Raw genomic sequence first — 72,089 nt, forward strand, 5'->3', positions numbered from 1 at the left:
TTTATTCCCTTGAGAGTGTCGAAATATAGGTTTTTGCGACATAAACGGCCGTATCTTTTTTTTTACGTTTGATTTTTTCACAGCTTGAAGGGATTATAGACTCAGGTCTTAGTTGGTCAGGAATTAGTACCATATGCTCAGGCATATGGCACTAATTTCAACTCGATATCCCCACGCGTTCTCGAGATAAAAGGTCTTGACGGACGGCAGACGGACAACAAAGTGATCAATAAGCGTTCCGTTTTTTTCCTTTTGAGGTACGGAACCCTAAAAACGAACAAAAAGTGACCAAAATGACAGCCTCGTTATTAAACATTTTATGGAAGTCTTTAAAAGAGCATTAGGTTTCTCCGAATACCACTGCTTTCATGTTGATATTCTTGGAAACATAGACGAAGAATGTCTAGAAAATGACTAACGTTTTAAGCATTTAAGTACTTTGTTGAGCGGTTTGTGTATCAAAATGGTAGATATAATAATAATATTTTTGTGATTGTATAAACTTCATTTAATAAAGAGATGAAATAATAGTCAAGAAATACCAATAATTTAATTACCTACTCAGGCAATGGTACTTAGGCTGTTATAAGAATATTTAGACAAATATTTTTGAACTGGGTGAACAGAGTCAACTCTGAGGGGTTTAACTTTAGACCACTTAAAAATACAGACCTAATGAAAAAAAAACAATTGTTGGATGTTCAGATTGGGCCATTGCAGTATGCATTTTTTGATTTTAGAGTGATTCTCAAGAAAGTGGCATCGACAGGTTAAAGTTAATTAAAATTTTTTTAGTGTATTTTTTTTACTTTTAGGAATGAAAAATATGTTTTACTACTTCAAGTACCCCAAATTTTCAAAAGGGAACGGAAAATAAAAATAAGTTATTTTCAAGACTTACAATAACCTATACATTGAACACAGGTTAAAGTTAAGCAGGTTACAGTGAAAAATACATTCATTTTTATTTTTTCCCTTGAACGGATAATAATACGAATGTCTCACTTTTAGCATAGATGAATAAACCTTCATACAATATTAAAATGATATTATTACATTAGCCCGCATACCAAATTCTTAAAATAATCGAGACAAGTTAAAGTTAACATTCCGTTACAAAACCCCAGATGCCTGCCTTTAACCACTTGTCTCTACGAAACTACGACACTTGGGTCATGATGGTACCCTACGGTGGTTAGCGTGATACTTACCTAATATTTTGCCATAGTTATGATCTAAATAAATTTTTCTGTGTATGAGTCAGATGCAATACCGCGCATGTACAGGTTGGTACAGGTTAACAGTGAAAATATCCTTGGACAAACGTCGTGCGTGAATATTGTTGTAAAAAAAATATATATAAGGCAAAGTACATTTTAAAAGGTATTGTTTATGTTATTATATAGCATGATATTTTATTTACATAAATTGATGCTTATAAAATCTAAAGAACTAAAATTGGAAGAGCGATGCTTTTGGACAAGACAGGTTACGGTGAAAAGTGCTACTCTTTATTTTTTATAAATATAAGTATTAAATTTAAATAAAAATAATGACTTGGCCTCGATAAACATTGTTTTAGTTTATCTAGATACATGTTTGCTTCATATGAAAAAAAGAAAATAAAGATACATTCAATTCAAAAACTCGATGACAGGTTAAGATGCCGTTATTTTGAGAATCACTCTTTAATGAATACCCTAGCTTAAAACTACTTACAGGCAGCTCGGTTATTGAGTTAATCACAAAAATACTCGGTTCTAACTTGTTACTTACCTTTCAAATAATATCTTATTTATTTTAAAAGTGCTTGTAATCAACGTTTATTAAATTTTTATATACCTAGCCGCCGATATGTAATGTTAATAGAATATTAAGAAGGCTTTTTTCTTTTAAATTTTCTATACTACAGAATTATTTTCATATAAGACAAAATTTGTTGTAAAAAATAAAAAGAACTGTCATTTATTTTTTAACACAAAGCCTTTATCTAACTCAGTTGCGCGATGTATTTTTTTACAAGAGTTTCAATATTTACTGGATTTACTAGGTTTACACTAAATTTTAAATTGAAAACATTGCTTCATTTTAACTCAAAACTCTATTAAATAAAATAATCCAATGATGCTTAAGTGACTGCTTACCTAGATATGACAAGAAAATATTCCGGGAGTTTAAACGGAAAAAAAACTGCGATAAGTACGTAAAATATTTGTACTGTGCGAGGTGTGCAATAAAGAATATTGTAAGTCTTAGACTTTCTATAATATTCACCATTATCACGCAAATCACTAAATAGAAAACGCGTCTACTTACATGAGGTGTTGCGTGTTAGTATGGAGCAACCACATCTTGCGCTCATGGGTTAGTTTAGGATTTTTGACCTGTTTATTTCTTGTTTTCGAACTAGTGTTATACTTTTCCTCAGTAAAAAGATAAAGCTTTATATTTGTTTATTTAGATTCAAAGAAAGTCAATCGGCTATCCTCTTAAACTCTATTTTGTACATACCGCGGTAATGAATGCCAGTTTTAATGGGCTCGTTAATAGGGGTACTTACCTTATTTTAACATCTACCTAATAAATATGATTTATCAAATTATCAGTGGCATTTAACTCTGAAAATTATACTAATCTTACATCACTTCGCTTCTACGTACAGCGCTTCCTCGTTCGCATCAATACGAGTACCTACTCAAATTACGCTATAAGTAAGTACGAGCGAAAAGTATTGTGAAACCAATTTGTAGTCTTACCCCCTTATTCATAAACGCTTACTAAAGTTGACAAGCCGATAATAATCGTTTGTCCCTTTCCGACGCATTGGTATGATGGAAAGGGACAAACGATTATTATCGGCTAGTCAACTTTAGTAAACGTTTATGAATAAGGGGGTTAATATTTAGTACCTACTTACTCTTGTTTTGTCGTTTGACATCTTCACGTTTAATCTGCCAACTCTCTTTCTGGTTAATATCCGGGGTAAAGCTTGTATTACAAATAAATGTAAAACGTCTTATGTGCACCATAAATCCTTTATTTTGTGCATTTAGATATAAATTAATTAATTTTACCAAAACTACGAAATTGTATGATTGAAGCTTAATAAAACAAACTCAAAACATTTATCATCTTTATTTACAACGTCTAATTTTATTTACAATAATGCGATCCGCGATCCGTATCTCTATAATCTTCCCTGTACAAAAATTCATTATCTAACTATTATTTGTAAAATAAATCGTGAAAAGCATGGTGTTGTGATTTTAATTGATAATAGACCATAATGCGCTTAAATTAAGGATTATATTGATGAGGCCTGTGAAGTGGACGATCGCGGTAGACCGGGGGACGCGTTCGTCGGACATGACGCTAGAAGCGACGACGACGCGGCGACCACCGGCCGGCTCGCGGTTGTCTTCCGCGGCAACGCTGCTAACTTCGGGTGGTACACATTTGGGAGGTTGTACCTGGAACAAGATTATAACAATATATATACGGACTTAATGTTTTTAGATATATGATTATATACAGCAGTTTTTTTTACCAAAAATGTAGAAACTGTCACTGGTAAAAAATAAAAAATAAATAAAACAATGATTTTTCCATATATAGGTTATACCTACTCATACATAGGGAGCACAAAAAATACTTCCATTATTATTTCTATACCTACCTACCTACGACGAAATCTGTTATTTTTGATAAATTTTCGCATTCCATTCAATCCATTCATCTTTGTTAAACATAATCTTGTCTCTTTTGCTATAAGTGTGCGAGAGCTCGTTAGCACGTGCTCATTTCTCGCTTAAAAATTATAATATTTTGAGGTGTAATTGTCTGTAAGTGTCAGAACTATAAGATTATATAGTTTATCAAATTATCCTTAGAGATGTATAGGGTCTCCATGTATAGGGTCTCAAGTCTGTTTTATAAAATAAACTTTCAAAAATAAAATATTTTATTGCGCGTTTCCAGGTATTCCAATACCGTTTTTTAATCTTATTTTTTTAATGAATTGTTAAAATCAACAAAGATTCAACAACACAAATAGTTTACAAACGTGACGAATAATTCGTAATAAACGAAATGATATTTCAATATGAACTATCCCTAAAATAAGTATTGGTATTAGATTTATACTTTAAGCTGCCACAACTTTACCGAACAAACTTAACCAACAAATTTCGGCATCTCGAGAGTGTCACTAAATCAATAAACTCAATCGGAAACGCCAATACTCTAGATGCGAATATTAATTATTTACCGCAAAGTTTGTAAGTACCTACCCAAACTTCCCCTGGCGGCATACGTTTAATAAAAATCAGGTTCTTAACTATTCTGGTAACAAAGTTACGGAGGTGGAAATATAGGTTCGAAGGCGTCTGTATTTTACACAGCAGTGAGCAGTGACTCACGGCTTTTTTCTTAAAACATTACCGGACTCACCTTTTAACAAACATTTTAATTGTGTTGCATTACACTTGACAAATTAAATATAATTGAAGAATTTAAAATCCAATTTCTATGTGTCGTAAAAATACAGTTCTGTAAATAAATTAAAAGGAAAAAATAGGGAAAGTGTTATTGAAACGCTAAGTGTGGCGTGAGGAAACTGTCCTAATTAACCGATGACCTAAACCTAAACAGATAACCGACACATGTTAGAGTCTGTTCGGAATTTATTGGGCCTCATACATTCACGACTCTTCTATTTGATTGTAGCTGACTAAATTGTCCAGAGCCATTTTTCTCAAATTTTTGATATCATTCTTCGTTTCCAAACTTCGAGCAACACCGGCTTCCGACACATCGGAAGGGAGGGGCCCAAGCGATATCTCACCGTACAAATCTTTCTGCCATTTTTCGCGGGGGGAAAGGTGCACACAGTCGCACTTCTCACACACTTACATACATAATCCAATCTGTAATGACGACACAAATACATAGAAAATGACACACGTAAAAGACAAATCTTGCAAACCTCGATCTCTTTTTGTGTACGGACGAGTGACAAGTGTCACAACACGCACACTAACACATTTTCGTTGAAGTATGTTATTGTATTCTGAGAGATGAGAAGTCGGATTTGTCGCTCGACCGATCCGCAAATTGTACTGAGCGAGCAAAATCGATAAATCCAACAATTATTGAGACTAAAATATAATAATTGTGTTTGAATGTAATTAAATGTATGATATGTAAAAAAAAATATTACATGTAAAATGTAACACTTTCTTTTTGTAAATTTGATGTCCCCGACCTCTTTTTATAACAAAAAACCGAGCAAGCAGGCATTTTTGTGCAGCAGTGTTCACGCGCGCGTCTGGACTCGGTCTAGTGAAAAATCCAAGTGCAACTAGTTTTATTACCCGCGCTAGATTAGATTGACGCGCTAATCTTGTACCTCGGCAGAGGGGAAAATAGTGCCAATGCCGCCTCCCTTCCGTGTTGCTCGAAGTTTCCAAATTATCGAGCACCAAAATCAAAAATTCGGAAAAAATTGAATTTTATTTTCACTATTTCGACCATAACTTTTTTTGTTTTTGACTTTCTCGAATAATTATTGTTGCACCTTACAGCTCTCGTGATTATGCGTCTTTTGAGCCTATTTTTTTAATATCATATCTTCACAACTTTCCGAGATATAAGGGGATCGCACTTTTTCGTGAAATCTGACCCTATACTGGAGCGAACGAAAAGACATTTCCAATGTCAAAAAGGGATTTTCATAAAGTAAATCATTGACAATCTTATATTAGGCAAACTTTTAGGCAGCATATATGGTCTCGTAGGAATATGCTACCATACAATAGTATATGCCTATAATAAACATGGAAGAACTTTGAAACCGACGAGGAAGTCACGCAAACAACTTTGTTAACCCTTTACCGCGTATGGGTCCAAATTTGGAACGTAATTATATTATCCTCGTGGATTGATATAAGCGTCATTTGTTTTACTGAACTTGTAAGAGGTAGAAACTATTAATACTATTGAACGTTTTCTGTACTCGATACAGCTTCTAACTAGTTTGCGGTCCATATGACGTTATCATTTCCACCGACGTGCGGCAATTTTACTTGCAAGTGTGATTGACTACTTTGTAATTAGCATTTCGTTGTTATATTTAGTGCAATAAAGAAATTTCCAGCGTTGAGTATTAGAAAAATAGATGCCGCGAAATTTTACGGTAAAACATGTAAGCATTTATATTCAAATTACTATGTATGATGTCGTGAAAGTTTGTTCCTGAAATGGAACACTATGCGTTACAAGCTAGAAGGATTGAACTAATATGGAACATTATGTATTAGTGATTTTTTAATCAGTTTGACAAATATGGAACCTTATGCACTCAGGCAAGCTACTTCTTTATTTTATTTTTACTAAGTTAGGTACGTTAGCCGCATGGTTAATAATCTGTATATAACCGGTGACAGCTGGTAGCTACAGATAACCAATAACGATCAAATTATTTTACTACGTCAATGACAAACAAGCATACGTTCCGTATGGTGGTAAGTGGCTACCATAGCCTAAACCTTACCAAAAATAAGTATAAAAAGAATAAATAGCTTTTGAAAATGTAAGTGTTTTTTTTAAACTTTCATTGCCATACATATATTGCATTCAGTTCCAAATTTGACCAGTTTAATAATCGGGCTCCGGTTAGCCACTAATACATAAAGTTCCAAATTTGGAAAAAATGTTATTGACTATTATTTTTAATTGGGTCGAATATAGATTTTTTCCACTATTTTTTTTATGTTACTATTATAGTGTTTTATTACATATATTTAATTCGGGGAGAATAAAAAATCCATGCGGTAAAGGGTTAAAGCGAAACTGCGCGAAACTTGCTTATTATTAATTTAATAGAAAGAGTAAAGTGATATTAAATGGCGAAAGAATTGGATGTAAAACGTGTTTGGTGAAGGGGATAAAGAGAGGTTTAAGTGATAAAAAATCAACCTCAGCGAGTGCGTAGGTATTTTACATTTCTTTTTTATTTACTAATAAGTAAAAAGAAGAGGGAGAGGGAAGAGGGAGGGAGCGGTGGTGGCCGAGTGGATATGACGTCCGACTTTCAATCCGGAGGTCGCGGGTTCAAATCCTGGCTCGTACCAATGAGTTTTTCGGAACTTATGTACGAAATATCATTTAATATTTACCACTAGCTTTTCGGTGAAGGAAAACATCGTGAGGAAACCTGCATACATCTGCGAAGAAATTCAAAGGTGTATGTGAAGTCCCCAATCCGCATTGGGCTAGCGTGGGGACTATAGCCCAAGCCCTCTCGCGCATGAGAGGAGGCCTGTGCCCAGCAGTGGGACGTATACAGGCTGAAATGATGATGATGATGATGAAGTAAAAAGAAATTTAGCGTTATAATTGACGTTTTTTATTTTAATGTGGAGCAACAAGATCGAAATGTTTAAAATATCATCCTTATTAAACATTGCTAACGGAACGCTTCGTAATGGAAATTTCTGTCACAAGTCTCTCGCATTTTAGGGTTTCGTAAGATTATTTTTTATCATTTTTTTATTGCGTGATTTACTTTAATTGTAAGGCATTTAACAAACAAAGATACGGCACTTAAGGCAATAAAAATACATGGTTTCAAAAAGTAAATAAAGGATGACCCACGCTAGACCGGGCCGGGCCCGGACCGAGGCATCCGACATGTCATTTTCTATGACGGATCACGTGGTACTTTCCATAGAAAACGAAGCGCCGGAAGCTCCGGCTCAGCCCCGGCCCGAATCGATCGAATAGCGGCAATCGCTAAGTTCTACGATTAAAATAGAGTAAATATGTACCTTATTCTATCACAATTACCTGTGGCTGAGTAAAGTTAATCTTTTTCTGACATCTCCGCGACTGGTGAGCGAGGCACGCCGCGTAGGCGATCGCGTGGGGGATGTAGCTCTGCTCCACCACGCCCGCGAACAGCACCGTCGCCATGGGCCCTGCAGACAAGACAATCACACAAATAGAAATAGTACCTAGTCATTCTATGACCGGTGTATTCAAACCGTTCTTTGGTACCTACAACACAGCGCCGTTCATTTTTTCTACATACAAACAATATTAATCAAATTTAATATGCTGCTCGATTACAACATAGGTACATATATAATATAAATAAATAAATAACAAAATGAATAAATATTATAGGAAACTAATACACAAATTGACTAAGTCCCACAGTAAGTTAATAAGGCTTGTTGTGGGTACTTAGACAAGAATATATATAATATAAATACATAGAAAACACATATGACTGAGGAACAAATGTCTGTGCTCATCACACAAAATGACCCATATCGGCTTCATAGGGTCACTATCCTCTAGGACAGACAGGTCGTCAAATTATAAATCATAAAAATATTTTTTGTAACTAAATATCCGTAGTAAATGTAATATTATTTAGGTACCTAGTGTCGCTAGGTTATTTGGCTATATGTAAAATATTTATCACTAGATTTAAATGTTAAGCCAATTTTTTTATTATTGGTAGGTACTTCTGAAAATAAGTTTAATGTAGTTATTATTGGAAATAAAATATTGTCTGCAGCAACATACAAAATATTTATAAAAGTTTGTACTAAAATACACAACTATTCCATGAATGTTAGGGTTGAAAATAGCAACGTTTCATGTTACGTAAACCACAAGCTTTTGCTGGCCAGCAGGCATTTACGCGACCCTCGATATTTTTGCCGCTAAGTACTCACAATTCTTCGCAAATAGTTATGAAAGACCAATCTCATCACATAAAGGAAGCCACTTACACAACTCCAATCTAACTTACATAAACGGAACTGATTAAATTAAGTACCTATGTAAATGTAGGCCGGTAAAATAAAATTTCAGAGCCTACTCGTACAATTTTATTTACCTACTCATTGTTAAACTTTACAATGTTTCTTAAGTAAACCGCAAACTTTTAATGGGCCTTCATCTCCGCATTGCGTGTACCCCAGACCTTCACGTACATAATACCTTTCAAAGAACAGGATATTGCCATTAAAAATCTTGATCGCGTTCAAGCTTGCATCTATTTGTTTTAACGCCTTAGTAAATTTAACATAAAATATTTTGCGTTAATACTGCATTTTAACATAAGAATAGTTAAGTTATAACCGATGAGTACCTATCTTAACCCTTAAACAGGCCTGACGCATTCTTTACTTTTATTCGGGTAGGTAATAACTTAAAAAGAAAAGTAATTTCTTGTTTTTTTTTATTATCACTAATTCAATAAAAAAAACCCGGTGGTTTTTATATGCCCACTGCCCGTTACCAATGGTGCTACGTGGTCCATATATGGCCACTGCCTTGTTAGCCATACCAAGTAGTTTTAAGGGTAAGCCACGTGCACATCACATTTACACTTACGTCACTAAATGCACTTACTACGAGCACTTGCTTGGCTCGTGAGGATGTCGTGGCTCGTAAGATTGACCTTTGAATAAATATTTAATTTAAAAACTAAAGGAAAATATGTTAATATGTTACTTTTGTACTATGAGAGTTCATTTATACGAATAAATCTTACCCTTAAATTGCGTGTAAATTCCCTGCAGGGCAGTGGCCACTTAGAAACCACTTCAACGTGCCCCAGACGGGCAGAGGGCTCATACGAACCACAAACTTTTAGAGCGAATATTTTATCAGTAAACTATAACTAAGGTAAGTTATGACTTACTACACATACATTATCTAATAATCTACCAAAAAAATACAACACAAAACACTTACAGTATTTTTTTTCGGCGTAGCGAACTTTTATTATACCGGGAGAAACGTACAAAAAGTGCCATTTGTTGTCGATTTGAAATGGACAACTAAAATGTCAAAGAAATTTGTTTTGACACTTCTCATTTTTTTACGTTCGGAAATCACCCACTTTATAGACTTTACGGCAATGATATTTTGCGGTCATTGTAATTACTCAGCTCGTCAAAAAAAAATCATTTGTTATGTGGTACTTATAGATAGTATAGATACACAAACTGTTTAAGGGTTAAAACGTATTTACAAATGTTATTTCATATGTATTTGCCAATCGCTTTTAAGTGTAGAAAAACATAGTGTGATACACCCAGTGTGTATCCGAGTTTCCACTTTGGGTTGGCAGGTTTGCTGGCAGTTCCTTTTTTTTAAAGTAGTCGGGATTAGGTTGCCAAAACAGATCCCAAGCTCGTTTAGGATGCGACTGAGAAAACGCAAGATGGGTCAGTATCATTAATTCATTATAGTAAGTATAAACCAAAACAAAAATACGTACCTAAATGTTTATCTCTAGGTACCTTTCTCTTAATTGTTACTACCGCGGACATGCATTCATTCGTATTTTTAACAACGTTTCTCAAAAAAACCTTTTTAATTACGTAGGTAACTAAATCTCGTGATAAAATTATCCATGGGATCGCTAAATTGAGAACACGTGTAACAAAAAAATGGACTTTTCTGTTTATTTACCTTATTCCAGAAATAGAGGTAATTTTAATTTCCTTCCTCAATATTATTTATCTAATACCTTTAAACGAGCAATTCTTGTTTATTTAGTTTAGATAAGTATATATATTTCGGGGATTTCGGAAACGGGTCTAACGATTTCGATGAAATTTGCTATATGGGGGTTTTCAGGGGCGATAAATGGATCTAGCTAGGTCTTATCTCTGGGAAAACGCGTATTTTTTAGTTTTTATATGTTTTCCGAGCAAAGCTCGGTCTCCCAGATATTATTTACTTAATTTTCACACAGACATAGGGGAGGGGAGCGTCAAAAGGGTACCCCGCCTAAAACGGTTAGGCACTGTTTAGTTGCGAAATTAAATGCGAATGTTTAAGAATGGATATTTAGTAATTATTTGAACAGTCCTGAGTTTTTGTAAGTCTCAGTCGAGCACCAGAGATGATATGATGTCACTAGATGCAAAACAAAGAAATTGATGAGATTGTTAAAACTACGAAATAATGTGTCATCGGATAATTCGATAACTACATATATCTACTAAACTATAATGTTAACTGAACTGAATAAGACAATAAGCCTTATTAAGTGCGGTTCAGTTTCAGTCAGTTCGCGAATTATATTTTATGGAAATCACTATTATAATAGTCCTCGCCCTTGCCCCAGCCAACCTATAGCGGCTCCATTCGGGAAATGAATTAGAGATTAACTAGATACGATATAGTAAAGATATGTGACGTTCCACGGCAAAAGGTACCTTATGGCGGCTGGCGCCGCGATTCGGGAAATGAATAACAGGCCTATTCGGATTTCGAGATAATCACAAGATCTAGAGACGATTTAGAGATCAACTAGATCTACATTAGATATCGACTAGATGTGACTTGGATATCTAAGTCATAACTTGTCGAAATCGTTCAAGAGGACCTCCAGAATCGCGGAAATGTCAAATTTGACATAATATCTATCTTACAAATATCTTTAAATTATCCATATCGTAACTTGTTGAAGTCTAGTAGAAATCTAATTCATTTTCCGAATCGAGCCGTTAGACATTCACTAGATATGAAATAGTAAAGATAATATCTTTACTATTTCACTACTTTACTATTGTGACGTTGTACGGAAAAAGGTACCTTATGGCGGCTGGCGCTTACGTCGCATAGCGCCGCAATAATATTGGAGCGGCGTTAATAATAGCGTAAGCGCCAACCGCCATAAGGTACCTTTACCCGTGGGACGTCACATATCTTTACTATATCGTATCTAGTTAATCTCTAATTCATTTCCCGAATCGCGCCGTAGGGAAACAAAAACAAGGCAAACTATTACATCTTACGTACCTAAGGCATAAACTGGCACGTCTTCTCCTCCGTGGGTGGCCCATTGTCGCGGTGCAGCAGCAGCGTGGACTGAGTCTGGAGACGTGAGGGTGCCATTGGCCGGAATGGCCCGAGGCTCCGCGTGGCCCGGTCCCGTGCCGTACAGCAACGTTGTGTAGCGTAGGCCGTCGATATCGGATACCATGGTATCCGCACCTGTGCCCAATAATTTATGTCATACTATACATAGCGGTTAAACAATGGTTGTTACTTGTTTGTTTTACAAGGGGGCAAAGATGTTTAACTTGTTGCATCTGGGTCACTTTGTGCCACAATATTCTAACAGAGATGACGTTAATATTTCATACATCGCGCTTGCGGAGTAAATGTCAAATCTCCATCCAAATTCCAAATGTTAGTAGTATTTGGACTTTACATTGAACTAAGGTCTTATTTGTATCATATATGATACAGGCGCGCGCTATAGCCTACAAACAGCGGACAACAAGACGATTCAAACCACGCCACATTGAAGTTATGGAGGAACAGATGAACATACATACATACAAAATAATAAACCCTCTTTTGCTTTGCCGTATAGTCGGGTACAACAGATGTTAGAAATTTTGCTATTAATGATAAATGCCTATTGTTTTTTTTAAAGAAAATAAAGTTATAAAACATTTCAATTCATGAAAAACTTCCTTTTCATTTTTAAGTTTTAATCCTTGTTTAACCTCTTCAGCTGTTCTTTCAAAAAAAGTTTTAAATTATGCACTGGTAAAAAAGGTCTTCCGGTAAATTGATTCGGAACATCATAATTTTTCACTGTTTCCTTCAGCGTGCTTTCTGCTCTGTCACTGTCACTGTAATTGATACAGTTTCATTTTATCGTGAAACTTTAATGGCGTTATTCTAAATTAGCTATTAATCGTTTGTCTTAGTCAGTCAGTTTGACTTATGTATTTTTTGTAAGAAAGTGATAAACGGAGCTCGGAAAGGGTGAGCTATTTGCCTTATAATATGACGTAAGACATGTCAAATTATAAGGTAAATAGCTCACCCGGCCCGACCTCTGGTGATAAAACATCAATTAACTAATTGAGGCTTCTAAAAATTTATGAATTATGAATAAGAAGGGTTAAGGTATAGTCTGTTCTTTTTTTAAACTGTAAGTAGTATGGAACCATCATTTGTTTTTGCATAGACAATGTATGGCGTTAACGTTATATTAAAAAAAAAAACCGGGCAAGTGCGAGTCGGACTCGCGCACGAAGGGTTCCGTACCATAATGCAAAAAACGGCAAAAAAAAACGGTCACCCATCCAAGTACTGACCCCGCCCGACGTTGCTTAACTTCGGTCAAAAATCACGTTTGTTGTATGGGAGCCCCACTTAAATCTTTATTTTATTCTGTTTTTAGTATTTGTTGTTATAGCGGCAACAGAAATACATCATCTGTGAAAATTTCAACTGTCTAGCTATCACGGTTCGTGAGATACAGCCTGGTGACAGACGGACGGACGGACGGACGGACGGACAGCGGAGTCTTAGTAATAGGGTCCCGTTTTACCCTTTGGGTACGGAACCCTAAAAACAGACTATATATAGTACTTCAACTTTCAGCTTACTTTAAGACTTTAAGTTATACCAAGCTCTAACAAATGCTTCATTTGTAGGTAATTTAAATTAAAACTATTTTTGTATGTACGAGTACTCCCAAAGTTGGATTTAACTAGTTTGGCCTACAAGTCTCCCGAGATGAGCCCTATCCAACTGATGTTTATTTAATTTGACGTAATCAAAACTGGAACCGAAGGGATCCGAAACATTGTGCGGATAGTTTGTATTTATTTCGAATGGAGTTACATTCGGCGATTTCAGGCACCAAAACTTTAACATCAAAATATCCTATCTTCTTCTTCTGTTACCATAATAAATTAAATGACAATTTTCTACTGTTTGAAGGCCTAATTTCAGCTGTCGATTGCCCATCATTTGTCACCTTTATTGTTTGAAATTAAGATTGATAGTGGCGTATATTAGCACGGTCTCTCACACTGGTACATTTACGTTACGCAATTCTGCCGTGCAATCCCTGAACTGCAGTAACCGCTTTCGAGAACAAAAACGATTTCGAGATAAATACAAATAATAAGTTAAAAATGGTTTATTTTCGGCATTGTTCATGCAGATGTACGCTTAAAAATCTTACTATGCTAAAAAGTGACGTACTCCGAAACTGACGTACTTAGAAAGTGACGAACTCAGAAAGTGACGAACTCCGAAAGTGATGAACTCAGAAAGTGGCGTTCTCTGAATGTGACGTCCTCAGAACGTGACCTAACTCGAAAATGACCTCCTAAGAAGGTGACATTTTCCGCCTAAACCATTCCATTCTGTTCCATTTCTCGCCATGATCAAATGTAAGCCTTAGAAAGGTTTTATTAACTTTAGAACGTCAGAATTGCAAAGTTCACTCGGCACTATCTGCCCATACCCGGAACATGACACAGCAATATTGCATTGCAGTTTCGCTGCTGGCACTATATTTACTGCATGAACGGCACGTGCGTGTAATTAAAAACAAGCTTACCCAAAACGGGATGGCCACGAGGTGTGGCCTGGCCACCAAAGGTCATCACGTGTCCGTGATCTGCCGTGACCACGATGAGAGTTTCAGCTGGGTTGACTCGCTCCAGTGCTGCCAACAACGCCGTCTCCAACTCCAACGTTTCGTCCAACGCTCTGTATGGATTGTTGTAATGGTGTGCGTGATCTATCCGCCCACCTAGTAAAGGAAATTACACATTAAGGAACTTCGAGAAAACTATAACACCGGAGGCCCGAACATGGACCAATATTTAATTAGAGTTATGTATTAAATTAAAAACTACATCAGATTTAAGTATATCGCATCTACTCGCCATATTTACTCGCATTTTCCGCTGCACACTCCGAAACAAAGTTTTAATGATTTCATCGGTTAGAAATATTAATTAGATCATCAGAACAAGGCTCAAATCAAAGAATCTCCTTGAGATATAATTCTACTTCGTTCAAAATAAAACTGCTCTCGAAGAAACAATGTATATTTATATAACTAGGTAATGGCGGATTTAAACGTAACTTTTAAAAATACATCTTTGAAATTTCTACTGCAGGGAACGTGAACTCACTAAACTACATTAATTGCATCACTGAGTTTTTCTCGTTAGTGTAGTTCCAATAATTGTTACCAGTGGTCAATATTGTAGCTATATCTATGCCCCCTTTTTCATAAACGCGTTACAAACCTCAATTAGCTAATAATCGTTCGTCTTTATCTATCATTTTGACTTATGTATTTGTAAGAAAGGGATACAACATAATTTAACTAAATCAGGCCCGTACGCTAGCGATCACGAACAATCTGAGGTAGAAAACTACTTATTTAAAATATATTCGAAGACCTAACACATGACATAACTAGGTACATTTTAAACTAGCGAAGTTAACGAGAAGTTTTGCGGAAAACGTTTCGTTTTTAACGTGATCAAAAAGTTGCGAACGATATCGACGATATTAATTGCTGCCTTGTAAAAATTATCCACACGCGCTGTGTGATGGATATTTCAGAAAAGTAAGACTCGGATAATCCCATTAATTTATCACCATAAATAAAACATTTTGACAAATATTGAGAGAATGGCTGATAATGCTAATAAACATCATTTATGATGGCTGAGTAAATTTAACGTTTTATCAATATGATCGTTACGTACAGTCAAGTGTAAACATATGGGTGTAGCCAACTTAGGTATTAAAAAATATGTCCCATAGTTCTTAATTCGCTGACATAAGAGCCATGTGACATATTTTTGAGATGATTTGTGGTGTCCATATTTTTACAGTTGACTGTACTTGTATTTTATATGCATTACGTGTAAAAATGCTTTAGGTTGCTTGTGTTAACGTCAGTTTTGTCGCTTCCAAAAGCCTCTGTTTATTTACAAATTACAAGTGGACTTATTATTATAATCAAGTACGGAGCAGCAGGCAGCACACATGGAAAATAAGCGGAGCCGCAATGCGTGAACTTATTGTAATGTTCAAAAACCGCGCGAACATTTCTCTGGCATACAACCGAGCGAATACTGCTGCAAAATGCTTTGAGCGGTTAAAGTTGCGAGATTTTCCTGCAGAGTCAATCAATTCAAAGTTTCTGTATTGTTATCAAAAATTCGCCGCAGAAGCACTTTCTGTCCTTTCCCAGTATTTGTTCTACTTAGACACTTTAAGCTCACGTAATAATTCTTGTTTGAGTAACAATTTCCCACTTCTATTGCAGTTACCCTTAAAATGTAATAAACAATACACTTGACGCGCTCCATTTATCCATGTATGCACATTTTTGCTTAGTTTTCAGATTTTATAAAAATATACACTTGATAATTATGTGTATCAAGTGTGTATTTTTATAAAATCTGAAAGCTAAGCAAAAATACCCAGCACACGGGCTATCAATATTTTGTAGCATACCTACAACATTAAAACCAAAATATAACGGTTTAGCAATTTCTAAACGAACGAACTTTCATAACTTTCGAATGAACGGCTTCTAGAGTTTCTAGTAGACGTCTAGAATATTAAGTAGGTGTTTAGGTATGTTGAGCTTTGTGGCAAAAATCTTGATTTTTTACGTATTTTACTTACACTTTTACAACTTCAATATTCCAAATAGAATGATTGGACTAACTTTCAATTTAATAAAACGAATATATGGAATATGGGATGCTAATATTTCTTATTGAAATTTCGTCAATTCGAATCAAATTCAGAGTACCTAATAGTACCTACCTCTATTTTGTATTAACTGTGAAAAATAATTAAAAAGTAGGTTTTTAATGTTCTCATATAAATCTATACATACACACAAAATATTCAAGTATTGAGATTGAGCCAAGATCAAAATTCCATTGTGATGCTAATTCCGTTTCTACAATCACTTTCAGTAACTCCAAGTCAATTTCATAAATAGATTTAATTTCCACATCACTTGGCAGTAATCCTTTCAATATTTCCAATAACGTACCTTCAATAAGCAAGAAGAATCCCTTGTCGTTCTTCAGCAATATAGAGAGGGCCGCGCGGGTCATATCGGAGAGGGACGGGTCGTCAGCCTTCACTGCGGACCCGTCGGCCGAACCCTCCTCGGCGTCCGTCACAGCGCCTCGTTCGGCGTTGAATTCCATGTGAGAATATTCAAATAAACCTGTAAAGAATGCAGCTTTAGCACAGAGAAAATTAAAAGGCGAATTTTCGGAGGGAAAATGTGCGCTCTAAGTAATTTGTTACACTAAAACGCGTTCATATAAAGTAAACAACCCGCGAGTGTGGTAAGTGAGCTTAAGCCTCACCTAGACGTAGCTTAGATGGAAATGAGCAGACATCGGATTTTAGAGGGCATTTAATGACAGGCAGGGAGTTCCTATATCGATGTTTGTGTCAAATGGAATCGATCGGTAAAAATAAATTCAAAATTAACCTTTTTGTCGCTGGCTGTATTTTTTTTTCAATATCTGTAAATGGTAATAATGGTTAATTAAAAAGTTAAAGGAGGTACCTATTTTAAGACCATTTTGGCGTAGCAGCAGGGGATCTGGTAGCTGCCATCAGTGCCCCATTTAAAAAATTAACTCTGTCTTTGTATACCTACTACTATAATTATTGAAAAGCCGTAAAAGACATACAAGACTGATGTTTTCACGTAAATTTAGGTTACACTTCTATGTAGGTTGTAAATGTTGTAATGGAAGCTTGACTACACTCGACATGTTTCCTTTATGTAAGCTTTTGAAAATGGAACGAAGTTTTTAGTTTACTTTAATACCACACGCAACCATCGTCCGCGCTTATTTCATGTCAGTCACAACGAACGGGCAATGGAGTTTTTGTCAACGCTGGGAAATTTATCACCAAAAAATTTATCCATCCCATCCTAGTATGACACTATCAAGATTGCAAAAGTTTTCATGTTTTTGTTTCAAACACTATTCAAGTATTCACAGTTAAAACTACGAGTAAACCAATAAAGAAGAGTTTAAAAACGGTAACCCCCGAATTTAGAATATTTTAATAAATAAGGGACTTCCTTTATCTCTCTGTACTCTGTACTGCGAATTTTTTACTTTTTTGTATTGTGCAATAAAGGTAACAAAAATGCATCATTTTGAAAATTTTCCAAAAACGAAACAAGAGAAAAAATAATTGGTACTACCTACCGAACCTGCTCACAAAATTACACGAGAATCGGTTGAGAAATGCGACCTGCAGAGGAGAACATCAACAAGCTGAAACGGAGACCTTCGCTAACGCTCGTTCAAAATTATGCAAGATAACTTTAACCTTGGTAGACTGTCCACCCGCGTCGTTCAACATTTGGGTCTAAAACATTTCAGAAAAAGGTCCCTTCTGTGGACAAAACAATGAAAGTTAAGGTATCACGGGGAACTCCTTTATAATTTGAGTCTCAAGTACCTACTGAAAAAATGTATCCCGCCTGTAAGGGAGCAGTGTAGATACTAGCTTTGTTTGATTTTTTAAACTTTTCAATGTCGACAGGTAAGACGAGAACGAGTTAACTATACAATAAAATGTGTATGACGTGTATGACCAATGGGTCAATTATTATTCACAACGACGGGACTTAATTGCGTAAAATTAAGTTTTAAATTTACCTCCGACGTTTCGAGGACGGCGTTGTCCCTGTGGTCTCGGAATAATACTAATGAGTTAAAATCGTGAAAGTTTAAATCAATGGGTCAATGCCAGTGGGAAAACCCTTTAAAGTACCGTAAAACCCTGTTAATGTATTAACATTACCCGAAGGCTACGACACACGACCGACCTTTATTAAAATACTAAAGAAACCCTATTTCTAAAACGCTGACCTCTGTCACCGCATCGGTGAAATATTTGTATGATAATGAAGCTACTCACACAGTAGCAAGACCAAACTAGAATTAGCAGACTCGCAAACTCCTCAGTAGCAACTTAACTGTTTTGACTAAGGCCCACTTGCACCATTCCACTAACCCGGGGTTAACCGGTTAAACCTGGAGTTACCATGGTTACCAGTACAATTTGACACTGGGTTGACGGCTAAACTGCTTACCCCGGGTTAGTGCGATGGTGCAAGTGGGCCTAAGTAAGTTATCTTCGTGTTAATAAATCATAAGTTTAGCTTAATGGCATGCTGCCTTAATTAGAATTTACTCCTAATTTTCAATCTAGATATTGGTTGACTGGTAGAGAATCCCTTAAGGCATTAAGCCCGCCATTTGTACCTTCATGTATTGTGCAATAACGATTAAATAAATAAATAATAGGGCGTAGATCATTAAATAAATAGGGTAAAGGCGCAAAGCGATGACGCTTCAAGCGATTAAAAAAATGTCGCCCGTCACATTTGTGTCGTAATTTTACAATGATATTTTTATTTTTTATTTATTTCAAAGGAGGAGTTTCTCAATTTGATTGTGTTTTTTATGCTTGTTACCTCAGAACGAGTCATTACTAGCTATCTAATTAGCTAGGTAATTGTAAGTAATTGTTATATTATGTATATATGTACTAGTAGTTGTAAATTGTATACTTAAATCAAACTATTTTGTGAAATACGGTCGGTTTTTTCTGTTAAATATCGTTTTAATAATTTTCCTCCAGCTACCCCTATAAAATATAGTTTTACTATCCATAATGCAAAATAAATAAATGTCGACTGAAACATGAAATTTAAATACAGGGAACCTTTATTTGCATTGAATATTCAGTTGATATTAAAATCTCAAACAAAGCGGACACTGTTTTGCTTCAATTAAATTTCTATTAAGTTAGAATAACTGTTTCCGTGTTAACTATGCGTTTGCTTTGCTAATAAAATGTTTATTGTTTTTGATGATTTATTAGTAATAATACAATGTTGTGCAATTTTTAGTTACCTTATTCCTAACAGACCTAACAGTCAGTTTCTTTACGTACGCCACGTCACTATTTGGCGTACAGTTGTGTTATCTGAATGTTACTCTCTTAAAATATTATTTCTGCTAGGGGTTTCTTACATTTCAATTAAGTAGATAAGTTGCGTCATTGGAACGTATAAAAAAAACAGAAAATAAATTGAAAACTTAAAACTAGAAAGCAGTAAAGTTCACAACTCTTACATCTAAAAACGCGGCGGCGGTGAAAACTAGAGCATGTCGACAACAATCGTCCGTTTTAGTGAACAACACTAGTTCAAACTAGGTATTTCTTTTTTATTTGTTTTTGGCACATTACAAACTACAACTAGGGAACATATGAAAATAAAATATAATATTTTTTTGATTTGTTTTTTAGTAGGTACCTACTTAAAAATATAAACAAAATAAATTATAAACTATACACTTCTATATCGGGTGGAACAGAATGAGGGACTTTTATGCAAACGGGGAATTGTTTAGTAGTTCTTTGTAGGGTTGTTACTGTTATAAAAATATTTCATTAGGTATATGTAGATAATGATTTTATTTTACTTTTTAATCCAGCTTTACGATTATAATAACTCGATTGTAGATTACTTAGATAACACTATCCTTTCAGCTTAGTCTCTAGAAATGTTCCACCCTGAAGGTATATAAATTGTAAGCTGAATTGTGTGGGTGGTCTACTGGTCAGAACGTTAGCCGCGTGCAAGTAAGGCCGGATCTTGGACACTTTTTCTTTAGTACATGACATCTACGAGTATTTCTGTTTAAATTACAAACTATTTTACGATCAATGTTGAAAGAAAAAAAATACCAAAAATATCAAAAAAGGGAGTTGATATTAACATTTTTTGCAATATTTTCTTCCTAACAAAAAAAGCCCTTGTTGCTGTCATTACCGATTTCAACAGTAAATTTAACTTAGGAGCCCACCCATTAATGAACAAAAACATGAAACAAAATCGAGAATCTTTACAAACCCCTAATGTAGATAAAACAAACCCAAACATGACGAAACGGATACGTTATTATACTTTGATTGCCGCAAGTTTCAACCTCGAATGAAGCCCGGAAAAGGGTCAGGTTTCTTTCACATTTTGAATTTAACCTTTAAAGGCAAAAGGGTAAAGTGAATTAATGAAAGTAATATATGTAATGTAACGGTTCCTAAATATGGTCTACGCAACGTTATTTTTCTTGCCCATTGATGTTTGGTTAGGCCTTGAAAGCAATTTAAATATTAAAAGCTAGTTTATTAAGCATATAATAGGAAGCAAATAGATAAAGCGTAACTTTAGCCAAGGTCGGCTATTGCACGCGATGTTATAGGTTCTTCGGTAAATAAGTAAATATGCTCTGCGCAGTCGTTAAATGTAATATTGAGTTTGGTTCTTGCAGTTGGTACTTATTGTAAAGGACAAAGATTAATTACATAACATTTTTACTCTACCTAAAACAAACATATACGTAGTTAGAACGGTTAGTAGTGCTTGCGGTACAAAAAAGTCACAATCCGAAATACGAGCTGAACGAGAATTCAATATTATGTGTCTGAAGAAACTGATAAAAAACATCAGGGAATTACATTACTTACCTATCCTATCCTGAATTCTATATTGGACTCTTAATATCGATAATGTAAACAAAAGATTACAAAACTGGAGCAGAGTAAAGTAGGTATCGAAATATTTGAACGTTATAATTATGGTTTGATACTTATACCACGTACATTTATGAACATGTAAGTTAACCCTACATCTACTTAGAATTAATATACCTAAAACATTAGGTAATGAAGATACGTATACGAAGCGACATCATTAAAACTGTTTTACTTCACATGTTACTCAGGACAAAAGCTAGGAAAATGTTTTCTATATTTAATAATTTAATATTTCTTCAGGAGAGACTTAACAAGCTTAAGGATTTTGTAGGTACCTTAAATGAAACCACATATAAGAAGGATACTAAGCGTAATCACAGTATTTTCGTTGCTTACGGATTCAGGTAAGTCCAAAGCTCTAACGGGCTGCTGAAAATGTACCTCGAGTAGCGTGGTACAAAAATATAAAGTTATGAATAATCCTTTTTACAAGGTTCTTTTTGACATTGGAAATGTCTTTTCGTTCGCTCCAGTATAGGCCCCGATTTCACGAAAAAGTGCGATTCCCTTATATCTCGGAGAGTTGTGAAGATATGATATTAAAAAAAGATATCAAAATATATTGATGCCAAAAGACACGTATTTACAGGAGCTGTAAGGTGCAAAAAGAATTATTCGAGAAAGTCAAAAACGAAAAAAGTTAAGGGCGAAATAGTGAAAACAAAATTCAATTTTTTCCGAATTTTTGATTTTGATATTTTGGAAACGAAGAATGATATCAAAAATGTGAGAATACTCCTCTGGACAATTTAGTCAGCTACAGCCTGAGCCTAAAACAAAGACGATCGGGTTAAGGGTTTACCCTGTAGCCTAACCTTTTTGAAAATAGTCAAAAAGTCAGAACGACATTTTTTACATGACTTCATGTTTCGCAGAGTTCGTTTTCGGTGTTTGTTGTGAATTATCGGGGTTATGGCGTTATGACGGTAGAGTCAGACCGAGAAACGTCTGCAGCGATTTTGATAGCCCATGGAGTGCAAGTGTCATTTTAAACGTCAAACTTCTATGAAATTATGACGTATAAATAACACTTGCACTGCGTGGGCTATCAAAATCACTGCAGACTTTTCTTGGTCTAACTCTATCTATCCTGTTTGAGACGGGCGTAGATAACGTGTTCACTATTCGACAATCTATGCATTCTTGTGGTACACTTTACGGAAAAACTATCGCACTGTTAGGAACGAGATTTAACATAGTAATTTTAAATTCATGTCTAGATGTAGTAAATGTGTTATCAAACAAAAATATATCATCATTTTATAAACCTAAAAAATTAAAATAAAGGAATAACACTGTATTACTGCTAACGCCATCTGTTAGAAAAATAATGAATTAACATTCGTGCTAATGTTAATTATTTATTTTTCTAACAGATGGCGTTAGTAGTAAAAAAAATTGGACATTTTTACACAAATTGACTAAGCCGCACAGTAAGCTCAAGAAGGCTTGTGTTGTGGGTACTCAGACAACGATACCTATGTGGTATTTTCAATTTCAATATTGTCGATGACGCTTACGCCATCAACAACGATGAATACAAAAGTGGAAAGTGGGTTAAAATATTGGATTCTGACCCACCTGTCTTCGCTCGGTTTGATTCCCTATTTAGCATTTAAGTTTCTTTTCTTTGAATACTGGAACATTTAATCTTGCTGTATATTCACTGCCACAAACTTAAATCGGGTATTTTTCAGTTTGAGAAACAGTTTTAGTGTTACTTTTGCTTGGAACTGCTAAAATTATAAACAAATTATAGCAACAAAGGCACATGCTGTTTTCTCATCCGACTCATCTTGATGAGCACTTAGGAGAGTAGTACCCAAGATAGAGCGGATGCTGAACCCTGGCAGTACCTAGTGGAGCTCGGGTTTGGTGCAACATAGACACACGCTGTTTTGGACATCCGACTCGTCATGATGATTACTTGGTAGAGCAGTACCCAAGATAGCTGATGCTGAACCCTGGCAGTATCTGGTGGAGCTCGGGTTTAATACAACATAAGCACACGCTGTTTTGGTCATCGGACTCTTCTTGATGAGCACTTAGGAGAGTAGTACCCAAGATAGAGCTGATGCTGAACCCTGGCTGTACCTAGTGAAACTCAGGTTTCTTGCAACATAGGCACACGCTGTTTTGGTCATCCGACTCGCCTTGATGAGCACTTAGGAGAGTAGTACCCAAGATAGAGCTGATGCTGAACCCTGGTTGTACCTAGCGGAACTCAGGTTTGGTGCAACATAGGCACACGCTGTTTTGGTCATCCGACACGTCTTAATGAGCATTTGGAAGAGCAGTACCCAAGATAGAGTTGATGCTGAACCCTAGCTGTACCTAGTGGAACTCAGGTTTGGTGCAACATAGACACGCTGTTTTGGACATCCGATTCGTCATGATGATGACTTGATAAAGCATTACCCAAGCTAGCTGATGCTGAACCCTGGTAGTACCTATTGGAACCCAGTTTTGATGCAACATAGGCACACGCTGTTTTGGTCATCCGACGCTGATGAACTGATTGTGTTTTTCAGTTTGAGAAACAGTTTTAATGTTACTTTTGCTTGGAACTGCTAAAATTATAGCAACAAAGGCACATGCGTTTTGGTCATCCGACTCATCTTGTTGAGCACTTGGGAGATACCCAAGATAGATCTGTAGCTGAACCCTGCCAGTATTTGGTGGAACTCAGGTTTGTTGCAACATAGGCACACGCTGTTTTGGTCATGTCTCGTCGCGTCAAACTGCTATCAAGAAAAATTTCATATCTTGCAACAAATGGGCCGCTGCCGATCAAGACTCGAGTGACGATGATGGCGATGTGGCTACCACTTCTCGAGGTGACTACGGATTTGTCGTGTAATAATTTTCTTGTACTTTGAACATTAATATATCCTGCTTATTAATCGAAAAATGAAATATGTATACTAATGCCACACCCCGGACACTGGCGATCAAATGTATGAAACAAACGCGTTCCTACGTACACAGTCTAAGCTCGTGTAGGTGAACGCGTACCATGCTTGTGTGAGTGAGATAAGACGTGCTAGGGTTCCCGCTATTTTGTTGACAAGTTCGATGACCTCAATGACCCAAAACTCATTGCGCGAATTAGGAAGAAATAAGAATCATATTATGCTGTAAGGTGGGTATCTAAGCTCGATTTATATAATAGTTTCCTATTTTGAATCAGTATAAACGAAGTAACAAAATTTTTGTAAGGAAATTCAGGCCACCAAAATATTACGTAAGTTGAAAACATGATTTTTTGTTCATATAGATATTGTGTTGTTTTGAGTGTGATCTGATAGGTTTAGGTCTAAAACAGATAGGGTAAAAGAAATACTATGCATAAGTACTTATTGTAAGTTGGTATTCTACTAAAACATAAAACACTTTAAAAATAACTGGGTATGTACTTGCCTTGATTCATACGATGGGAATCTGTGGAACTTTCTTTTAGTTTTGTCGTTTATAGAGCTTAAACAACCGTACACAGCACAACACACGCCCATTACAAAAGGATTTGTAAATATTTGTATAATATTTTACGTGGCCTCCGCTCTGCGCACCGCGTCGTCGCGTCCTTGCCAGCCGGTAACTGAGAGGTAACCGAGAGTGGGTGGGCGGCACTTTCAACGGGAGGCAGGGAGTGTCCATACTGTACGTTAGTACTATTTGTTATACTGTGCTAATGCGCCACGGCGGCAATTATTCAAACTTCGATACGCGTGTAAATTTTGCAATTTGTTTGTTCACAGGCGTTATGTCCTGGATACTTGTGTTAATCTAAGAATCAAATAATTATCATTCAACGTTGTAGTTTTATTTTGTAACCTTTTTCCTTATCCCGACTTTCTCGTCGCTCAGCGACAATATTTTTTCGTATTCCGTAGATTCATTTCCAATGTGCTCGGTAGTCGTGTGAGGGACGAAATCTGTGAATTTTTATCCAATATAGGTAGAAAATCGCCATACCAAAATTTAGAGCAATTAAACACCAATAAAGATTATAGAGGTCGCAATAAATGAAACAATTCTGCCATACAAAATGTATGATATTAAATTAACATATCAATAATTCTACTTTGGAGATCTTGTAGTGACTCTTTATACGTTCTTTCTATTAGTTATAAGTATGTAAAAAATAATGCTCATCGATATTTTGAATTCTTGTATGAGATAATTGCAAAACACAAAATCTTAGGGATCACTAAATAATTAGCAAATTAATTCTAATTTTACACATAGATAAAGGGAGCCTTATGGAGACAATATTTATTATACTTTTCTTTTCTCTATACAAAGTTGGACCACCCTAACCTCGAGGTCCGTAAAGCTGTGTGTAATTAAGTAATCTGAGAGTGTGCTTTAAACTGGTTCGTGTGAACGGTCAACTCGATTTTGCTAGGATTACTCACTTGTGATGGTATTATTAAGCCAGTTCAACAGAACTGGCTTAATAAATGTGAGGCTTCACCTGGTCCTGTAAGAAGCTTATGTTATAGTTGTTAAAGTTAATCCGATTTTTTTGTTAGAAAACAGAGCAGTATCTACCTAGTTTACCCAGTATCTTTTTGGCTAGAGTGGGTTGGCGAAGCAAAGTGGCTGGTAATAAGTAGAACAAAAGGTAATTATCTTATTAATCTCTTATCTATTCTTTTGAACTTGGCTTGACATGCCGCTGCCGCGTGTTTAGATATTTTTTTAACAGGGCGATGGCGATATTGACCGTGACGTGAAAAACCGCATTAGCACAGGATTAATGAAATGGCGACAGGTCACGGGAACCATTTTCGGTTGAAGGGTAAAATTTATAAATCAATCATAAGACCTGTCGTCATGTATGGATCAGAGTGTTGGGCCCTAAAGGTGACGGATGAAAAGAGATTGCATGTAGCGGAGAAGAGAATGATAAGATGGATGTGCGGCGCGACGAGAATGGATAGGATAAGGAATGAGTATATAAGAGGAAGCCTGAAAGTTGCACCCACAACAGAAAAAGTAAGGGCAAATCGCCTAGTGTAGTACGGGCACGTGATGCGGAGGGATGAAAGTCATGTGACGAGAAAGGTATCTTCTATCTATACATATAATAAAGCTGAAGAGGGTCGAAAGTCTGTACCTGGAAGATATTCGAAAAAAAGTTGGCTGGGGATACTTAGAATCGATAACAGAACGCGTTCCAACAGTTTTTAGAATTTTTGTCTGTTTGTCTGTTTATTTGAACGCGCATCACGTGAAAACGGCTGAACGGATTTTGATGTAAACTTTATTAATCTGTCGAGAACATCCCCGGCCAGGTTATAGGCTATACAAATTCAACCCCTAAAAGGGTTGAATTTGTATAGCCTATAACCTCTACAACACTCGATTGACTTAAGTTTGCCCCTGAATCTTATGGCGCTACTTAGGAAGGAGGGGCAAACTTTTTTCAAATATGTGCTACCACTATAGAGTACCTTGGTAAACTAACAGATGTCGCTGAATTTAATACATGTTGACATGAATAAGCCACCGAGGAAGGATTTTGCCAAATTAACTCTAAGTTTAGAAGAGAGGGTACGGATATCAACAAATTTAATTGAATAATTATGTTGATTTAATTAGGGCGAGCGAAGCGAGCCCTATCACTATTCGAGAAACTATGCATTCTTGTGGTACACTTTACGGAAAAACTATCGCACTTATAGGTTTGAAATTTAACATAGTAATTTAAATTTATGTCTAGATGTGTCATCAAACATAAAAATATCATTTTATAAACCTAAAAAAATAAAATAAAGGAATAACACTTTGTATTACTACTAGCGCCATCTGTTAGAAAATTTATGAATTAAAATTCGTGCTAATGTACTATGCTAATGCTAACAACGATGAATACAAAAAAGGGTTAAAATTTTGGATTCTGACCCATCTCGCTTCGCTCGGTTTGATTCCCAATTTAGCAATTAAGTTTCTGTGAATACTGAAACATTCAATCTTGCTGTATATTCACTGCGGAGGTCAATTTATTCGTATGTTCTGTTCTGTATGTGACGCCGATGAACTGATCAGTCATGTTGTGTTAGCAAACTTAAATCGGGTATTTTCAGTTCGAGAAACAGTTTTAGTGTTACTATTGCTTGGAACTGCCAAAATTATAAATAAAAATAAGCATATTAGGCCGTCTGTATCGGCCCTAAATCACTGAGGTTTGTATTAACAAACTTCAGTTATTTAGGGCCGATACAGACGGCCTACAACCCGACTGCAACTAGTATGGAAACTGCACGCCGACTGCACGCCAATTGCAACGTCGGCGTGCAATTCAACAAAATGACCCAGAACCCTGGCAGTACCTAGTGGAACTCAGGTTTGGTGTACCATATGCATAGGCACACGCTGTTTTAGTAATTCGACACGTCTTGATGAGCACATGGGAGAGCACTACGATAGAGCTGATGCTTAACCCTGGCTGTACCTAGCGGAACTCAGGTTTGGTGCAACATAGACACACACTGGGTTGGACATCCGACTCGTCATGATGATCATTTGGTAGAGCAGTCCCCAAGATAGCTGATGCTGAACCCTGGCAGTACTTAGTGGAGCTCGGGTTTTATACAACATATGCACACGCTGTTTTGGTCATCCGACTCGTCTTGATGAGCACTTAGGAGAGTAGTACCCAAGATAGAGCTGATGCTGAACCCTGGCTGTACCTAGTGAAACTCAGGTTTGGTGCAACATAGGCACACGCTGTTTTGGACATCTGACTCGTCAGAATGAGCACTTGGGAGAGCAGTACCCAAGATAGAGCTGATGCTGAACCCTGGCAGTACCTATTGGAACTCAGGTTTGGTGCAACATAGGCACACGCTGTTTTAGTCACTTAACACGTCTTGATGAGCACTTGGGAGAGTAGTACCCAAGATAGAGCTGATGAGCTGATGCTAAACCCTGGCTGTACCTAGTGGAGCTCGGGTTTTATACAATATAGGCACCCGCTGTTTTGGTCATCCGACTCGTCTTTTTGAGCACTTAGGAGATACTCACGATAGAGCTGTCGCTGAACCCTGGCAGTATTTAGCGGAACTCACGTCTGTTGCAACATAGGCACACGCTGTTTTGGTCATCTCACTCGTCTTGATGAGCACTTAAGAGAGCAAATTATACGTAAGTTTATGTGAGGAGCAGCATGATTACCGCCAGTAGGTGTCCAAACGGGATAGTTTTACGCTCAATTGTGTGGTGTGGACGCATAAATAAATTCAAGGACATTGGCTCGCTGACCCAACATTATGTAAGAAAGCCAGTTGGCTTCCTTACAAAAAGTACTGGGCGAACGTGTTTTAGGATGTAGGTACTAAGCGCTTATGAAATTGTATATTACGTGTGGATGATATTGGCAATTTGATTTTGTCGTCTGGACACGTTTTTAATGGACTAAGTAAAAGCTGTAACAGACAGGCGTACCGGACAGCCACCGGGGTCCAATTAGTAGGTATATTTCTTTCTTGCTCTCACTTATAGCTGCGTCTTTAACGGACTTATTACGTACCCACTCGATCGAACATGGAACAAGTCTCGGACTGGATCAAAGTCGCGATCCGGTACGTTTAGGTAGAAAAACGCCGCGAGCCCTTACAAAGCTCTGCTTTTTGCTAGTAATACAACAAAATTAAATGACAGTAAATTAATTGCCCCTCATTGCACAGTGCCATCTTTTGGGGAACTGAGTAAACATTAAGTAATCAAGAAAACTAAAAATGAGTTTACATAGTTACGTAGTGGTAAAATAAACACACATATCAACACGCGTATAATTGCATAATTATTTAAAATGATCAATTTTCTCCGTCATGAAATATACCTAATCGTAATTATATCGCATCCATATCAAATCCGTATTCATATGTAGGTATACATCACTTAATAATGGCCACGAAGGTGGGTACTTTGAAAAAAAAACATTGACCTCTGTCATTTGCAGTGCCGGATTAACCCTTTTAAGCAAAATAAGCACTTGATTAAGGCACCACGTCTAGGGGGCACCAAAACCGTAGGCAAAAAAATGCGCAGGCTGCATCAGCATTGCAGTCGTCGTGGGTACCTACATGAAACTTTTATACGTGTAAGTTTTATAAGTGCCTTTTATAAGTACCCATATAATAACGAAGGGTCGTAGGGATCAAGTAAGAGAGTACGTAAGAACATCTCCAACGTAGACTTTCGATTTGACCTTACGCGGGGGCCCTTAAAGTCATGGAAAAATATCTTGCTTTCGGGCTTGCGGCCAGCCGATTTTTGCGACATAGGTTACCGATTTAATAGCGAATTTTGCTCTCTTGCACGCCAGATTTGTCGGCCAAGCCGAGTTGCTCCTTAGCCGCGATCCTGAGACCTAACTGTCAAAATGTTATAAGGGGCCCCGTGAAAGCCGAAAACTAAAAGCATCCTATCAAGTAGCGCTTTCGAGTGAAGCCGAAGAGCGAGCAGTAGAAGAGTCGTGATTACATGCATAGATTCAATTTCAAGCCACTCTTTTGCAGTTCGGCGTTAGGTCTTTTGCGAGGCCTTCTGCCTTACGGCAAAGTTGATCTTCTGCCTTAATTACACTTGGGCGTGGATCCAAATCCAAGCTTTCATCTTTCGCAGCTGGGCCTTCTGCCTTGCTCACACTTCGCCAATTCAATTCACTTGGTCAATTCCAAGCTCTGCTTTCTTGCATCTTTTCACCTCTCTTGCATCAAACAACCTCGCTGAGACCCTTAAATATCGAGCCCTATGCGAAGCTAGGCTGATAAAAAACTGTCCCATCCCTTCTCTGTATGAAATCCTGGATTCGCGCCTGGTTGGGACGAAAAGTAAAAATGTACAACTATCTATCAAATTGTGTTTTTTATATCGAAAAATGTTCGCGCTCGCTTCGCTCGCGTTTTCAATAACTTTCTAAGATATGATAAAAGTGACATTCGGGTGGCGACTGCAGCAGCATTATTCTGTTGCAACGTTACTGCTGCAGCACTGTCAATTTTCGTGATAAAATGATGTGACTGATTTCCATAATAAAAGTAAAAATGTACAACTGTCTATCAAATTGTGTTTTTTATATCGAAAAATTTTCACGCTCGTTTCGCTCGCGTTTTCAATAACTATAAAATGATGTGACTGATTTCCATACTAAAAGTAAAAATGTACAACTGTCTATCAAATTGCGTTTTTTATATCGAAATTGATAAAATTATGTGACTGATTTCCATACTAAAAGTAAAAATTAACTGTCTATCAAATTGCGATTTATAACGAAAAATTTTCGCGCTCGCTTCGCTCGCGTTTTCAATAACATTCTAATATATGATAAAGGTGACATTCGGGTGGCGACTGCAGCAGCATTAGGTACTCTGTTGCAACGTTACTACTGCGGCACTGTCAATTTTCGTGATTAAATGATGTGACTGATTTCCATTCTCAGCTGTAATGCGGCAATGAACGTCACTCAATTTACCAAAAAAATTCAATGTAATCTTGATGACCCTAGGGAGAGGGGGCACCATGGTCTAGAAATGCTTTGGGCATCGAAATATCTTAATCCGGCGCTGGTCGTTTGCGGAGTCAAACGATTTGGGACTCGCATTTTATACGCATTTCCATGCCTTCCCGAAAATAACCGAATCATTCGCGAAAGTCTCGCAACGCATTGAGGTTACAAGGGGCACGTGGTCTTCCTCAGGAGTCTGAAGAAGACCACGGTGAGTGGCGCTCTAGCCAGGCAGGGCTTCGCCTTCGCTCGCGCGCGTATACCTTACTGTACCTATCGTCCGATATACACCTACTACTCTGTCGTTTAAATCACGTGTAAAATTTTAATAAGGGCGAAAAAACCTATTGATTTTGGAGTGTAGTTTTATTTAGTGGTACCTAACTGTAAAATATTTTATCTGGACTGCAGTCCTCTAGCATATCCATCTGTCAACTTTACTTCAAGTTCCGCCTCCACAGAAGAGGGAGAGAAATTAGGATTAGAAATTAGCCGCTTACTGACACAGACCGAATTCCACGCGGGCGGAGCCGCGGGCACAGCTAGTTACACAATAAAATTACAATAGAGATGATATGAAACGAACGCAAGTGAATGATGAGATGACGGGCGACAGAGAGGTGTGGAAGAGAAAGACATGCTGCGTCGACCCCAAGTGAATGGGATTAGGGCAAGAGAATGATGAATAAGTTAATAAGTTATTATAAGCCAACATGACCAAGGCATTTGAGTATTGGTTGTAACAAAAATGTTACTTTATTTCATTAAAAATGTTGTCTCTCTGTTCTTAATAAAATTCTAACATATCAAAACTTTTGCTCTTATTATCGTTAGTCCATTACACCAGACCGCAAAAACAATATTTGCTGGATCATTTATCTTTATTATCGCCCGTCATCGTCGTATTGATCCGTCGTAAGAGTTTTAATAAATCATCGTTCACACTTACTATCAGCCCATTGTTTCTTGTCGAATGAAGGAAAAACTTATCTACTGAACTTATATGTGTTAAAATTATATCTACCTACAGATTAATAGCTTCTTGTTTTAGGGTTCAGATTCACAATTTCTTAAAAACGTTGGCTTACCAACGCAGAAGACGTGACAATAAGTCGCGCCTATTAATACACAAAACCGGCATGTCTCTGCAATCTATGACCTACTAAATTGCAAGTCCACCTTTTAGGTTTTGTGCCGACAACTTGGTTGAATTTTTATTTATATATTTTTTACGGACGTGAGAGATATCGTTGCCGACGCACGACTCACCCTATGACGCGATGGCTTCTTTCGTATACCTACTGTTTGTCCAGTTTACAAGCTTTAGGTACTATGTGAAATTATATGTTCTTACACTTCTTACCTAATAGATAATCTACGGATCTTGGATCAAGTTTCGCTAGCTGGTCCCTAGAGTGTATGTACTGGGCTCGCAACCGTCTTCGTTTCTTCTCCCTGGCCCAGTCTTCTGCCAGGTTCCTCCCATCCAATCTGCGACCTTCTCGACTCGGGTGTTCGGGATCCGGGGTTATGGTGGGCAGGAAATGTCGTCTTCCCCCTCCCATTATTACCTGTGATAAACATAAATTATTTTATAAAAATGTAGATTTAGAGCGCTGTACCTGTTCTAGATCAGCTTCTTATAACTCGTAAATTTATGATAACACTGCAGTAAATGCGGCTAAGAACTTTGTAGTGCATGGCTAGTTGTTAGGAAGTCTCGGATATAGGATGACTCACGCTAGACCGGGCCATGCCCGGGCCGAGGCGACCGATATGTCATTTTCTATGACGGCTGATCGGTGATCACATGGTGCTTTCCATAGAAAACGAAGCGCCGGAAGCTCCGGCCCGGCCCCGGCCCGGTCTAACGCGAATCATCTTTATGAGGGCATTTACATCAGTAGACGAGTTATTCACTTGACTTGGCAATATTTTTCTACTGTAAGTATTTAAAATTTAAAATATTATATTACCTGTCTTTAACGCAGATTTTTGTAAATTCAGACATACTGTCAAATAAATTTACCTTTACCCTACATGCTGAGTAAAGATCGTCATACTTATTATTGACAGCTCCTATTTACATGTATACCATTTAATTTTCGTTTTTGAGAATGCCAAATTTATCAGATTTTAAACACAGTTATCGGAATCAATGACCCATATTATTATATGCTACGAATATCATACACGTAAACATGTAAACCTTTAACGTCCCACCTAAGAAAAAAAACAACAAGTACCTAAAAGCGTATATGTATAATAATATGTATGCAGAGTTTCTGAACTCTCGTTAAAATAATATATTCTTTTGTAGTGACAAAATAAGATTCACTACTACTCCAGTCCCAAGCGATTGCGAGATATTTGGCAATGCCGTTTTATTAGGAATCTGTGTTGAAAGCAATAAAAGAGGATCTCCACATACATTGTTACAAATATGGGGACATGGTATGTAAATTCTGTGAGTGCTCTTAGAGTAAATGTGGAGTTTGCTATTTTTATTGCAAATTGACTTTTATTTTTGTTTCATTATGTTTTGCGATTTGACTAAGCCTTACCTAAACCTTTGAATTTTTTCTAATAATGTAATATTATGTGCGTTATGAAACAGATTATGCGAATAAAATATATTAAAATTTAAAACAATCTTCAGATGTTTTTTTGTTATTAGAGCACCGTACAAAACTTTGTTCACGGTGCTCTTATGGGATCACTTCGGTCTTGCAAATCGGTTAAATGCGTTTTTGTTATATATAAGCAGCGGCGTATTGTGATTACCCTAGAGCTGCAAACGTTTATAGGCTATGGTAGCCGCTTAAAATTAGGTGTGTTTTTTGTTTGCTTGGGATTTTTATATGATATAGGAGGCAAACAAGCAGACGAATCGCCTGACAGTAAGCAATTACCGTTGCCCATGGACACTCGCAACAACAGAGGGATTGAAAATGCTTAATAGAGTTTCTATATTTAGAGGTAAACTCCAAAACAATAACTAAGAAGTTACGAGTAGGTAACTTACTAGGTACAGCACAACATAACACATTCATCCGTCTAAATCTCACTACACGGAAAAATTGCATCACAGTACCTACTCGTACTTCATTTATCATTCTTTTACAAGCACGAAGACAAACGCAACACGGCTACACACCACAGCGACAACATAAAATACAGCTGTCGCTATTAGCTGTGCTATGTAAAGTCGACGGCCAAGTTATGTTTACACTTTTCGCCTTATTTTATTACAAAGGAGTCAATGCAAAATATAAGCAAATCTAAGCTAAATCTAAAAAAATGTCTGCACACAATTGGCCCGAAAATCTACAACCGAGTCTCTGAAGACATAAAAACTGCGAATAGCGATAACACATTCGTACTCAAACTTAAAAAAATACCTAGTCTCTGCTGCCTACTATTCGTTGAATGAATTCTTAGTATAGGTGAATTTATAATAATGTATGCACTTCTTACCTAATTTAAATAATGAAATGTATATGTAAAATAATGTATTTTAAATATAGAATAAATGTACCTATTATAATATGACGTGTAAAATTGTATTGATTTTATGAATAAATTATTGAATTGAATTGAATAAGCATATCTTTGATGTCGACTGTCCTAATTAAGTAAAAAAAAAGGCATCTTGTAGGTACGATTATGTTAACACTACTTATTTAAACTATTTATTTTTAGCTTTATTGGCTGGACTACAATGTGAGGCCGCAAGTCTGCGCCGTTCCATACGAGTACGAACATGCTTCACATGTTGTACCTACTCCAATAGATTAGTGTAAACAAGCACCAGAGGCGCCCATCTACACGAGCGCGATGTTTTCGACTATATTATAACGTTCGGGTGCTGAAGGCAAATGTTCGTAAGTCATAATCCACTTACATTGATGTTTCTCCCTGGCTCATTTTCCACCAGCTGCATTGCGATGTCCTTACAGTCCTTCCTCACAGTTGGGGGAACACGACTGTCATCCTCCCAATATCTGGAAGGCGCATGCGCGTACAACGCTGCCGGTGTTGCGTGAGTGATGCGCGCCGTTGTTACTATGCCGCTTGATTTTCCTGTGACACAAGCATTAGGATATCTTAATTGATTTAAAGATCTATGTACCTACTTGATACCGAAAGCACAAGCCCCATAAACCTTATTAGGTTTGAGGCTTAGCAAAATCCCCCCAACTTTTTTTTTTCTTGTACGTTGGGGAAATGCGTTTAGGTATGCCACCTGGTCCGGGGGAACCAGGGGGGGATGACGGACTAACCAGTCGAGGACTACCGTCAAAAAGCACCAACGAGTGCCGACTCCGCGTTAGATGGGGTGCCGCAGAATGCATTCGGATTTTGAACAATTGAGGGGCTATCTACGAGTATGGCCTGAGCCCTCGTTGCCAACGGACTACGACAAATACTCTTCGAAAACGCTGCGCCAAAATATATTAAGTAAATTTTCTGAATACATCCATCACTTGACAGCATTTCTGCTGACATCGTAAGCATCTTGCCAAAATCTGAAGACTAGATGTTCAGACATATTATAAGTACCTAACAAAATTTTTAATACACCAGTCGTGTAGCGAAGACTTGTTAACAACAAGTCTACTAAAATTGGATTCATTATATTATATGCATACCTATAAGTAGTTTAAAAAGTTAGGAACTTTAATATCCTATTTTATAGGTTTAATCACATCATCAGGCGGTATCCAGTAAGCTATAGAGTATGGTAAATTAAAGCAATGCAATAGCTTTAGGAAACCTTATGTTAACAGTCATCTAGGGTCACAGAAACAACACAACTGCTAATCCGATATCAAAACAGTTTTATAGTAGATGGTAACTTTGTTTTGGGACTTTATATGTATATAACATTTTTACATACTTAACATAATATAAATCAAGCTGAATCTTGCTGCCAAGCCTTCAACCAATCCGTACATGACCTGACCATAAAATGTGCTATCAACCAACTCAGTTAAATGGTAGACCTATAGCTAATGTTATTTTTTAACCTTTTGAATAACAACCTTGAAACTATATTTCCATAGCCGATATAAGCGACATTTGGAGCATTAGGATGGATACCTTATTTTAATTTTTTAATAAGCAGAAACGTCTGCGAACGATGCTATTAAGCTTAGAATAAATTTAAAAGTGGAAAAATTACTGTCTTGGGTGAGACTTGAACTCACGACCCCTGGATCGATACTCCAGTGCTCTGCCATCTGAGCCACCAAGACCTCATCCATAGCCAGCAAATCTTTCCACCATATTATAGGTCAAGGGGACCCTTAGCTTTAATTTATTAAAAAATGGATACCTTATGTTCCAAACTTTTACATATTTAAGTAGGTTTGTTTTGTGTAGACACCTCACATTATTAATTTATTACTGTTCCTACACGTTTATTTTCACCATCTTACCACCATGTACCTACCTACTATTATAAAAAAAATATTATATCTTTGTAACTTCTACCTTTAACATCAGCGTCTCGGAAAACTTATTTCTTATCAATTTGCATATGTAATCGATTTTCCAACGTCTATGTTAACTTAGACGTGAAGTGCTAAAGCGCTTCACAATGTTATTTAAGTACATCAATAATTGAAATAGGTAAACTTGCTAAGTCATGGGCGGCGGCATAGCATTGTAAACGTAAAATACAATTTATATTTGGTAAATAAGAATGAATACTAGTATGCACAATATATGGTAGGTAATAAAGTCATATTAGACATTTTGCTTAGAAAAAAAATGCCTAATGTCTAAGGAAATATTGACAGATTAGTACGAATGCTCTGCCAGCTCATATGAATTCCGTACGGAAGCAATTCTCCAGTCTCGCCAATTTATCTTAATGTGGGACTACCATAGGTATAAATTAGGTAGCATTGACAGGCTGTAAATCAATTACTTAGCTTTATTAAGCCTTACATGCCAGGTCTAGAGATAGACGTGCTTCGCTTCCAAATGCAAATTAATTGAGGAATGGTTTTGATTAAATAAAAATAGAAGTAGGTAGAAATACAAGACAACAATAGCTTAGCAATTTATCTGATACCTGTGGATACGAGTATATTTATTTATTTTAACATTTCGACATAAGTATTATAAAGATATGTAGCGAAGATGATGGTCTGGGCATATCATATTATATTCATAACCCATAGCCCACCGTCCACCAAATTAAACCAATTCTTTTGGCAGATATTTTTAGCGTAAAACTGACTTTTTATATGTTTTCAGAAAGCCTATGAGAAAATGGTAAATATAGTATAGATCAAACGCATCGATTAAAAATCTTAATTTGCTTTATGCGTTCACAAATAATCAGCGAGATGCCCTTGAAGATCATGGCAGAGGAGCAACTGTTGAAACTACTCAGAATATAAGGTTAGTTTCGTTCCGCGTCTTCACTACAAGATACGCTTATAACTGTTATAAGAGCCGTAAGCGTAGCCGTACCGCAAGGTTGGTCGCGCAAGCTGTTGAATGCTGACACCAGCGTTAAGACTCAGAATATCGCTCCACAGGTGGGTGTCACAAACTTAACAAGCTTACCAGCGTCATGAGCCCAGTCGATCAGCGAGGTGACCTTTGAGTTGATCGCGGAGGCGCAGCTGTTGAACCTCCCACCAGCATCTAGGCCCAAGGTCTCGTACCGCGCCTTTACCCCACATAGAAGAGCCGTGGCGCAAGCAGAAGACTCTCCAGTTTGAGCATCCACGTTGTATGTCTGTTCAGAAAGATAAACTTAATAAATTCACCGCAAGCACAAGCTACGCGCTACGAGCGCAGCCGATAGCACGCGTTTTCCACTTTATAGCGAAAAGCGCCTACGAACACAGAACTCGCCTAGGTAGTCGCTGGCATTGAATGTGTAAATAAACAATACCAAACTATTGTAACGGTATGCCGTGGCTTTGATTTGGATAATATATTTTCCAGTACATATGGGGCTACTTTACGGCACTAGTGCGATAGTACCACATTACGCAACTATGTCAAAAATTTAAAGGGCCATATGTATACTGTAAAACGTTGTACGATACATGTGCGAATATGTAATTCGCAACTCGTGTCGATTTAAAACATTCCCTTCTTGTTTTAATTGGTCACCACTCGTTGCAATTTCCTGTTTTTCGCACTTGTATCGTAATGTACTATTATGCGGGAATTTCGGTACTAGATTAATATGAATTCGTAGTCATTTAACTATTTTAACCGCAATCAAACAAATGATAAATAATGTTGATTCTGTGTCCGTTTCAAAGTATCAAAGTAACCCCATTTTTTCCTAAAGTCACCCCATATTACGATACATCTAAGTATAAAGGTGTACAATATGTTCATTGATAAAGTAAATCAATTATGGTTACCTAATCAAAACTTAATACGTATCCTCACAGCTAAAAGCTAGCTAACTAGTAGAACATAAGTTGTCTCAAAGCAAGCATCAGTCTCGCAAAGTCATTTAACATCGTAATTGACTTCAGAATTATATAAGCACTTTAGATATCGCCAATAACTATAAAAACAAGTTTATCGATAAAAGTGTTATTGAATCATAAACCCATTGCCGATATTGCTTGGAGGGTCAGGCTGTGCCGAAGCGATCAGCAGCGGAAATATTAAACGTTTACTTTTTGTCATCTCGACATTGTCGGTTGAAGATAATTAATATTTTATCATCATACAATAACCATAAACTCTCTAATATGATGCGTTCAAAAACCGCAAATGACTAGCAGAATAATGATAAACAGTTTTGTTACAAAAATTTCTTAGGTGTCTGTGAAAATGTTATTATTTATTGCTTTATTATTACAACGAAATCGATTTAATATACATACATAGTATTTTTTCAAACACGATGGATACGGTGACACATGCCATCACAAAATAATTTTGCAAGATTTCGCGCTTTAAGGCTGATTGTATTGAAATGACATGTATCACCGCATCTATCGTGTTTAGGATGTATTATAATTAATTACATTATTTGAAACATCTCTGAAAAACAAAGCAATTTGATTTGACCACTATTCTATCTAATATCAGTCGAGATGACGTTAAATTAATGGCTCGATTCGGAAAATGAATTAGATTTCTACTAGACTTCAACAAGTTACGATACGGATAATTTAAAGATATTTGTAAGATAGATATGTCAAATTTGACGTTTCCGCAATTCTGGAGGTCCTCTTGAACGATTTCGACAAGTTATGACTTAGATATCCAAGTCACATCTAGTCAATATCGAATGTAGATCTAGTTGATCTCTAAATCGTCTCAAGATCTTGTGATTATCTCGAAATCCGAATAGGCCTGTAAGTGTCAATTGCTAACAATTTTGACAAATCTCGCATGTTACCTACTTGATATGGCAGTTGTGGCCGACTCTGGTTAAAAAAAAATAAAAATAAAATTTAAACTGTTTATTTAAAAAAAAAAGAATAAATATACAGTCAACTTAGAACTAATCTTACATTTTTAAGATTATTAGAACTAAGGGACATGGGGAGCAACCCCTATCAACATTATTGAACATTACCATTAAGTGTTTTTACATGCTACTGAGTCTTTTTACATTTATCTCTATCAGTGCCTTTTTAACAATATCCTTAATATTATTAGGTTTCTTATCTATATTTTCAATTACATGACTGGGAAAGCTGTTTAGAGCTTTAGGAACATAAGAGGACCAGGTTCTATTACCATATACGTTATTATTTTTAGTAGTCATAAAATTAGGTTCATTGGGTAGGCTGCGAAGGTTATTTGGTCTATTATATCTCTTCAGCTCTCCCAGACTCTGGTTTGCGGTTGTGTGTGAAATGCGTGAAAATAGTTTTCGTTTACCGATTTACCGCCAATTGACGTTCAATTTATCCTGTAATTATGTAAACTGAATCGGCAAAAAATCGATATTATTAGGTAATATACTTATCAAACCTGAAGAAAATTTCACTAAAATCGTTTGAGAAATGCGACCTGTACAAAAGATCAGATCTAAACCGGAGATGTTTCGCTCACGCTTTGCTGTCAATAAAAATGAGTTGTATTATAGTTACAGGCAAACCTTGGCTAAAGCGACAGCTGGGAACGTGTCCCAGGCTAAGTCGGTGTCCTCCCCCGTCTGGCCTCGCCGCTGGCCGCGCAAGATCCTGGCCGCGGTGGCCGTCGTCAGGCTCATGCCATCGCCGACCACCAGGATCACGTTCCTGCCACAAGAGGGAAGGTTATTATCAAATAAAATATTATTTACTTTCAGACAACCAAGGTCTAGACATACCTTACAGGGGACTAACGCGACGTTATGTACCTATAACAGTTCTCTACTGCGTCACCTGTGTCAGGATTATGTGTCGAAGATGTTTTTGTTGATGTCTTCATAATCGTACTATCTATTGAGTTCATAAATGGGTAATTCTTATCCTTACGCATTTTTTGTGTAACACGTAAGAATAGCATGTATTTTTGTGAAAATAAGTAAACTCTATATTAATATACTTAGCAATTTACCTCTAGTTTTAGGTCAACCTAAATGTATTGTCCTAAGAGTATTAGAAACATATTAAAAAAAAATTACAAGTGCGAAATGTCACGGACCGTGTAGTGTGACTTCCCCAGATTTTGTGATATTTGATTTTTTTTTTTAAATATGAAGTGTTTTTGCAATAATTTATATCAAATATAAAACACTAATCCTTGTTCTACAACACTGTTTAAAAATTATATGGATTTATAACGATTTTATATAATTTTAAACAACATACATTTTGTGATTAGTTTTCGCGTCACCACCGCGCCTGGTAATATAAACATGCGGTACTCGGTAGAAAATTATCTTTACTACTGGCAGCCTTATTAAAGTTTTTTTAGAACAGCAACACGGTGTTGTTGTCAGGTTTACAAATGGCTGAAGGGAGAAGTTTTGTCGAAAATTATTTATTGTGTTCATTTGAAATAACGGTCAACCTTAACGCGTCACCGCCGTATTAGAGTTTTAAAAGTAAGTTGCAGTTTCACGTTATTGTTTGTAACATAAGATATACCTCATACATTGCAGATTAAGCTAATTATTTAACATTTGCAAAATCAAAGGAAATGTTTATCTAATATCGAACATGTTCCAAATTATCACGACCGTGGCCTCAAAAATCTGTCACCGCCACGGAATTTTGAGTCCACGTTCGTGACATATAGACACGTGGTCGTGTCATTCTTAATTCGTTTGATTAATTTAGAGGCACATGCACTTTTCAGAAATGCATTTTTATTAGCTACAGATCATTTGCTATTATTGCCCGACTGCCAAAGCAAAAAAAATGTTTTTCGCTTGTATGTATGTATGATGTGTATCGAATTCTTTGTCACTCTCTACAGCCTTTATAGTTTGACGGATTTCAACATCTGAGCTGTCATTAGGTTTGTCATAGTCATAGGAGTGACTTAGGCTATGTTAAAATAACTATATAAATCAAAATAGCCGAGCTGGCCACCAAAATGCCGAAATGTCACGACTGAGGGACACTTTGCCACAACCGTGTTTATGTACTCATTTTATTTACCGTTCGCGAGGGTATTAAGCTTGACCATATGAATCAAAAAATTGTTTTTTGTATGTACTTTTGATATATGTAATAATACGTGAAACACAATTTAATAATCACCCAAATGTAAACAGAAGTAAGGCGTGAACCTATAGTACTTTACCAAATAAAACACTTGTACAAAAAAACACGATTATTTGGCACAGTGATCTGTTTTTAATAATATAACGACATTCTGAGCATTTATTTGGAATTAACACAAAACACAAGAAATTAAAGAAGATAATATTACTTAACTTCAATTCTGGCTCCCAGCTCATTGAATGAAACTACCTTGCTGAAATTGGATAATTTAATGAAATTTCCTTTCCTTTTCATCACACTACACACTGCCAAAAGTGTATGGGGAGTGAATAAGAAATCTAAGTATGATTAAAATTAAACGAAATTATATTTATTTTCCTCATTCGACCAAAGATCTCTGCGCTGTGACCAAAGATCTCTGCGCTCTGATAAAAAGTAGTTCAATGATATTTTGGCAGACGCCGCACTTCTAGCTGGGATGCGGGTCGGAGCGAAATGACAAGAAAACGCACGTTCAGTCGAGGCGGATGGGGCGTGCTTGATTGATTGTCTGGGCGATTAACGCACTTCTGAACAACGTGGCCAATTTTAATTTATAGAAATCGTTGTAGGTAGGTATATAATAGCATTCTATTTTTACTTTTAAGGCTTAATTACTTTGAAGTTTTTACTTTGAAGGTTTATTCTAATGACTGTATTGTTAGCATAAGAATATTTTTCAAACGCACACAAGTGGTGTGTCACATTTTTTGAACAGAAATATGTGCGTTAAGTTGATATTCAAGCTTGCTGCGATGACTGTTATATGCCTAGAGTATAATTTGATCTTATTTGTGCTGTTTTTTTTTAGATAACATGCTTTTGAATAATAGCTACTCTTTTTGATGAAATCAACACAACGTAGGCACACACCTTACCACACCTTATATTCACTTTAACCCCAAACTGTGAGTCTTTATAATTAAGATAGAAATTTGTATAGTACTATATAGTAAATGTAAGTTTGAATTGAAAATGATAACAAAATGACCTAATTTTGATGTAAAATTATAAGTTTGAATAATTGGCTTCCTGGTGTTTGCCCTTATCCTCGATGGGATTTCATCTGATTTAACTCCTCGTGCCCGATACCCGATACATTGATTGATACCCGAGCAATGTTCCAAGTTTTAACCACGAGTTTAGCGAGTTGTTCTAAAACTGGGATATTGACAGTTGCGTGGGTTTAAAGGCACGAGGGTTAAACAAACTTAGCTCCCGGGTGAAACATTAATATTTTCACCACACCAATGCGAGGAAAATACTAACTAAAAACTTTAGAAATCAAAACAATCATTACCAAAAAAGTCATTTCCACTCAAAACTGGCATCAAGTTACTTTAGTTCTTGTGAATAAAATGCAAGTTTATCGTCTGTTTTTGGATAATAAAGAAAGCGATTACAAACTGGTGTAGTGATTATAGTTATAAAAGATAAAACTACTTACTTGGCTACAGGTTTCTTGTCAGAAGCGTACTGCAGCCTTTTCTGCAGCGTTTCTTGCGCCTGCGTGTACCAATAATGGCGATCTGGAACAGAACAATTATTAAAGAATGACAGTAAACTATGTTTGATTCCAGGAAGGAACAAAGGCTTACTAACGACTTGCAGAGTATAGTTTAAATGGAAAAAGAACTTTGAAAGAATGCGAGTTTCCATTTTACTCAGTTTTTAAACAAAACTCTTCTTCTTCCTCGCGTTATCCCGGCACTTGCCACGGCTCATGGAAGCCTGGGGTCCGCTTGACAACTAATCCCAAGATTTGACGTAGGCACTAATTTTTACGAAAGCGACTGCCATCTGACCTTCCAACCTAAAGGGGAAACTAGGCCTTATTGGGATTAGTCCGGTTTCCTCACGATGTTTTCCTTCACCGAAAAGCAACTGGTAAATATCAAATGATATTTCGTACATAATTTCCGAAAAACTCATTGGTACGAGCCGGGGTTTGAACCCGCGACCTCCGGATTGCAAGTCGCACGCTCTTACCGCTAGGCCACCAGCGCTACAGTTTTCAGTTTTTAAACAAAACTGAAAAGCTAAAATCATATTTTTTATGAATAAGTACATTACATACAGGGTGATTCAGGAGACGTGAGCAGGACTAACACTGCGCATTTTGTAAATTATAAGCAACTGTTTCGTATCAGTATTAGTGAGATTGACGTTAATTTTCTAATGTTTAAAATTTTTTTTTTTATTTATTTACGACATGCATGGTCGCCCTAAAATTAGAATACTAAACTACCGATATTCTGTGTCAAATTCAATGTCATCACTGTCATCACGGTCTGGTTACTTTTGAAAACTAGTATCTCACTCAAGTTTGACAGTTTATTTTCTTCGTAATCAAAATGCTGTCATTACGGTTAAAGAGTTTTATGTTTATTAATTGGGTCTTGTAGGGTTAACCATGATTGTAGAGAATTAACTTTGCCCTCACCAAAAAGTTAAAAAATAGGAAGAAGTGTGGTTGTTTCACCTAAATACGACGGTGTTCGATCAATTATCAGTTACTGAGTGTGCAGGATTAGTCCTGCTCACGTCTCATGAATCATCCTGTATACGAGCCCCAATGCAAATTATATCGTCTAGTTCCACACAAAAATTGTGTTTATTGTAATAAATTTTACACATGAACATAAAATGACCCAGTAATGGGAAGCATAATAGTAATGTTTAATCTAGTTTATTTTGATCGTATAATAAAATTGCATGAGTCTTTTATTGCTGAAAAAATTTACTTTTCAAAAGCGTTCTCCAAATCATATTGTCCTCTCCTACAGCACTGCTGCATGCATGGGCTCGAAACATAAGTAGTAAAGTAGGTACATTGGCAGAGCCGTGTTGTTTTCCCTAGTAATAGCCCATAGTCTAATAAAACATGGTCTTCCATTCCCAGAGTGACACAGGCCTACGTCACAACAACATGGCCGCTATATATAGCGCTATCGCATATTATCATATAGCGCTGTCGCATGATGACGTAGGCCCGTGTCAGTTAGGTGACCTAGAAAAGACGGGAATGGAGTACCAGGCGGAGTATATTATTATACCATGGTAATAGCCCTTTTCACATCTGTTGTTTTCCTACCCGTTAAATAAAAAATAAAAAATCGTTATTTTTTTTTCTTTCGGTACAAACGGTATTTCTTGTATGGATTTAGTTATTGTAGAATATTACCATATAAAATTAAGAGCGCTATTACATTTCGGCGTTGAGCGAGTTTAGGTATTTTACGCGCTGCGGCAGGCCGTGCGAGCTCAGTACGCCGATCCCTTCTACCACACTCGCACTACAATGATGGATTAAACATTCTTGATCCTTCGCGAAGCATATTGAAATCAACCATAACAAAACTAACTGTACTTAACTTTTAAAGTTCTAAAACTGTTATTTGGTAAGTACGAAAATACTAAATGCAGTGCAAATGTACATAGGGGCTGTTCATAAATTACGTCATCTATTTTTGACGATTTTTGACCCCCCCCCACCCCTCAAATCATCCAAAAATCAAGCTTCGGATGAATCTGTTTCCTCCTACGTCATGTTACCATCATCCGATGTCCAGACCCCCCCCCCCCCACTCCTCCCATTTGAAACGACGTAATTTATGAATAGCCCCATACTCGTACTTATGAAGGTATATTACTCGAAAGAAATTATAGGTACCTACTCGCTTATTTACATGTTTCGTCATTGCATTTGGTACCTATAGGTTGTAAAGTTTGTATCAACGAGGGTTTAAAAACGAACTGGTACTGAGGATCTGATGATGATTAAGGTGGTCACGGATACCAATCAACCATGTAGTAACATGATTAGGCTCGTTTGATTCGTCTCAACAAGATCTTTGACACTGAAGATACACAGGGTCTGATGATGGAGCTGGAAGGTGGCCACGGGTACCAGTCTATCATGTAACTAAACAACTTCGTGTTTGGGCTCGTTTGATTCGTCTCAACAAGATCTTTGACACAAGACAGTACTCAGGGTCTGATGATGGAGCTGGAAGGTACCATTACCAATCAACCATGCAACTAAACAACATCGTGTTTATGATCGTTTGATTCGACTCAGGGTCTTGCGACAAATCAAACGAGCCCAAACACGAAGTGGTTCAGTTACATGGTAGACTGTTACCCGTGGCCACCTTCCAGCTCCATCATCAGATCCTGAGTACTATCTTGTGTCTAAGGTCTTGTTGAGACGAATCAAACGAGCCTAAACACGAAGTGGTGTAGTTGCATGGTTGATTGGTACCGGTGACCACCTTCCGGCTCCAACATCAGACCCTGAGTACTATCTTTGTCAAAGATCTTATAGAAACGAATAAAACGAGCCTAAACACGAAGTGGTTTAGTGGCATGGTTGATTGGTACCGGTGACCACCTGCCGGCTCCATCATCAGACCCTGAGTACTATCTTGTGTCAAAGATCTTGTTGAGACGAATCAAACGAGCCTAAACACGAAGTGGTTTAGTTGCATGGTTGATTGGTACCGGTGACCACCTTCCGGCTCCATCATCAGACCCTGAGTATTATCTTGTGCCAAAGATCTTGTTGAGACGAATCAAACGAGCCCAAACACGAAGTGGTTTAGTTGCATGGTTGATTGGTACCGGTGACCACCTTCCGGCTCCATCATCAGACCCTGAGTACTATCTTAAGTCAAAGATCTTGTTGAGACGAATAAAACGAGCCTAAACACGAAGTGGTTTAGTTGCATTGTTGATTGGTACTGGTGACCACCTTCCGGCTCCATCATCAGACCCTGAGTACTATCTTAAGTCAAAGATCTTGTTGAGACGAATCAAACGAGCCCAAACACGAAGTGGTTTAGTTGCATGGTTGATTGGTACCGGTGACCACCTTCCGGCTCCATCATCAGACCCTGAGTACTATCTTAAGTCAAAGATCTTGTTGAGACGAATAAAACGAGCCTAAACACGAAGTGGTTTAGTTGCATTGTTGATTGGTACTGGTGACCACCTTCCGGCTCCATCATCAGACCCTGAGTACTATCTTAAGTCAAAGATCTTGTTGAGCCGAATCAAACGAGCCCAAACACGAAGTGGTTTAGTTGCATGGTTGATTGGTACCGGTGACCACCTTCCGGCTCCATCATCAGACCCTGAGTACTATCTTGTGTCAAAGATCTTGTTGAGATGAATAAAACGAGCCTAAACACGAAGTGGTTTAGTTGCATGGTTGATTGGTACCGGTGACCACCTTCCGGCTCCATCATCAGACCCTGAGTACTATCTTGAGTCAAATAAATACATATAGAATGTCAGGTCGTTTCAAATATTTTTAATCCTGTCCGGTAGTTTATTAAACTGTACCATTATAAATTATAATACTATAAAAACAGTGCTAGGATCAAAGTCTCTCGTTGCGGTTTACACGCACACAGTATAGCGTTTTACACGGCGCCCGCCGCACACAATGATAAAAAACCTCGTCGTCGCCGTTGAAAATGTGCGGAGTCGACCGACACACGTCCTGCCTCTACAAGCTCTGCCGCGGCACTGAGCTGGCGCAGCGCGCGTCATCGGTAATATAGAGTAGTTTTCAAAAAATTGCCAAAAAATTATAGTAGAATTTCATAAACACTAATGTATACCAACAGTATAAGCAAACGTTGCAGATTGCTTGAGTATGAAAATGACTTCGATATTAAGTAGATTTTCGTAGGAATTGACACTTGTTTCGGAGAGAAAATCGAGTTCGTTTTACTTTGATTTTCTCTTTCTCAAAGGTATGTAGGAAAAATATAGTTTGATATGCCTAAAGTACAGGGTATTAGTAATACAAAATAGCCAGGTTTAGCAGAGTAAAATTCTCAACATTTCCAAATAAGAGCTCGCCATTCAGTGCTTCACGGGGTTTTTCGGAAACGACCATCAGAAAAAAAATCATTACTAATTTAATAAGTCCTTTTTCTAATATTTACAACGATATTTATAAAGATAAGAAGACGCTTTTACTGGAACAAGTACTCATTGTTTCTAATAATGAGCGCAAAGTCCTGAATTTCGTCGACTAGTATCATCAATTTTGCATTATTTCGACTTTTCTTGTAAGAGCGCTCTTAAACTACATTAGTATAAGCATTAAATATGAGTGATTTTTAAACTAAAACATTATTTTCGTACGAACACGAGAACCTCAAAAAATGGTCTGACTAGACGAAATCATATGCATCGGGGCTCGAAAGACATTATTTTAACTTGCTTATATGAACGATGATACTTTTTGTACGTTTTACATTACTTTTTACTTAATTCACTACACTAATTAAGCTCATTGAAGACAACAATGTATAAAGATACTTGACTACTTGTATATTCGCTTTATCGCCCGATGGGTTACCGTCTCCATTATTATTTATTATTATTCTCGTTTAATATATATCTTAAAGTACGGGTTCACATGTTATTAGGAGGGTGGAATTCTATCAGAAATCAATCAGAGAAAACATTTGTGGTTTCACAATCAAACCACGGCAATTCATTTATAAACTTATTCAAGTTCAATAAAACTGGAAAAATCATTGATAGATTATCATAAACATTACATTCACATGAAAAATAATTGTTTTTGTAAATGTCAACGTTATGGCCGTCTTTTATCGTAAAGAAACGTGTGCGTTGGAACCTCTGTGGTTCCTACAGTATTCCCACCCCCTAGACTGTGGCTACGGGCGATAATAGTCTTGAAGGTGTGTATGAAACTGTACAATGTCGTCTGCTCCTTGTCTTTTGAGCCAGATCCTGACCTGGTGACGTTTTGTCATCTGCACTATGATCCTGATTCGAATCTAATATATAAATAAATATTATAGGGACATACTTAGACAAATTGACGAAGTCCCACGGTAAGCTCAAGAATGCTTGTGTTGTGGGTACCCAGACAACGATATATGTAATACCTGTACAAATACTTAAATACATAGAAAACATGCATGACTCAGGAACAAATATCTGTGCTCATCACACAAATAAATGCCCTTACCGGAATTTGAACCCAGGACCATCGGCTTCACAGGCAGGGTCACTACCCACTAGGCCAGACCGGACGTCAGTTGATCTTGTCTCTCTCTTGAATCTGATGCTGTTTCATCGCCGGTAAACGCATATGATGAGAAAACGTACCGCTGAATTAGGGATGATTCACGCTAAAACGGTCCGAGCCGAGGCGTCCAACACTTTGCTTTCTATGACGGGTGATCGGTGATCACGTGATGCTTTCTATACATAGAAAACGAAGTGTCGGGCGCCCCGGCCCGGACCCGTTCGTTCTAGCGTGAGTTACCCTTTAAACAACTTTGGCTAAATATGCTGGTTTCAATTGATTGTAATACATAAGGTGGTGGCACTGGTGCTCGACGCGGTCCCAGTACATTGTCATCTTGAAACTTAAGTCATTGTCAATAGAGGTGACAGCAAGGTGTCATCTATTGGGCATTAGCATGACGAGCACTAGTACCACCACCTTATTTGTAACCGTAGTCGTTTATTAGTTTTATTTTAATTTGTAGAGTTTTTATTAGAAGAGACATGTAAATTATGTTTATAGAAGTGAACATTTTGATAAGATACGCCACAGTAACATTGGTGGATAATCCGCTATTGACTAGTGTTTCTATGTTTTTTAGGGTTCCGTATTTTTAATTCGCAACTTCTAACTGTATGTATAGACCGACAATAAATAATAGAAATTAAAAAGTCGCAACAATCGTAGTGTCGTCCCTTTCAAATAAATCTGAGAAAACGGGACGACACTACGATTTTGCCATTTTTTTATGTCTATAATTTCTAGTCAGGTTATAACAGCGGTAGCATTGCAGCAGCCTTAGAGGATATAATCAAACGGAGGAGCCATTTACAGGCGTTCCCCTCTGTCGAAATTAGGCGGCCAATGGTCATACACATTGTATGGACTGACGTTTATCTGACATGGGTATTTTTACGTTACGTATACATTGGACGTGCCCCTCCCCCGCAAAAATCGGCAGACTGTTTTGTACCGAAAATTACAAGGCGCCTCCGTTTGGTTATATCCTCTAAGACAGCAGCAGTAAGCAGTTAATAAAATCGATGCTGCAACGACGACGCAATTCATCAAGTAAATTGATGTAGGTAATCTTAAGTCGCCATCTGAATGTAACCTTAAAGGATGACTCACGCTAGACCGGGCCGGGGCCGGGCCGGAGTTTCCGGCGCTTCGTTTTCTATGGAAAGCACCACGTGATCACCGATCAACCGACATAGAAAATGACATGTCGGACGCCTCGGCCCGGTCTAACGTGAGTCATCCTTTACTTAACATGCTACTTATTTAGCCGTTATGCAAATAAAATTCTAGATGTTATGTTATGTATGTTATTAAACTGAAATCCAGTCAGTTCCGACCAATTACTAGCCCGTGGTCGAGAGACCACGCTAGACTACCTCTTGCGTGTTTGGGGCCAAATGGCAACAAAGCTCAGCCAAAAATATTATCAAGATTTAAAGGATTTACTTTCTTTTTTCTTTGTTTCTTAAATTTTGTTAAGTCCAAAAGTGACGTCATTCTAAAAAAAATACCCATTGCATTAGGTACTTATTTAACTTTAGCATGTGATAATGGTTTGAAATAAACGTAAAAATATTAAAAATAAAATTAAACTAAATCAATTTTTTGCGATTGTAATCAAAATGATGAAAGTGAAATCCATATTTATTGATTCCTCTTTTAAAAGGATAAAAGTCTCATGTTATGATGAATCGCATATTATACATATCAGATACATTTAGTACCGTATTTAGAAAAGCGCGCGCAGTAATAGCAACTTAAATATGTATTTGCCACTTGACACAAACCATTTGGGTATAAATCGAGGTCATGCATTTGTGAACATGCCAAATCTTTATGAATACCGACATCTCTTTCCTTTCACGAGAAATGAACCTTCATAAGAATAAAATTTAAGAACAATCCTTTCTATTTTTTGATCTTCTGTTTACTGTTACTATATTACACCTGTGATCTAGTTTTGTCTTACAATTTTTAATACAGTATAGCGTTAGGTATTCGACTTTTTCTATTTCATTACAACTTACTTCTTTCTTCGAAACACTAAAAACTTAAGTCGATTACAACTGACAATTCCGATCGATCGTTCACAACCCCAGTTTGAAGCGATTGTCAATCACATTTCGTGATATTGACTATTCATAAATATTCTGTGTATTTATACGAAGACTGTCACCCCATAGACAGTTGCATTGAGAAAACAACCGAAGTAATTACTTACCATAAGGCTCGTTTGCCTCCGTCTTGAGAGGTGCCGGTGACAGTATGCCGGTACTTATCGTGGACATCATAAACACGATGCAGTACCAAGTACTCATGATTCCGCAGCTGCATCGGTACTAGTCTAGACGACTTCTCGAACGAATCCCACAAACGCTCATCCTTTGCGCAGAGCAATCTTGTTCCAGTCACATCTCGTAATCTGCAACAAGAAATACTTAAGTTTATATCCTCCTTTAAGTGCCAGACTGTTTTTGTCGTAAAGTGCAAATTTACAGCAAAATATAGAGTATACTTAAGTATAGAGTAAATAATGCAAGCACAATGGTGCACTTAGTTTTTGAAATATGAGAGTTTTGTAGCGTTAAGTAAATGTATGCGTACTGATAGTGTGGCTCAACGAAAGTCTGTTTAATTTGTACCAAAACAGAGTAATGTGCTTTATAATGTAACAATTTTAATCACATATTATTAAGAGATGTTATTTCATACTGCTTGATCAAAAAAAGAAGATGATATTACGATAAGACTTAGATGATGATATTTTTGAAAAGGTGTGATGTAATGTATAAAAATAATCAGCAATTTTGTATAAACATTAAAAAGAACCGCATCTACAATCTAAATGCCTACCTATTCCGTAAAGTAGTCTTTTAAATACGGTGCCCATTTTGAATGCGGATTTCGTTAAATTATGCGAGTAGGTACTTCTTTCACATTTTAATTTACATTTATACAATGACATTTATATAATTTTTAATATTTCCATTATATAATAATGCACATTATTAGAAGCAACTCTTATTTTAATTTAGGAGTTTCATTGTTCTGAGGGGTTGAAGCAAGCTGTGTTCCGTTCCAGAGGAGAGAGTTCATTAATGAATTGAAATGAAATTTGGACGCGGTCCCAACGTCCGTTTGAACTTAATTGAAGAGTATATTATGTTCTTTGCGAGTAAAAACATATATGCTCGTTTAAATAATTTTCCGGTTAACCCCGGGTAGTGAATGGTGCAAGTGGCCCTAAATCTTAGTCTAGTCTGTATAATCGCAGGTATTTGCAAATATTTGCAATGGCTTTCAAAACTTGATGTAGAAATGTAATGTATTTCAATTCTCACTATACGGGTACCTGCACGAATAAAATATTGTGGTATCAGAAACTCACACTGGAACAGGATTTTTTTGAGTTGCGAATTACTATACGACCTTTTTAGATTTCATATTTTGACGGGTTTCAATATGTTTTTTTCACAGCACTGTAGATATTTGTTTCAGAGCTTGGGTGTTTTCAGGGGCCAAATTCGAAATGTACAACTGTCAGATTTCGCATCCTCGCAAATCAACAGTTAATTTTTTTTACTGCATGTTGATTCGACCAACTCTGTGGATAATATCATTTGGTACAACCAAAACTCAACTCTGAACTCAGGGTGGTTCGGTTTGGTTTGGTTGTCACCTAACTGTGGATTGCTGCTAATGTCAAATTTTGACATTGTACGTATTCGAGACCTTATGATTTTTCCCACATCAACGGGAGATCATCAGTATCATCACGATACGTCAAACGTTGTCGAATAGGGGTCCTGGCGGCTTAGCACGGTCGCGTTTTTATCCCTTGTCACCATGCCTGTCACGTTCTAACAAGTATGTAAGTGCGAAAGGGACGCGCATAGTGATAGTCGATAAAAATGGAACCGTGCTGAGCCCGCTGGTCTTGTGTTACAAGTTTGGTAAGTTTGTTATGTTACTTGTAAGTTTAATACCTGCGTAATAGTTGTTGAATTATGTTGCGGTTTACCTAAGTACATAATATTGTCTGTTGTCATCATCATCATCATCATATCAGCCAGAGGACGTCCACTGCTGGACATAGGCCTGGGTCTGTTGAGTAACTTTCATAATTCACAATGTTTTTTGAAGCAGGCTCGGAATGAAGTTAGGTAAGTATACCAAGTTTCTCAAGTGCTGATTGCGGTCAAAGGAATTTGAAATCATTGTTTTATCGCTATTGAACAATTGTACACTTTATGGAGCTGTATTATACCGACACAAATGAGGTAGGTAGCTTGTTTGATGATTGATTTAGAAGGCTGCGAACTACGAATGGAAATCAGTTATAGACTTACGGAATTAATATTTATATTGATCATAGTTAGCTCTTATACTTTCGCTTGAGAATGAAAGCTATATCCACAATAATGTTCGAGTAAAACGAGACCTTTTTGTCAATAATTTAACGGACGATTGGGGTCCGTACTCAATAAAGGAACGTAGTAACGTCAACTACCTGAATACGCGTATTTACCTATTGAGTTTAATTTGGTCAACAGTATCAATAGCACTATATCATTCAAATAAAATCAAGTTATTATCACAAACAAAGGGAATTGTATTACTAATTATTTTGTGTTTCCTTTTAAAGTATCGCGTTACTCGCGTTAGACATTAAATTTAGCAATAATTTATCAACATGGTAATTTAATCACATAATTACATGTGAGCAAATGTGTATAAAATTGCAATTTGTCTCCATTACTTCAAGCCCGGTGGCACATTATTAGCGATTAAGGTTATTTCCACTTTTCAAACTTCGCCGAGAATATTAAAATAAAGAAAAAACAAATAGGACTGTATTGCTTGTTCTCACGCGACGTCATGTAACGGTCTAGTTCCATAAGCATTAGGAGTAAATGGGTCAAAATTGAACAATCATGATAAAACAAAACTGGTTAAGGGGTCGTCAGAGTCCATAATTATATATCATAAAATATGGAAGAATTTGGTTTATAATCTTCCTTATCGTCCGGTAGTAAGTCGGCAGAATTCCGAGCATTAACTAGGTAAGTACCTACTTAAATACCTACTATATACTACTACTAGGTACTATGTATTTAAATAAATGACAAAAAATTGGATAACATTTGTAATACAGAATTCTCACTTACATATTTGGCAGGTCTTAATTTATAACTATTTAGAACTAGTTTTAGGTCAGCAAAATCTAAGAGAGCGTCGACGTGGTAGATATTTGTGTCTAAATGGTATACCTACGTCCCTAGTTCTCTGCGTACAGTTGAAGTATTTCGTCAAGAACCTCACAATATGGACGTACTTTATACTTGCAATGAAAAATAACGATTCAGAAGATAAAATCCCATGCGACTATTAAATGTAAATCTGTCTGCCTAAATGTTTAGGTATGCAAATCCATTCACGGTGTCATCTTTTATCCATTAGAACTATCTGTTACGGAAACAGCAGTGGTATCGCTAATACTTACCATAACATAAAATATAAACTGTCAGGATACAGAAGTAGGCCAAAAGGTTTTTCTATTAGACAGACGGTATCCATCGTATTTTCTCAGAAACGTTCGTATTTGTCAGGCTAATTCAGTCAACCACAGTACTTTTTGTACCAAGAGTACCGAGACTGACTGAAATAGCAAGACACGTTCGTACGCTGCGATCATTTCGTACGTTTCCGTGAAAAAACGATGGAAAATAATTATGCACTACATCTGTAATAGATTTTAAACCTGATAATCTGAACCTCCTTCTTAGTTACCAACCTCTTTATTTATTGCGATAAAAGTATATGTACAGGCTATAAATACTAAATATGAACTAAGAATAAAGCCTCAAATCTAAAAAAACATGTAAATTTAACAACTTTGGGAAAACATCAAATATTTTGATTTGTGTTTTTAAGTAGGTAGTGTGACTTACTTACTGTATATAAATTATAAACTGAAATAGATATCATAATTATACAAAAGAAAATGTGACTAAGCTCACCAGTGGCGGAGGCCGGATTCGAGCCGGCGGCGTCTTCAACTATCGCGGCTGACGCCATGGACCTATAGACCAACCCGTCCGGCACTGGAGGACTTAGTTATTTTTTCCTTACCTAGTATATGATATATATTTCATTGTATCTTCTTCAATTTAGAAGTTATCCTCTTGTCGGTAGAGTATTTTCTATGTCTCCTCCTCATATACCATATCCATGGCCTCTTGATACGACTCGACACCACCTTTTTCTTTTATTTGGTCTACGTAGCTACGTCTTGGTCTGCCCCTGCCTCTCTTTCCTTTTATCTTGCCTTCTATGATGGTTATAAAGAAGTTATTGAATATAGAAATTTGATATTGGCTGATTAGACTGCTGTCATAGACAGCGCTTTAGTTTTTATGTTTAGTTCCTAAACTGGCCATGTGTCGCTAGTAGTACGATGGTAGACGTTCGGTCGCTCACGTTTACTCACCGGTGTTGTTCCATATAATATATTAATTATTTACGAAAGTCTTCTTGTTTTTCTTATATCGCCAAGTGGTTATGGGCTGTCTGCTCACGCGAGTGATAGTTAAAGAAAGAAATAGTTATACGGTAAAGTAAATTCAGTGAAAAAGTGCCTCGAAGAAAAAACAAAACACGGCGGCGTGTGAACAAAAATGGAGGTTACTGGAAAAGTCGAAAAATTCGATGGAACGAATTTCAAGCAATGGAAGTTTCAAATTATGTGCGCATTACGAGCGAAACGTTTAGATATAAATGAGGTTAAGCCGGAATCGGATGCCACAAAATGGAACAAAGATGATGGGATGGCGATGTTTATCATGACATCGGCCATGCATCTTAACCAAATTGCGCTTATTGAAAATTGCGGGACCGCACTAGAAATATTGACCAAACTCGAATCTATCTATGAGCAAAAGTCTGAGCTTACGAAAATGATGATTCATGAGAGATTTTATCAATACAAAATGAGCCCTACGGATAGCATAGCTCAGCATATCGCTAAAGTTGAAAGCTTGGCCAAACAACTCAAGGAGAGTGGAGAGACAATCAGTGATACTGCAATTATGACGAAGATTTTGAGTACTCTTCCCCCGAAGTTCAGATCTTTACGTCAAGCATGGATGTCTCTTGATCCGAAGTCACAAAGTATAATAAACTTGACTGCACGTCTACTGGACGAGGAGGCGAGCTTAAATGTGGAAGAAAATGTTGAAACCGCTTTATTTGTTTCAAAACAGATAAAAAAAAAGGTTACCGCTTCTAACTCAACTCCTAGTTCAAGTAAGGGACAAGGGCATCGTTACCCTTGTTACAACTGTGGCGTTCGTGGTCACTTTGCAAAAGAATGTCGAGCTCCGAAGAAAAGTCAGGGAAAAGGTGACATGTTAGCCTTCAATGTTACTCACTGTGAGTGGAAAGAACCCGATGTAGATGACAAGTGGCTATTGGACAGTGGCGCTTCCGACTTCTGGCCATATTTCTTTCAAAAAGGAATATTTTACAGAAATACATGAGTACAGAGGTTCCCCATTGAAATTGGGCAATAAGGAAGTTGTAGAAGTTGCTGGACAGGGAGACATCTTGTTGAATAAATGGGTTGATGGTCAGTAGGAGACCAGTATCTTAAAAGGTGTTTTATATGCCCCTAAAATGCATCGAAACTTGATCTCTGAAGGTGTGATAACAAGACAAGGTTATGAAATTGTGAAAAAAGACTCTGATGCGTTTATTTATCTGGACGGTAAAAAAGTTATGTGTGCTTCCTTAAAAGGAAATAACTTATATGAAGTGAAAGTGAAGACTGTATTAAATCAGTGTAACTTAGTGCAAAAATCGGACTTGCGTACGTGGCACGAGCGTTTAGGTCACATGGACATTAAAGAAATACAGAAAATGTGCAAGAATAATGTGATAAACGGTGTGGACCTAACTAATTGTGACAGTTTTGTGTGTGAGGGTTGTGCATACGGAAAACAAGCCCGGAGACCATTCCAGAAGTCCAGCAGAGGTCCACTGCAGCCAGGTGACATGGTTTATAGTGATCTCTGTGGGCCCATGAGCGAGCCCTCAGTACAAGGTATGAAATATTTCATATTATTCAAAGATACTGCCACTGCTTATAGACATGTGTACTTTCTTAAGAACAAGAGTGATGCTTTAGAATATTTCAAGAAGTACAATGCTATAATAAAGAATAGATTCTTGCACAGTGTGCGTGTGTTGCATACTGACAATGGCGGTGAATTTAAGAATAAAGCTTTTAAAGAATATCTGGATAGTGAAGGCATCGTGCATGAATTGACTGCACCATACACACCAGAAATGAATGGAAGGGCCGAACGCGAGATGAGAACGATTATGCAGAATGCTCGGTCTATGCTATATGCTCGTGACATATCCCTTGATCTTTGGGCAGAAGCAGTTAGTTGTGCTGTATATATATTGAATCGCACATCTTCAAGTCAAACCCCAAATGTCACACCTTATGAACTATGGACTGATATGAAACCAAGTTTAGATCATGTAAGAGTGTTTAGATGTGTGGGTTATGTTCATGTACCAGATCAATTAAGAACGAAGCTAGAGAGTAAAAGTCGGAAATTGATGTTAGTGGGATATGAACACACAAATTACAGGATGTATAATCCAGAAACGAAAAGAGTGACTGTGTCAAGAAATGTTATATTTGATGAAAATAACACACCAAATTTTCAGAAAAGTGAAGCTGAAGTGTCACTTCGATTTGGTGATGATGCAGAGAGTGAAAATAATTCTGAACAAGTTGAGATAGAAAGGGTGGCACCAGAAGAGGCTGAGGCTGATGATGCTGTAGATACCTCTTATGATGATGCTAATGAACAGGATGAGACTTATGTGCCACCTCATGAAATTGAACAAGAAAATTTAAGCCATGACATGACATACAACTTGAGATCCAGGAGAGATTGTAATTTTGAAGTGAATTTGTCAGGTAGTTTAGATGTACCAGTGACTTATAATGATGCTATCAACAGCCCAGAGTGTAAAGAATGGCTGAAAGCTATATCTGAAGAGCTGGAATCCCATCGTGAGAATAACACCTGGAGTTTTGTCGACCGAGAAGATCATAGAACCATAACGTCTAAATGGGTTTTCAACATTAAGAGAAATAAAGATGGTGAAGTAGAGAGATATAAAGCCCGCCTTTGCGCTCGTGGCTTTACACAAATTGAAGGTCTTGATTACTATGAAACTTTTTCACCAACCACCAGATATGAATCTATTAGAATATTGCTAAGCATTGCTGCTCAATTGAATTGGAATATAAGACAATTGGATGTTAAAACAGCATTCTTATATGGAGTCCTAGAAGAGGACATATTCATGGAAGTGCCTGAAGGTGTTAAAGCACCAGCACCTAATAAGATATGCAAATTGGAGAAGTCCCTCTATGGGCTGAAACAAGCGTCCAGATGCTGGAATAAGAAATTTACAGATTTTTTAGTGAAATTTGGTTTCAAACAATCACAGGCAGATAGTTGTGTTTTTGTAGGTAATTTTGAGAAAGTGAAAGCACTGTTAATCTTGTATGTTGATGACGCTCTGGTTATGTCTGAGTCTACTAGAGTTTTGGACCTGATTGTTGGCCATTTGAAGACAGGTTTTCAAATTAAAGAAATTGATTTGAACAAATATGTAGGATTAGAAATAGTCAAGAGCAATGGCGCTATCTGTGTCCATCAGAAAAGATATATCGAGCAGATAATAGGTAAGTTCAATATGAATACTGCTAATGCATGCAATACACCTGTTGATGTTAACGTGCCTATTCAAAAAAATGAAACTGAAAATGATAGGATTGACTTTCCATATCGTGAAGCTATTGGCTCGCTATTGTTCTTGGCAAATGCAACTAGGCCTGACATATGCTTTGGTGTTAATGTTTTAAGTAGATATATTAACAATCCTAGTTTGCAGCATGTAGCTCAAGTAAAAAGAATAATCAAATACCTTATAAAAACAAAAGATGTTTGTATTAGATATGAAAAGCAGTCAGACTTAGTTGGTTATTCAGACTCAGATTATGCCGGGGATTTAGACACTAGAAAGTCAACTACGGGTTACTTGTTCATGTTAAACGGTGGGCCTATTTCTTGGGCTAGTCAGAAGCAGCCCTGTGTGGCCTTATCGACATGCGAAGCTGAATTTTTGGCTGGTTGTGAAGCAGCCAAAAATCTATTATGGCTAAAGCAGTTTTTTAAAGACATAGACTTTGACATGAATTGTACAACTTTGTGTATGGACAATCAAAGTGCTATAAAGCTGATAAATAACCCAGTGTTTCATAAGAAAAGTAAGCACATAGATGTAAAATTTAATTTCATTCGTGAGAAGGTCCAACAAAAGTTGATTGATATTAAATATGTTCCTAGTTCAGAACAACTTGCGGACATTTTTACCAAGGCTTTACCGGCTGTTCAGTTTATGAACATTAGAGATCAGATACTTTCAGTATTGTAATTTTATTTGTTTACAGTCAAGAAGTTGTTCTGTTAATGGTTTATAGTTTTGTTTTAGTTAAATATGTACTGTGAGTAATTGTACTAAATAGCATTAGCCATTTCAAATTTAGTGGGAGTATTGAATATAGAAATTTGATATTGGCTGATTAGACTGCTGTCATAGACAGCGCTTTAGTTTTTATGTTTAGTTCCTAAACTGGCCATGTGTCGCTAGTAGTACGATGGTAGACGTTCGGTCGCTCACGTTTACTTACCGGTGTTGTTCGATATAATATATTAATTATTTACGAAAGTCTTCTTGTTTTTCTTATATCGCCAAGTGAAGTTGCCGTGCCGTATCAAAGCCATTTTCCCCGTTTTCATTGTATAAGTAAATTAATTTTTTTCACCTTCAATTGACTAAGGATATTGTCCCGAACAATTTATATTTTAGCACTCCTTGACGATCAAGGGCAAGCAGACAAGCTCAAAAGGTAAAAACTTATTTTCATTACTTAGTTAAGAGTTAGAACTGAATAGAACCTTAGAAAGTTCGCTTCAGTCTACTGTGCTGAAGCCGTAAACTAAATTTAAGTTTTGGACGGCCAATCAAAATTGAGTATTCAAAGTTCAAATCGACGTACCGACTGATCCTTTATCCTTCCCTTAGACCGTAAGCCTGTTTGATGAGTTAATAAGTACGACTACTGTCAATTAAATTTTATAGATAAAGTATATATCTAATTGATATATGTACTTCTGGCCGTGCAAATATTATCAAAGCAACCGGGGAATCTATTGAGAATAACCAGATACCATAAATTACAAATTATTGGACTGACTAATACGGTTTTACTGATATTTATATAATATATATGTACTTGAGACTGGACGAGGACAAAGCCCTTATCTGTATAACATATACGAAATCTGTAAGTAATGAATCGAACGAGACAAGTATCTTTTATTTAATAGTTAAAGTACTCTATTGAAAACGGAAAAAACAATTACAAACATAAAATTACAACAAACATAAGGGTAATTCTTATTCTTATGCATTTTTTGTGTAACACGTAAGAATAGCATGTATCTTTGTGAAAATAAGTAAACTCTATATCAATATACTTAGCAATTTACCTCTAGTTTTAGGTCAACCTAAATGTATTGTCCTAAGAGTATTAGAAACATATAAAAAAAATTACATGTGCGAAATGTCACGGACCGTGTAGTGTGACTTCCCCAGATTTTGTGATATTTGTTTTTTTTTGAAAAAATATGAAGTGATTTTGCAATAATTTATATCAAATATAAAACACTAATCCTTATTCTACAACACTGTTTAAAAATTGTATGGATTTATAACCATTTTATATCATTTTAACCAACATACATTTTGTGATTAGTTTTCGCGTCACCACCGCGCGTGGTAATATAAACATGCAGTACTCGGTAGAAAATTATCTTTACTACTGGCAGCCTTATTAAAGTTTTTTTAGAACAGCAACACTGTGTTGTTGTCAGGTTTACAAATGGCTGAAGGGAGAAGTTTTGTCGAAAATTATTTATTTGTGTTCATTTGAAAAAACGGTCAACCTTAACGCGTCACCGCCGTGTTAGAGTTTTGAAAGTAAGTTGCAGTTTCACGTTATTGTTTGTAACATAAGATATACCTTATACATTGCAGATTAAGCTAATTATTGAACATTTGCAAAATCAAAGGAAAAGTTCCAAATTATCACGACCGTGGCCTCAAAAATCTGTCACCGCCACGGACTTTTGAGTCCACGTTCGTGACATATAGACACGTGGTCGTGTCATTCTTAATACGTTAGATTAATTTAGAGGCACATGCACTTTTCAGAAATACATTTTTATTAGCTACAGATCATTTGCTATTATTGCCCGACTGCCAAAGCAAAAAAAATGATTTTCGCTTGTATGTATGTATGATGTGTATCGAATTCTTTGTCACGCTCTACAGCCTTAATAGTTTGACGGATTTCAACGTCTGAGCTGTCATTAGGTTTTTCGTAGTCATAGGAGTGACTTAGGCTATGTCAAAATAACTATATAAATCAAAACAGCCGAGTTGGCCACCAAAATGCCGAAATGTCACAACTGAGGGACACTTTGTCACAACCGTGTTTATGTACCTACTCATTTTATTTACCTTTCCTGAGGGTATTAAGCTTGACTATATGAATCAAAAAATTGCTTTTTGTATGTACTTTTGATATATGTAATAATATGTGAAAAATAAAAACGTTTATGAAAAAAAAATTTTTTGGGACACCATTTAAGAATCACCCATAATCTTAACATAAAACTAATTAATAACTAGGTAAACTTAATCACTAAAACTAAATGTATCTAAACTTAAATATAAACTAAATACCTATCTATAAACTAACTAACTACCTACTCAAACCCGCTGCGTTGCCGCGTTGGAAAGGCTGTGCATCGCAAAATAACAGGATCTTAGAAAGGTGGCAGTGGCTAGCCCCGGAAATAAACAGATGTGATTTTCGGATATATGTTTTTTGACTATATGATAAGAGATTTCATGCTAGTCAAAACACGAATGCTTAAAATTTTCTCGATAGAAAATAAATCCAAAGTTACCTCTTCATTTTCCTTAAGTACCTCAGTGCAACTAGAAAACACACCCATATCCAGCATAATCCACTTTAAAGTAAAGGTTTTCATCTCGTCTTAATTGTCATAGCAAAGAATATTTACTTATTATCATTATACCGACGGATTTATCATCGTTTTTGATTTTATGAATTCAACTGAAAACGCCCATTTTACGCAATTCGGCTTCTCATTCTGTCATGCGTCAAAGTCATAAGTGCATCCTTTATGCCAGTAATGGTAGATGGCCGTCGGGCCTCAAAGAGGTAAGACCTATGTTAAATCGCGCAGCGCTCCGTATTACGTAAAATTTACATATCCAATAAACGATGAGTCGTAGCTCCATTGAGTAGTAACGGAATCGGAGGTCTACTACAGGTGGTGATATCTTTACAGGCCTATACGTTACGCATGTGTGCGTGTTTGCTTAGCTAAGTCAAAATATATACTCTTTGAACAATTACAACGGGTTAGGAAATTTCGACAGTTGTTGTAATGTATTGGTGGCTGTGTGATATTAGGCATCAGTGAAAATTGCGTCGCCTATGAGTGACCGTGATCTTCGGTTCTAACCTGAACCATCCTCAACTTTTTGTATTTTTTTTTCGAAAATATCTATAAAAATATTATTTTTGCTTATCTTATTGTAATATAAAAATAAATCGTAAAATAAAATAATTGAAATTTTTAAATAAATCTTGTCTGTTTCAAACGCAAATAAATTAAAATTATTGAAATATGTGTATTAATAAAATAATTACTTATGTTATTTTAATATTACGAAAAGTTTTATTCGTAAGTATTTATTCATACCTATTTGTTGTATCTTCTAGGACTCTAGGTCACATTATAATTATTTAAGTACCACTAAAAAAAGATCCCTACTTACAAAAACTCACACGGTTCGGGGTTCGAACCCGCGACCTTAGGTTTGAAAGCCGCACGCCAGTACAATTTCACATACCTAATTTATAATTTATAATGAATAATGACAGGATACTGTGGAAAAAGTGAAATATGTAATACACTGTACTCTGTTACTATCATTATACAGTTTGTTTTAGCTTGACTAGGAGGAATGAGAAAAACGTGCCGAGCGAGAGGCTTAAATCTATCTGTCCCTTTCTTAAAGTTGCCAATTAAAGAAATGATGATTGGTTTATGACATTTGTTTTGATATTCATTGTTTCAACATAATTTGTCGGTATTTTTGGCATACATTTAATTACTTTGACAAATTTTGCTTTTTAGTATGTTGCGATGACTCAAAACGTGCCTGGGTTACCAGCGATTTTTCTAATAAAATTTTATTGAGTCGAAAGAAATGGTTGTCTACTATACTGGGTGGAAAAAAATAATAGGCTCTGGAGGGAAAGTGCCTTAAAACCTTAAGTTGGCTCATTTTACTTAAATTAAACATTCTTTTATTTTTTTTTAAGAAACATCTGTAGTTGGTCAAGCAGATCTTGTCAGTAGAAAAAGGCGGCAAAGGATGATGTTTCGCTCCCATACAAGTTTGGCCCAACACTCGCTAAACATGGGAGGTATATTATCAGGCTCTAAACATGAAATGGAAGTCCCGACAGTAATTAGAAATTCACGGACACTTCACAGAACATTATAAAAGCGGGATTTCTCTACGATTTTGAGGTTAGAAATTCTGCCGTAATGGGTATCAATAAGGTATCATCGTACGGATATGTTAAATATTATTATGCCTTATTACAAGGAAATAAGGTGCCGTAAATAGTGTAAACATATCCATGATATTAGGCATTTAAAGGCTGTCAAGGAACAAAAATCGAATGAGTTGATATTAGGTTAATAGATTTTTTTAAATTCCTATGATAATACATACATTTAATACGCGTTCCATAAATTAATAAGCCATAACATGCGAACCGGAATAGAGTATAACAGTTAGAGCTATTTTATAGTAAAAATTGTTATAGCATCAAATGTAAAACCAATCACTTAAGTAATAGTTATTTGTTTTACAAGGGGGCAAAGTTGTTGTTTAACCGCTCGTTCTAATATTGATACCCGAGCAAACGAAAGATCCCAAAGTTGAACCACGAGCGTAGCGAGTGGTTCGAAAATGGAATCTTGAGCGTTGCGAGGGTTTCAAAGCACGAGGGTTAAACAAAATTTGCCTCCGAGTGAAACACAACATTTTTCCACACCAACCCGAAGCAAATATTTAATGTAAAATATCAAACAAAATCAAACCAAATCAAATCCAAATAAATGTTTTTAAATATTTATCATCCAAAATCATCATTTAAAAGTCAATTCTACCAGCAAACATAAGAAAACAACTCAAAATTTGCATTTGATTACTTTGCCTCACATGTGAATAAAATGCAACTTTGCTATCAGTTTTTGAAGTGCAAAGTAAGCCTTTCCGAGCTGGTGTGGTGAAAACATATTTACTTCAGTTCCAGAGAGAGAAGGGAATATAGTAACCATCACAGGATTGTTATAATAAATTCAATAACTTTTCCAAAAAAGAAAGTTTGTTTATGTTTGCCTAAAAGGCAGTTAATAATAAACTTAAATTATTTCAAATAAATTAGGATTCTTAAGTTGTAGGTTTTTATCATATACGCAATTTATAAATAAGTTAGATATACACCCTTTACTTTTAGTTTAAGTATTTAAATGTATTTTTAAGTCTACATAGTATAAATATTCGTGTTTTAGTTTAGTTACTTTAAACCTATTTTTGTGTTATTCATACCCTGATATCAAATAACGTTTTATAAAAAAAACAATAATCAATTTTAAAGAAGAAATAAACGACTCCAATGGGGAAAGCCGGTGAAAGTTAATTGTAAATTGGTGCTCATCTAGATTTCATACACTACCATCAAATAAATATGTAATAATTAATATGAAAACACAATCCATAGCGACTCTATTCGTTCTATATTCGTTCGCTATTCACATGCTATTCACTTTTGACTTAAGTCATTTGGGCATGTTACAATTAAAGTCATTGGAAAAAAAAGTTTTTACTGTATCGCAGTTCTGTTTGCAATTTTGATACTTAGTGCTTAAAACAGTATGTCGTTAGTGGTATGAATGTTTTTCTTTGAAGAACATTATAAGTAAGCGTTATTAGCATCAACCATCAGGAACATCGTAGAAATGTATTCTGCTGCCATACATTTTTGTTTAGCTCTAGACGTCCATTTATAAACTGTCATTGATTCTATGTAATGGCGCAGGATGTGTTGATTTGGTTTAATTACTCTTTTACTTATTTTTGTTACTAAGAAGTGTCCGTTGCAATCTAATATATGTATGAGATTGTAAGAAATATGATTAAATTTATCATATATATGTCGGCGGCCGATCGTAAGATCAGGCATATCGTGAAATTCCTAGGCATGTCGTGAAACGTGAAAATCTTTGACTCGTTCCCTGAGTCGACGGAGCTCGGAGCCCCGCGGGCTCCTATTTCTGGGCAGTTTGCCCTTCGGGCATCTGAAGCAACCTAACGAACCTATCCTACCTATGTATTGGTTTAATGTGACTATCGTCAAAACATTACACAGGAACATTACGATCTGCCTGATCTTACGATCGGCCTACGACATATATATGCTTATCGAATGGTAGGCTAAATTCGGCGTGATCCTTTGAAAAATGTAGGCGCGAATAGAAGGATATCGTCTCATAGACCAAAGTATTTATATAACTATCTATAGGTGTATATACCTATGTACTTAGAAGTCTAAAATATCGTTTATAATAATAATAATAATAACCCCGCGGGGGCAGCTTGTGGCGAGCTGACGGTGAGTGGCGACACCGCGGACCCCTATTCCAGAGGGCCCTGTCATCTGGCCCTCGCCTCTGTGCTTGCCTTCACCGGCCGGCCAGAGTGGAGTCGCAAGAGCGGGACCTATGCTCCAGGTTGGAAGTGTAAAATGTCATAACGCCGGCGGCCTGCTGAAAGGATTACCGGGATCTGGCTACCGCAGACTCACCTCTCGACAACCTCACAGCCACTCCAAAGTGTTGCCCTGTTGTCGCACTGTTCGTGCGGCCATTGCGGGGCCCACTCAATGAGTTGGCGAGTCACCACCTGTCTCATACAATTTTGAGACTGATTGTCACGGCAGGTGTCCGCTAGTCTCCTCCCATAGCCCGATATCCAGTCCATCCAACATTCAAATCTATAGCCTATGACCTTAGTTCCCATCGCAGCACAAAAGTGCTGCACTGCAATAGTCTTTGCACCTGGCGGGGACCATCTCCGGATGTATCATATTGTGCGTTCGGGGATGGTATCCGCCACGTGTATCCCTTGCCTTTAGATTAATTTGTCTTAAAGGGCCTCTGCACTGTTGGCTTCGGCCCCATGCACGCCTCCCAAAGGTCCGGGACCCCATGGTCCCGAGATATGGAAAGACAGACAAATAATAATAATAATGAGTTGGTGGCAAATAAGCATACGGACCTCCTGATGGTAAGCTTTCGCCGTAGCCTATGAACGCCCGCAACCCCAGGGTTGTAGCAATCGCGTTACCGATATACCTTTCTTGAAGAACCCCACACCCACACTGATGGAGCTCCAGGAGAAAACCTCGGCAGGGAGCGTCCGCGGGAGGGGCCTCACACTGCGCGATAATGTGAGGATGAACACCCTACCGACGGCGAGCGGTACGGTGATAGAAAGCGGCCGTTGGCATCATGTCAAACAATTTTTCAAAGCACAGCCCATCATTGTACAAGCGGTAGAACACACATATGGAGATACGATATATTTATACTAGGTACATGAATAAAATGTAATTCCATATCAATAAGGTTGTAATTTGCATTTAGTGACCGTAAATCCCAAGTAAATCTATTTTCATCATATTTTAATATTTTACCAAAAATAATCTTCTCTCTTTTCTTGTGTTATTTTCTTATTATCAATACTCTTATAATACTTATAATTAACTATGCTGTTAGCATCTTCCAAAAATCAACAATAAAAACTGGCTACGTAGTCTTAAGTTTATTACAACAATATATGTAATTATTTTATTATTTGCCATTAATAACAACGCCATCTATTTCTTTTCTGTCCGAATTTAAGTTCCTGGCGGACCGCGTTACGCGTTATGGTAGTTAACTGTTTTGAAGTTAGATGGAGTTCAAGTGCACCGCGAAGCGCTTCCATGTGTGCGTGCTAGCGGGGGGGATGAAGCTAGCGGGTGTGGCTTACGAAACGCTATTCGCGGCTTTGGTAGGGCCTTAAAATATTCTAAACCTAACCAAGCTAGCACTTCTTGATCTCATTAGTTTTAATTACGAAAACACACCAAGACCAACCACAAAAGCTTACACGTGACCATTACGAAACCGCTAAGTATGTTACTCTGCATCCGACATAAGTCACCGCTTAATGCGGTCCCTACCTTGTCGGGTGCTCCTGAAATTTATGCAGCGGATTTACCAAAACTTACCACAGATTTTAGTAAGCTCAAACGCTAGGCGGTTAAATTTCAGCCCGTTCAATGTTCGAGAACATAATCTCCGATGTACTGCTTCCACAGAGTCCTCCTCCTCCTAGTCTACCTAAATATTAGAGCGATTAACTCATCATAGTATCAAGTGTTAAGTCTGAGTACATCGTGAAATACGTATAATAATAAAAAAAATTAAAGAACTTAAAAACAGTAGCCCAGTTTATTACATAGTACAATACAGTCACCACACTGGATTGTTATGCCATTTAGGGGTCTTGTTAAATTGGAAATTCTATAGCGTAAGTATTGAACAACCAATTTAGCTAGGACCCTAAATGGCGTAACAATAGCGGAGCGTGATGGTACCTATCTAATACAGGAATTTCGTGAAATTCAAGTGGCAAGAAAATATTTTTATTCAGGACTGTAACAGCCCAGTTTATTGTCTAATACAGAATCTTCCTGAGATTCAATTATTTGAATGTTGGACAAGAAAATGTGTTTTTATTATTCAAGATTGTAACACAAAAACATGTTTTAAGGCTAAAAATTAGTACTTAACATTTCTAGCGTCTAAAGTTATTTTATTCGTATCTTTGTTCCGTACCTTACAGTACATTTCTTCAGAATAAATGACATACAAATAAAGCTCTAAGATTTTTTTCTCAAAATTTTTTGGGACAAGTACCTACTACAGAAAGAAAAGGTTTTCTGAGTCAAAAATAATGTGACCCGCTCGAGAGGGTACTTATCGCGAATAAGTACCTAACAGAAATATCAGTGTAACATTACTGATTTCAGTATGCGAAAACAGAGGTTATTCAATTTTGTTTTATTTTGGGTTCACATTATTATGTTGACGGCATACAGGCAAATTCAAACGTATGTTCCTATACTGACATCAGATCATCTTCTCGTTTCATTTTTTATGCTACTACCGAAAAATCAATGGGTTTTAAATATACTTACTAAATTGGATAATTAGTCCATGATATGACATAGGTACTTACATGTGTTTATGGGGTAACATAATATATAATAATATACCCAATGTTTATGCCATGCCACTCGTGTTTACTCTCTAGTGTTGGTGACTAGGTTATTAGGCAGCTTTAAAAAGGAGGAAGTTTTGTATTATTATCCACTTCTTTGAAAAACAGTCCATACGCCACACAAATATTAAACAACAGGAAAATTGACTATAAATTCTTTAGCGAAACTTTGATTTTAAGAGAACTTCTAGAGAAACAACAAACCAATCAATCTTTTTTTTGAGTTCGTGTTGGAGAACGTGACTCTTAATTTATTGTTTATTGTTTTTAAGTTAAGTGGCGAATCTCAATTCGAGGAATCGTCGGGTAAAATAACCTACAGAAAAAACAATTTATTTAGATCCTTTCAATAAATATTTTCAATTAATTCTTTCCACAATTTCCGTCAGTTAAGAATAATTTAGGTAACTTTTGCTCCGCTTCAAGCAGTTTGGGATATTTTGGGATACTAGTAAACTTGAACATTCGATATTAATTTAAATTCAGTGCCCACGTGCATTTTTGAGACAAAAGGGTCTTGTCTGACAAAAAAGAAAGAAAGACAATGAAGTGATCCTATAATGGTTTTTTGAGGTTAATAAAACACATGATATAAGAGCGGAGTAAATACTGAATGTTTCTTTCAGCTTTACATAGAGGAAACTTCAAGTAAGTACCTATCTAGTTTTTTGAACTAATTGTTGAAAAACTAACTAATAACAGTTACTAAAAGCACGTGTTAACATCATACAATCGTGTGAAATATTATTATAGTTTAATAATTTTAACGGAATTAACAGATTCTCCTAAAGTAGATATAGGCCAATCAAATTAGATTTTTTCCAGGAATTAATTCCCAGCAAGCTGGAAATCGTCTTAACACCTTCATTTGGTTGTAAATTAGCGTAATCCGAGTTTGCTCCATTCCAGGAGTTGTGAAAAAATTTTGCTCTTTTTCAGTTTTTTGCTTGTAGTTCAAAAACGGTACGTGTCCGACGGAAAATTTGCTCTAATCGTGACAAAAAATTAGATTTGAGGATCCGAAAGATACCTTAATATGAGTTCGTAGTCAAAGATTGTAAAAAATGGCCGCCAGTATTTTTTTTTTGTAAGATCGTGTCAAAATTTGTTTTTTTTTTTTACCATGTCTGATCAACGACAACCTTGCTGGTAGTAACATTGATTTTGACGGTGGTTTCCTTCTACATCGAGGTGGTCATGGTTTTGTCAATCTACGGTATTGTACCTCCCAAGGCCCCCAAAATTTATCCACACCTCCTGGGATGGAGCAAACTCGGATTATACGAATTTAGGACCTAATGAAGGTATCAAAATGATTTCTAGCTGGCTGGGATTAATACCTCAAAACATTTTTTTGGGATCTAATTTTATTGGCCTAATACTAAACAATGACACGTTAGCAAATATTTCACTATCACCTAAAAAAGTCCTTTGAACTGTGAATCTTTAACTATCAAATAATAAAATAATATTAACAAGGAAGGTTTATACGTTTTACTCGTAACACAACAAATAACATTATCCAATACGTTCCTCGTGTAAATAAAAAGAATAACAACTTCTTTCCGGAACAATAAGTAAGTGAAATCTTGATCATGAAAAACACAAGAAAATTGTCTACTCTCGCATTGCTACCTACTTGGCAATCTTATGGACTATTTCTACATATGAGTAGTATGCATATATTTTCGTATACCTCACAACCTATCTCACAAATTATATAGACGCAAAATAACAAACTGTAAATGTCAACGCGAAGCTTGTTTATGCGAATGTTAACCCTATTTGCATGCTTCTTTTTTGGGTACCGTAAATATAAATATATAAATATTATAGGGACATTCTTACACAAATTGACTAAGTCCCATGGTAAGCTCAAGAAGGCTTGTGTTGTGGGTACTCAGACAACGATATATATAATATACAAATACTTAAATACATAGAAAGCATCCATGACTCAGGAACAAATATCTATTATGCTCATCACACAAATAAATGCCCTTACCGGGATTCGAACCCAAGACCATCGGCTTCACAGGCAGGGTCACTACCCACTAGGCCAGACCGGTCGTCAAAATGCATGCAAAAATAAATACATGGTATTTTTTTAAAGATATATACCAAATTAATATAAATATCTGGGAGACTTTTCTCGGAAAACATATAAAAACTCAAAAATGCGCGTTTTCCCAGAGATAAGACCTAGCCAGATTTTTTTCACCAAATTTTTCGTCCCCAAAAACCCCCATATCGTTAGAGCCCATTCTTGTTTAAAGGTATTAGATAGATAGATATAATAGGTATTACGTATTTAATTTATCAAATGCATTGAAATTGAATTCGGCTAGGACTTAATTATATGATCACGATCATTATTTGGATGTACATATTTGTGAATTATGTAATTAGTTACTTTTGCCTATGTCAATAACTACCTATAAGGGAGGTTTCAGACTAGTGTATTTTTCTGCGCATATTCGGTCATTTCATCGGTACAATAAATTTTCCTACATTTGGTTTTCACGAGAGTAAGTTAGGTACACGCGCGTTACTTTTGCCTTTATTTGGTATATACTTACACACTTTATGAATCATATACGATTATTTACATTCTTTTGCTTTCATAATTCATAAGTAATAGTTAGGTACTGATTTTTAAAAAGCATTTTTCAAAAGTCACGTCAAGATCGCGTAGTCTTTTTGTAATGCTAAAAAAAACGATCTATAAGTAAAAAAGTTACATTGATTGTTAATCCATTTACACACATACTCTGTTCAGAACAAAAGCAAACAGAAGACTCTTTATTAACAGAGTTAAGGAACCCTCTTCATAGGCGCGTCACACTTCACCGGTTTCGGGAAACATGTGACATAACATAATGTGGAACAAAGGGGGAAGAGATTAGATAAAAATAAATGTATATGCTATATCTCCGTAATTTTATTGTTTGCTTATTTTCTGCACCATATGTTAAGGTAAGTACTTCAACGTTAAGAATATTCATTCATTTAGCACGACACGTTTTCCAAATGTCCAAAGGGCTCTTTGAAGTGCTCCGTTCCTCCGTTATGTGTCATATTCATATTCATGAAATGAAATTTTGCTAGAGAGCTATTTACTTAGATGTATGTATAATGTTCTGAGTTGTAACCTTGTCACTACAAAGTAACCAATATTTTTTTTTTCTAATTACAATTAGCGCTGTGATGCTGGTATTTTTTTGTCTTCAATTATTAACATAGTTGGCTGGCCAGACTATACATAATATATGTAGCTAAATACAGTGATTTCCACTTGTTTAACCGCCTTAAAAAAAAGGAGGTTCTCAGTTTGACCCGTATGTATGTATGTATGTATGTATGTATGTATGTATGTATGTATGTATGTATGTATGTATGTATGTATGTATGTATGTATGTATGTATGTATGTATGTATGTATGTATGTATGTATGTATGTATGTATGTATGTATGTATGTATGTATGTATGTATGTATGTATGTATGTATGTATGTATGTATGTATGTATGTATGTATGTATGTATGTATGTGTGTATGTATGTATGTATGTATGTACATTTGTTCGCGATTATCTCGCGTTTGGCAGAACCGATTTTGATGCGGTTTTCAGAAAAGTGTTTGTTACATTCT

General features: G+C 36.6%; 1 protein-coding gene across 1 annotated transcript; it reads right to left on the bottom strand.

Moving 5' to 3' along the window:
* Positions 1–3,119: 3,119 nt before the first annotated feature.
* Positions 3,120–51,227, bottom strand: LOC134794289 (alkaline phosphatase-like). The gene is made up of 11 exons (XM_063766047.1): positions 51,000–51,227; positions 43,145–43,226; positions 40,101–40,242; positions 37,580–37,754; positions 34,902–35,080; positions 32,361–32,568; positions 16,886–17,065; positions 14,408–14,602; positions 11,833–12,027; positions 7,846–7,976; positions 3,120–3,470 (listed from the first exon to the last, which is right to left on the bottom strand). Exons 1-11 carry the CDS (start codon positions 51,094–51,096, stop codon positions 3,267–3,269), a joined length of 1,788 nt encoding a protein of 595 aa, XP_063622117.1. The 5' UTR covers positions 51,097–51,227; the 3' UTR covers positions 3,120–3,266.
* Between the last annotated feature and the right edge of the window lie 20,862 nt (positions 51,228–72,089).

The sequence above is a fragment of the Cydia splendana genome, chromosome 10 (genome assembly GCF_910591565.1).
Source record: "Cydia splendana chromosome 10, ilCydSple1.2, whole genome shotgun sequence".
NCBI lineage: Eukaryota > Metazoa > Arthropoda > Insecta > Lepidoptera > Tortricidae > Cydia > Cydia splendana.

What these genes read in the sequence shown, in the direction of transcription:
- LOC134794289 (XM_063766047.1), bottom strand. Translation starts at nt 51,096, where the DNA reads ATGAGTACTTGGTACTGCATCGTGTTTATGATGTCCACGATAAGTACC. An exon ending in GGAGGCAAACGAGCCTTATG is followed by an intron (nt 43,227 to 50,999) that starts GTAAGTAATTAC and finishes GTTCTGTTCCAG; the next exon opens with ATCGCCATTATTGGTACACG. An exon ending in ATTCTTCTTGCTTATTGAAG is followed by an intron (nt 14,603 to 16,885) that starts GTACGTTATTGG and finishes TTCCTTTACTAG; the next exon opens with GTGGGCGGATAGATCACGCA.